This window comes from Pimephales promelas, chromosome 2 (assembly GCF_988280905.1).
Source record: "Pimephales promelas chromosome 2, fPimPro1.hap1.1, whole genome shotgun sequence".
In the NCBI taxonomy this organism is placed as follows: domain Eukaryota; kingdom Metazoa; phylum Chordata; class Actinopteri; order Cypriniformes; family Leuciscidae; genus Pimephales; species Pimephales promelas.
In genome coordinates, this window is record NC_142770.1 from 12,991,163 (window position 1) to 13,063,066 (window position 71,904).

Genomic DNA, 71,904 nt, shown 5'->3' on the forward strand with positions numbered 1-71,904 from the left:
ATCAGAATCCAGAGTTTTGGGAAGATTGGAGAAACTTAATTTTTCGCCCAAAAAAAAAAAACATAAGGGGTACCACTGTCGTTTTTTTTTTCGGGCCGAATTTTTGAGTTTCGATATCTCAGCTCTGGAAGGGGCTAGAGCCTCCATTTTTGCACTCAGGTCTAAGTCTCATGGCCCTCTATCAGAATCCAGAGTTTTGGGAAGATTGGAGAAACTTAATTTTTCGCCCAAAAAAAAAAACATAAGGGGTACCACTGTCGTTTTTTTTTCGGGCCGAATTTTTGAGTTTGGATATCTCAGCTCTGGAAGGGGCTAGAGCCTCCATTTTTGCACTCAGGTCTAAGTCTCATGGCCCTCTATCAGAATCCAGAGTTTTGGGAAGATTGGAGAAACTTAATTTTTCGCCCAAAAAAAAAAAACATAAGGGGTACCACTGTCGTTTTTTTTTTCGGGCCGAATTTTTGAGTTTGGATATCTCAGCTCTGGAAGGGGCTAGAGCCTCCATTTTTGCACTCAGGTCTAAGTCTCATGGCCCTCTATCAGAATCCAGAGTTTTGGGAAGATTGGAGAAACTTAATTTTTTGCCCCCCCAAAAAAAACGTAAGGGGTACCACTGTCGTTTTTTTTTCGGGCCGAATTTTTGAGTTTGGATATCTCAGCTCTGGAAGGGGCTAGAGCCTCCATTTTTGCACTCAGGTCTAAGTCTCATGGCCCTCTATCAGAATCCAGAGTTTTGGGAAGATTGGAGAAACTTAATTTTTCGCCCAAAAAAAAAAACATAAGGGGTACCACTGTCGTTTTTTTTTCGGGCCGAATTTTTGAGTTTGGATATCTCAGCTCTGGAAGGGGCTAGAGCCTCCATTTTTGCACTCAGGTCTAAGTCTCATGGCCCTCTATCAGAATCCAGAGTTTTGGGAAGATTGGAGAAACTTATTTTTTTGCCCCCCAAAAAAAAACGTAAGGGGTACCACTGTCGTTTTTTTTTCGGGCCGAATTTTTGAGTTTGGATATCTCAGCTCTGGAAGGGGCTAGAGCCTCCATTTTTGCACTCAGGTCTAAGTCTCATGGCCCTCTATCAGAATCCGGAGTTTTGGGAAGATTGGATAAACTTAATTTTTCGCCCAAAAAAAAAAACATAAGGGGTACCACTGTCGTTTTTTTTTTTCGGGCCGAATTTTTGAGTTTGGATATCTCAGCTCTGGAAGGGGCTAGAGCCTCCATTTTTGCACTCAGGTCTAAGTCTCATGCCCCTCTATCAGAATCCAGAGTTTTGGGAAGATTGGAGAAACTTAATTTTTTGCCCCCCCAAAAAAAACGTAAGGGGTACCACTGTCGTTTTTTTTTCGGGCCGAATTTTTGAGTTTGGATATCTCAGCTCTGGAAGGGGCTAGAGCCTCCATTTTTGCACTCAGGTCTAAGTCTCATGGCCCTCTATCAGAATCCAGAGTTTTGGGAAGATTGGAGAAACTTAATTTTTCGCCCAAAAAAAAAAAACGTAAGGGGTACCACTGTCGTTTTTTTTTTCGGGCCGAATTTTTGAGTTTGGATATCTCAGCTCCGGAAGAGGCTAGAGCCTCCATTTTTGCACTCAGGTCTAAGTCTCATGGCCCTCTATCAGAATCCAGAGTTTTGGGAAGATTGGAGAAACTTATTTTTTTGCCCCCCAAAAAAAAACGTAAGGGGTACCACTGTCGTTTTTTTTTCGGGCCGAATTTTTGAGTTTGGATATCTCAGCTCTGGAAGGGGCTAGAGCCTCCATTTTTGCACTCAGGTCTAAGTCTCATGGCCCTCTATCAGAATCCGGAGTTTTGGGAAGATTGGATAAACTTAATTTTTCGCCCAAAAAAAAAAACATAAGGGGTACCACTGTCGTTTTTTTTTCGGGCCGAATTTTTGAGTTTGGATATCTCAGCTCTGGAAGGGGCTAGAGCCTCCATTTTTGCACTCAGGTCTAAGTCTCATGGCCCTCTATCAGAATCCAGAGTTTTGGGAAGATTGGAGAAACTTATTTTTTTGCCCAAAAAAAAAAAACGTAAGGGGTACCACTGTCGTTTTTTTTTTCGGGCCGAATTTTTGAGTTTGGATATCTCAGCTCCGGAAGAGGCTAGAGCCTCCATTTTTGCACTCAGGTCTAAGTCTCATGGCCCTCTATCAGAATCCAGAGTTTTGGGAAGATTGGAGAAACTTAATTTTTTGCCCCCCAAAAAAAAACGTAAGGGGTACCACTGTCGTTTTTTTTTTTGGGCCGAATTTTTGAGTTTGGATATCTCAGCTCTGGAAGGGGCTAGAGCCTCCATTTTTGCACTCAGGTCTAAGTCTCATGGCCCTCTATCAGAATCCAGAGTTTTGGGAAGATTGGAGAAACTTAATTTTTCGCCCAAAAAAAAAAAAACGTAAGGGGTACCACTGTCGTTTTTTTTTCGGGCCGAATTTTTGAGTATCGATATCTCAGCTCCGGAAGGGGCTAGAGCCTCCATTTTTGCACTCAGGTCTAAGTCTCATGGCCCTCTATCAGAATCCAGAGTTTTGGGAAGATTGGAGAAACTTAATTTTTCGCCCAAAAAAAAAAACGTAAGGGGTACCACTGTCGTTTTTTTTTTCGGGCCGAATTTTTGAGTTTGGATATCTCAGCTCTGGAAGGGGCTAGAGCCTCCATTTTTGCACTCAGATCTAAGTCTCATGGCCCTCTATCAGAATCCAGAGTTTTGGGAAGATTGGAGAAACTTAATTTTTTGCCCCCCAAAAAAAAACGTAAGGGGTACCACTGTCGTTTTTTTTTCGGGCCGAATTTTTGAGTTTGGATATCTCAGGTCTGGAAGGGGCTAGAGCCTCCATTTTTGCACTCAGGTCTAAGTCTCATGGCCCTCTATCAGAATCCAGAGTTTTGGGAAGATTGGAGAAACTTAATTTTTTGCCCCCCAAAAAAAAACGTAAGGGGTACCACTGTCGTTTTTTTTTTGGGCCGAATTTTTGAATTTGGATATCTCAGCTCTGGAAGGGGCTAGAGCCTCCATTTTTGCACTCAGGTCTAAGTCTCATGGCCCTCTATCAGAATCCAGAGTTTTGGGAAGATTGGAGAAACTTAATTTTTCGCCCAAAAAAAAAAAAACGTAAGGGGTACCACTGTCGTTTTTTTTTTCGGGCCGAATTTTTGAGTTTCGATATCTCAGCTCTGGAAGGGGCTAGAGCCTCCATTTTTGCACTCAGGTCTAAGTCTCATGGCCCTCTATCAGAATCCAGAGTTTTGGGAAGATTGGAGAAACTTACTTTTTTGCCCCCCCCAAAAAAACGTAAGGGGTACCACTGTCGTTTTTTTTCGGGCCGAATTTTTGAGTTTGGATATCTCAGCTCTGGAAGGGGCTAGAGCCTCCATTTTTGCACTCAGGTCTAAGTCTCATGGCCCTCTATCAGAATCCAGAGTTTTGGGAAGATTGGAGAAACTTAATTTTTTGCCCCCCAAAAAAAAACGTAAGGGGTACCACTGTCGTTTTTTTTTTCGGGCCGAATTTTTGAGTTTGGATATCTCAGCTCTGGAAGGGGCTAGAGCCTCCATTTTTGCACTCAGGTATAAGTCTCATGGCCCTCTATCAGAATCCAGAGTTTTGGGAAGATTGGAGAAACTTAATTTTTCACCCAAAAAAAAACCATAAGGGGTACCACTGTCGGTTTTTTTTTCGGGCCGAATTTTTGAGTTTGGATATCTCAGCTCTGGAAGGGGCTAGAGCCTCCATTTTTGCACTCAGGTCTAAGTCTCATGGCCCTCTATCAAAATCCAGAGTTTTGGGAAGATTGGAGAAACTTAATTTTTTGCCCCCCAAAAAAAAACGTAAGGGGTACCACTGTCGTTTTTTTTTTCGGGCCGAATTTTTGAGTTTGGATATCTCAGCTCTGGAAGGGGCTAGAGCCTCCATTTTTGCACTCAGGTCTAAGTCTCATGGCCCTCTATCAGAATCCAGAGTTTTGGGAAGATTGGAGAAACTTAATTTTTCGCCCAAAAAAAAAAAACATAAGGGGTACCACTGTCGTTTTTTTTTTCGGGCCGAATTTTTGAGTTTGGATATCTCAGCTCTGGAAGGGGCTAGAGCCTCCATTTTTGCACTCAGGTCTAAGTCTCATGGCCCTCTATCAGAATCCAGAGTTTTGGGAAGATTGGAGAAACTTAATTTTTTGCCCCCCCCAAAAAAAACGTAAGGGGTACCACTGTCGTTTTTTTTTCGGGCCGAATTTTTGAGTTTGGATATCTCAGCTCTGGAAGGGGCTAGAGCCTCCATTTTTGCACTCAGGTCTAAGTCTCATGGCCCTCTATCAGAATCCAGAGTTTTGGGAAGATTGGAGAAACTTAATTTTTCGCCCAAAAAAAAAAAACATAAGGGGTACCACTGTCGTTTTTTTTTTCGGGCCGAATTTTTGAGTTTGGATATCTCAGCTCTGGAAGGGGCTAGAGCCTCCATTTTTGCACTCAGGTCTAAGTCTCATGGCCCTCTATCAGAATCCAGAGTTTTGGGAAGATTGGAGAAACTTAATTTTTTGCCCCCCCAAAAAAAACGTAAGGGGTACCACTGTCGTTTTTTTTTTCGGGCCGAATTTTTGAGTTTGGATATCTCAGCTCTGGAAGGGGCTAGAGCCTCCATTTTTGCACTCAGGTCTCAGTCTCATGGCCCTCTATCAGAATCCAGAGTTTTGGGAAGATTGGAGAAACTTATTTTTTTGCCCCCCCAAAAGAAACGTAAGGGGTACCACTGTCGTTTTTTGTTCGGGCCGAATTTTTGAGTTTGGATATCTCAGCTCTGGAAGGGGCTAGAGCCTCCATTTTTGCACTCAGGTCTAAGTCTCATGGCCCTCTATCAGAATCCAGAGTTTTGGGAAGATTGGAGAAACTTAATTTTTCGCCCAAAAAAAAAAAACATAAGGGGTACCACTGTCGTTTTTTTTTCGGGCCGAATTTTTGAGTTTGGATATCTCAGCTCTGGAAGGGGCTAGAGCCTCCATTTTTGCACTCAGGTCTAAGTCTCATGGCCCTCTATCAGAATCCAGAGTTTTGGGAAGATTGGAGAAACTTATTTTTTTGCCCCCCAAAAAAAAACGTAAGGGGTACCACTGTCGTTTTTTTTTCGGGCCGAAATTTTGAGTTTGGATATCTCAGCTCTGGAAGGGGCTAGAGCCTCCATTTTTGCACTCAGGTCTAAGTCTCATGGCCCTCTATCAGAATCCAGAGTTTTGGGAAGATTGGAGAAACTTAATTTTTCGCCCAAAAAAAAAAAACGTAAGGGGTACCACTGTCGTTTTTTTTTCGGGCCGAATTTTTGAGTTTGGATATCTCAGCTCTGGAAGGGGCTAGAGCCTCCATTTTTGCACTCAGGTCTAAGTCTCATGGCCCTCTATCAGAATCCAGAGTTTTGGGAAGATTGGAGAAACTTAATTTTTCGCCCAAAAAAAAAACATAAGGGGTACCACTGTCGTTTTTTTTTCGGGCCGAATTTTTGAGTTTGGATATCTCAGCTCTGGAAGGGGCTAGAGCCTCCATTTTTGCACTGAGGTCTAAGTCTCATGGCCCTCTATCAGAATCCAGAGTTTTGGGAAGATTGGAGAAACTTAATTTTTTGCCCCCCAAAAAAAAACGTAAGGGGTACCACTGTCGTTTTTTTTTCGGGCCGAATTTTTGAGTTTGGATATCTCAGCTCTGGAAGGGGCTAGAGCCTCCATTTTTGCACTCAGGTCTAAGTCTCATGGCCCTCTATCAGAATCCAGAGTTTTGGGAAGATTGGAGAAACTTAATTTTTCGCCCAAAAAAAAAAAAAAAAAACGTAAGGGGTACCACTGTCGTTTTTTTTTTCGGGCCGAATTTTTGAGTTTCGATATCTCAGCTCCGGAAGGGGCTAGAGCCTCCATTTTTGCACTCAGGTCTAAGTCTCATGGCCCTCTATCAGAATCCAGAGTTGTGGGAAGATTGGAGAAACTTCATTTTTCGCCCAAAAAAAAAAAACGTAAGGGGTACCACTGTCGTTTTTTTTTCGGGCCGAATTTTTGAGTTTCGATATCTCAGCTCCGGAAGGGGCTAGAGCCTCCATTTTTGCACTCAGGTCTAAGTCTCATGGCCCTCTATCAGAATCCAGAGTTGTGGGAAGATTGGAGAAACTTAATTTTTCGCCCAAAAAAAAAAAACGTAAGGGGTACCACTGTCGTTTTTTTTTCGGGCCGAATTTTTGAGTTTCGATATCTCAGCTCCGGAAGGGGCTAGAGCCTCCATTTTTGCACTCAGGTCTAAGTCTCATGGCCCTCTATCAGAATCCAGAGTTTTGGGAAGATTGGAGAAACTTAATTTTTCGCCCAAAAAAAAAAACGTAAGGGGTACCACTGTCGTTTTTTTTTTTCGGGCCGAATTTTTGAGTTTGGATATCTCAGCTCTGGAAGGGGCTAGAGCCTCCATTTTTGCACTCAGGTCTAAGTCTCATGGCCCTCTATCAGAATCCAGAGTTTTGGGAAGATTGGAGAAACTTAATTTTTCGCCCAAAAAAAAAAACATAAGGGGTACCACTGTCGTTTTTTTTTTCGGGCCGAATTTTTGAGTTTGGATATCTCAGCTCTGGAAGGGGCTAGAGCCTCCATTTTTGCACTCAGGTCTAAGTCTCATGGCCCTCTATCAGAATCCAGAGTTTTGGGAAGATTGGAGAAACTTAATTTTTTGCCCCCCAAAAAAAACGTAAGGGGTACCACTGTCGTTTTTTTTTCGGGCCGAATTTTTGAGTTTGGATATCTCAGCTCTGGAAGGGGCTAGAGCCTCCATTTTTGCACTCAGGTCTAAGTCTCATGGCCCTCTATCAGAATCCAGAGTTTTGGGAAGATTGGAGAAACTTAATTTTTTGCCCCCCAAAAAAAAACGTAAGGGGTACCACTGTCGTGTTTTTTTTCGGGCCGAATTTTTGAGTTTGGATATCTCAGCTCTGGAAGGGGCTAGAGCCTCCATTTTTGCACTCAGGTCTAAGTCTCATGGCCCTCTATCAGAATCCAGAGTTTTGGGAAGATTGGAGAAACTTAATTTTTCGCCCAAAAAAAAAAACATAAGGGGTACCACTGTCGTTTTTTTTTCGGGCCGAATTTTTGAGTTTGGATATCTCAGCTCTGGAAGGGGCTAGAGCCTCCATTTTTGCACTCAGGTCTAAGTCTCATGGCCCTCTATCAGAATCCAGAGTTTTGGGAAGATTGGAGAAACTTATTTTTTTGCCCCCCCAAAAAAAACGTAAGGGGTACCACTGTCGTTTTTTTTTTTCGGGCCGAATTTTTGAGTTTGGATATCTCAGCTCTGGAAGGGGCTAGAGCCTCCATTTTTGCACTCAGGTCTAAGTCTCATGGCCCTCTATCAGAATCCAGAGTTTTGGGAAGATTGGAGAAACTTAATTTTTTGCCCCCCAAAAAAAAACGTAAGGGGTACCACTGTCGTTTTTTTTTCGGGCCGAATTTTTGAGTTTGGATATCTCAGCTCTGGAAGGGGCTAGAGCCTCCATTTTTGCACTCAGGTCTAAGTCTCATGGCCCTCTATCAGAATCCAGAGTTTTGGGAAGATTGGAGAAACTTAATTTTTCGCCCAAAAAAAAAAAACATAAGGGGTACCACTGTCGTTTTTTTTTCGGGCCGAATTTTTGAGTTTGGATATCTCAGCTCTGGAAGGGGCTAGAGCCTCCATTTTTGCACTCAGGTCTAAGTCTCATGGCCCTCTATCAGAATCCAGAGTTTTGGGAAGATTGGAGAAACTTATTTTTTTGCCCCCCCAAAAAAAACGTAAGGGGTACCACTGTCGTTTTTTTTTCGGGCCGAATTTTTGAGTTTGGATATCTCAGCTCTGGAAGGGGCTAGAGCCTCCATTTTTGCACTCAGGTCTAAGTCTCATGGCCCTCTATCAGAATCCAGAGTTTTGGGAAGATTGGAGAAACTTAATTTTTCGCCCAAAAAAAAACAAAAAACGTAAGGGGTACCACTGTCGTTTTTTTTTCGGGCCGCATTTTTGAGTTTGGATATCTCAGCTCTGGAAGGGGCTAGAGCCTCCATTTTTGCACTCAGGTCTAAGTCTCATGGCCCTCTATCAGAATCCAGAGTTTTGGGAAGATTGGAGAAACTTAATTTTTCGCCCAAAAAAAAAAAACATAAGGGGTACCACTGTCGTTTTTTTTTCAGGCCGAATTTTTGAGTTTGGATATCTCAGCTCTGGAAGGGGCTAGAGCCTCCATTTTTGCACTCAGGTCTAAGTCTCATGGCCCTCTATCAGAATCCAGAGTTTTGGGAAGATTGGAGAAACTTAATTTTTTGCCCCCCAAAAAAAAACGTAAGGGGTACCACTGTCGTTTTTTTTTCGGGCCGAATTTTTGAGTTTGGATATCTCAGCTCTGGAAGGGGCTAGAGCCTCCATTTTTGCACTCAGGTCTAAGTCTCATGGCCCTCTATCAGAATCCAGAGTTTTGGGAAGATTGGAGAAACTTAATTTTTCGCCCAAAAAAAAAAAACATAAGGGGTACCACTGTCGTTTTTTTTTCGGGCCGAATTTTTGAGTTTGGATATCTCAGCTCTGGAAGGGGCTAGAGCCTCCATTTTTGCACTCAGGTCTAAGTCTCATGGCCCTCTATCAGAATCCAGAGTTTTGGGAAGATTGGAGAAACTTAATTTTTTGCCCCCCAAAAAAAAACGTAAGGGGTACCACTGTCGTTTTTTTTTTCGGGCCGAATTTTTGAGTTTGGATATCTCAGCTCTGGAAGGGGCTAGAGCCTCCATTTTTGCACTCAGGTCTAAGTCTCATGGCCCTCTATCAGAATCCAGAGTTTTGGGAAGATTGGAGAAACTTAATTTTTCGCCCAAAAAAAAAAACATAAGGGGTACCACTGTCGTTTTTTTTTTCGGGCCGAATTTTTGAGTTTGGATATCTCAGCTCTGGAAGGGGCTAGAGCCTCCATTTTTGCACTCAGGTCTAAGTCTCATGGCCCTCTATCAGAATCCAGAGTTTTGGGAAGATTGGAGAAACTTATTTTTTTGCCCCCCCAAAAAAAACGTAAGGGGTACCACTGTCGTTTTTTTTTCGGGCCGAATTTTTGAGTTTGGATATCTCAGCTCTGGAAGGGGCTAGAGCCTCCATTTTTGCACTCAGGTCTAAGTCTCATGGCCCTCTATCAGAATCCAGAGTTTTGGGAAGATTGGAGAAACTTAATTTTTCGCCCAAAAAAAAAAACATAAGGGGTACCACTGTCGTTTTTTTTTTCGGGCCGAATTTTTGAGTTTGGATATCTCAGCTCTGGAAGGGGCTAGAGCCTCCATTTTTGCACTCAGGTCTAAGTCTCATGGCCCTCTATCAGAATCCAGAGTTTTGGGAAGATTGGAGAAACTTAATTTTTTGCCCCCCCAAAAAAAACGTAAGGGGTACCACTGTCGATTTTTTTTTCGGGCCGAATTTTTGAGTTTCGATATCTCAGCTCTGGAAGGGGCTAGAGCCTCCATTTTTGCACTCAGGTCTAAGTCTCATGGCCCTCTATCAGAATCCAGAGTTTTGGGAAGATTGGAGAAACAAAATTTTTCGCCCAAAAAAAAAAACGTAAGGGGTACCACTGTCGTTTTTTTTTCGGGCCGAATTTTTGAGTTTGGATATCTCAGCTCTGGAAGGGGCTAGAGCCTCCATTTTTGCACTCAGGTCTAAGTCTCATGGCCCTCTATTAGAATCCAGAGTTTTGGGAAGATTGGAGAAACTTAATTTTTCGCCCAAAAAAAAAAAACGTAAGGGGTACCACTGTCGTTTTTTTTTCGGGCAGAATTTTTGAGTTTCGATATCTCAGCTCTGGAAGGGGCTAGAGCCTCCATTTTTGCACTCAGGTCTAAGTCTCATGGCCCTCTATCAGAATCCAGAGTTTTGGGAAGATTGGAGAAACTTAATTTTTCGCCCAAAAAAAAAAAACGTAAGGGGTACCACTGTCGTTTTTTTTTCGGGCCGAATTTTTGAGTTTCGATATCTCAGCTCCGGAAGGGGCTAGAGCCTCCATTTTTGCACTCAGGTCTAAGTCTCATGGCCCTCTATCAGAATCCAGAGTTTTGGGAAGATTGGAGAAACTTAATTTTTCGCCCAAAAAAAAAAACGTATGGGGTACCACTGTCGTTTTTTTTTCGGGCCGAATTTTTGAGTTTCGATATCTCAGCTCTGGAAGGGGCTAGAGCCTCCATTTTTGCACTCAGGTCTAAGTCTCATGGCCCTCTATCAGAATCCAGAGTTTTGGGAAGATTGGAGAAACTTAATTTTTCGCCCAAAAAAAAAAAACGTAAGGGGTACCACTGTCGTTTTTTTTTTTCGGGCCGAATTTTTGAGTTTCGATATCTCAGCTCTGGAAGGGGCTAGAGCCTCCATTTTTGCACTCAGGTCTAAGTCTCATGGTCCTCTATCAGAATCCAGAGTTTTGGGAAGATTGGAGAAACTTAATTTTTCGCCCAAAAAAAAAAAAACGTAAGGGGTACCACTGTCGTTTTTTTTTTCGGGCCGAATTTTTGAGTTTCGATATCTCAGCTCCGGAAGGGGCTAGAGCCTCCATTTTTGCACTCAGGTCTAAGTCTCATGGCCCTCTATCAGAATCCAGAGTTTTGGGAAGATTGGAGAAACTTAATTTTTCGCCCCAAAAAAAAAACGTAAGGGGTACCACTGTCGTTTTTTTTTCGGGCCGAATTTTTGAGTTTCGATATCTCAGCTCCGGAAGGGGCTAGAGCCTCCATTTTTGCACTCAGGTCTAAGTCTCATGACCCTCTATCAGAATCCAGAGTTTTAGGAAGATTGGAGAAACTTAATTTTTCGCCCAAAAAAAAAAAACGTAAGGGGTACCACTGTCGTTTTTTTTTCGGGCCGAATTTTTGAGTTTCGATATCTCAGCTCCGGAAGGGGCTAGAGCCTCCATTTTTGCACTCAGGTCTAAGTCTCATGGCCCTCTATCAGAATCCAGAGTTTTGGGAAGATTGGAGAAACTTAATTTTTCGCCCAAAAAAAAAAAACGTAAGGGGTACCACTGTCGTTTTTTTTTTCGGGCCGAATTTTTGAGTTTGGATATCTCAGCTCTGGAAGGGGCTAGAGCCTCCATTTTTGCACTCAGGTCTAAGTCTCATGGCCCTCTATCAGAATCCAGAGTTTTGGGAAGATTGGAGAAACAAAATGTTTCGCCCAAAAAAAAAAACGTAAGGGGTACCACTGTCGTTTTTTTTTCGGGCCGAATTTTTGAGTTTCGATATCTCAGCTCTGGAAGGGGCTAGAGCCTCCATTTTTGCACTCAGGTCTAAGTCTCATGGCCCTCTATCAGAATCCAGAGTTTTGGGAAGATTGGAGAAACTTAATTTTTCACCCAAAAAAAAAAACGTAAGGGGTACCACTGTCGTTTTTTTTTTTCGGGCCGAATTTTTGAATTCGATATCTCAGCTCCGGAAGGGGCTAGAGCCTCCATTTTTGCACTCAGGTCTAAGTCTCATGGCCCTCTATCAGAATCCAGAGTTTTGAGAAGATTGGGGAAACCTAATTTTTCGCCTAAAAAAAAAACGTAAGGGATAACACTGTCGTTTTTTTTTCTGGTCGAAATTTTGAGTTTCGATATCTCAGCTCTGGAAGGGTCTACAGCCTCAATTGTTGCACTCAGGTCTAAGTCTCATGGCCCTCTATCAGAATCCAGAGTTTCAAGAAGATTGGGGATACTTAATTTTTCGCCCAAAAAAAAAACGTAAGGGGTAACACTGTCGTTTTTTTTTTCTGGTCGAAATTTTGAGTTTCGATATCTCAGCTCTGGAAGGGTCTAGAGCCTCCATTGTTGCACTCAGGTCTAAGTCTCATGACCCTCTATAAGAATCCAGAGATTTGAGAAGATTGGAGAAACTTATTTTTTCACAACAAAAAAAAAACGAAAGAGGTACCACTGTCGGTTTTTTTGGGGGTTCGAAATTTTGAGTTTCTCTGATCTTCTTGAAACTCTGGATTCTGATAGAGTGGATTCTGATAGAGGGCCATGAGACTTAGACCTGAGTGCAAAAATGGAGGCTCTAGACCCTTCCAGAGCTGAGATATTGAGATCCCACGTCCCCAGATATTGAGATCCCAGAGTTTCAAGAAGATCAGAGAAACTCAAAATTTCGACCCCAAAAAAGATTGTAGAAACTTGTTTTTTCGCACCAAAAAAAAAAACAAAAAACGACAGTGGTACCCCTGTCGTTTTTTTTTTTTTTTTTGTGGTGCGAAAAAATAAGTTTCTCCAATCTTCTTGAAACTCTGGATTCTGATAGAGGGCCATGGGACTTAGACCTGAGTGCAAAAATGGAGGCTCTAGACCAGACCCTTCCAGAGCTGAGATATCGAGATATTAATAATGGCATAAATGCTATGTGGGATGGGATCTCATGGCCACGTAACTGAAATAGCGCGCGCGGGACCGCCGCATGCGAGGATGAACGACTTCAAGCCGAATCTGTCCGAGCTTGTACAAAAATTTATTTTGGATAATTTTTAACCAAAAAAACCTACGGACTGCAGCTTTAAATTGAATTTTTACAATTTTATGACTTACTCATATTGAATCACCCAGTAATTAAACAAGTATAGTCTGTGTTTTTGAACAAATGTTTTGACTTAATAACAAATACAGTAACGATGTAATTGATACAATCTTTATTTAAAGTGTTAATTGACTTCCAAAAATTTACTTACTCTATTTTGATCACAACCGTAGACATCAATGTTTATATCCAAACTATAAACTTTTATTCCAATACTATAGACATAACCAAATTGTTGTCGTTTAGGAATAAGATCGTGTTGGTATCGCTATCTTTTAACGGTTAATTGTGCAGAACTACAACAGCAACTCGTTGCTGTCTTATTAGTTGATGATCTGAATCAGGTGTGTTAAATAAAGGAGCTGTGGAATGAAAACCACCTTACAAACCTGATTCGTTAACTTTCACTATTGGGCCCTTGAGCAAGATATTTATGTTTAGAGATTGACTCTGCAAGAATTAAGTCACTTTGAATGAAAAAAAAAAACCCTCGTTAAATTGGTTGCTAAAGACAATTCATTGGTGACAGGAATATTAACTGCTGGTTAGAAACTGAAGTGAGCAGAAACTTGAGTCTTTTATTCTTCATTTCTGCCTCCTGGCATCTAAATAAAACATGCCATTGCATGAATTCATAACTTTATTCGGCGGCATTAGTGTGTTAGCGAGAGCGTTTTGTGCTGTGTGGTTCCAAATGTAGTGTGCGTTTGTTCAGCTGGACTGATGGATGTGTGTGTGTAGGCCTATTTTCCAGTTCACCTCCTCTCTCTCTCTCTCTCTCTTTCTCATAGTTTTAACACATGTCCAAGAAGACTAAATAATTGTATTACCCATAATTCTTAAAATTAGGAAGCCTGGTAGAAAAGTCAATATAAACTTAAGAAAGCCTTTCCTTCCTGCCCTCTAAAGCAGCGGGTGTGAGACTGACTGATTTATTCGTATGGATTAGACAGATCCGCTCCTGCCATGCACACAACAGTCTGATGACAGGTCGATAAGCGGCTGTGTTTCTCAGAAAGGCTTGTTGACAAGTTGCCGTTTTGCCCTCTAAATCAGCCGTGTGGGTTTGTAAGTTCACAAATGCAGTCTGACAATATGGGCAGGATTTATTTATTCAGGACCGATCAGCTCCACAGAAGAGGAATCACAGCAAATGTGTTTTCTTCTTGAGTTTTCCTTATGTTTAGACTTTACTTACTCGGATTGTAGCAGCATAAAAGAAAAGGCACTTTAAAAAAATACATTTAAAGATGCTATGTATTTTTTAGCGGCCTCTATTGGTGATGTTTCAGATTGCAACCAATGTTTCACGATTGAACACAAGAGCGATCACTCATGGTACACGGCAGCCACACTGAGACTTTACACACACCGGAGAAACATCACACAACATGCTGGAAACTCAACAACTTGCATGCTTTTGTGAACACAAAGCAGCCTACTTTGATTGGTCATCTCTAATATTCTGACATTGATGAGCAGGGACAGACCAACGAGACTCAGATGAACGCACTGAATTATCACGACTGAAGTGAACACAAATCTGTGTAGCCTACTCAATTACTAGTTATTTTTTTTTACTAACCCCCCAAACTATAATCATCCCTTTTGGGAGGGTCCAAATGTTTTCAGACTCTTTGAGAAATGAAGTAATGTGCAGTATGAGTAAAATAGTGCTTTTGACATTGGGTTAATGTAAACCTGTTGTAGGAGAGCTGCAAAATAAAAACAGCCTAGTAGGCACTTTAAAAACTAATGGAAATGTTGATAGTACACAAATCATTTTTTGATGCTTATTCAAGCCTACCTACCTACCTACCTACCTAGATCACTAAGATCATTAGGATCACATCAGCTAAATACCAAGGGTTCACTCTATGCACGGAGAGTCTGCTTTTAGCTATTATGCCAGCTGCAGCTGGATTGTTTTAATTGTTTTAATTATTTACTGTATTTTATTTTTATCATTATTTGTATTTTTCATTATTTCACATTTTTTTATTCTAAAATGTTTTAATTATTCTGATTTATTTTGATTATTTTAATTTCTTCAATGTAAAGCACTTTGAATTGCCATTGTGTTTGAAATGTGCTACATAAATAAACATGCCTTGCCTAACATACCTACCAGTATTAACTTTCACATGCAGTTACACATTAACCTACCTACCTACCAGTATTAAATAAAAAAAAATATCAAACAACCCCTACATCCCCACATGTTGTTTGAGAGGGTTTTAAGAAAAATCCTCCTCGCTCCTCCAAAAACAAACTACAGCATATTCAGTGGTCAGACACGACTGGATCTTCAAACGGCACAGGGTTCTGTGGTCAGATGAAACAAAAAAAAGAGCTTTTTGGCAGTAAGCACACTAGATAGTTTGGTGGACATGAGGATAAAAAGTACCCCATGTGTACAATTTAATATACCATTGGATCTTTAATGTTGGGGGCCTATTTTTCTGCAGGAGGTCCTGGACTTCTTATTCAGATACATGGCATTGTGGATTCTGTTAAATAACAGATAAAAAAAATCAAAACCTGACGCCTTCTGCTAGAAATCTTATAATGGGCCATGGTTGGATCTTCCATCTGGACAACGATCCAAAACAAACATCAAAACCAACACAAAAATGCGTTAGGGAGCACAAAATGAAGCTTCTGCCATGACCATCCCAGACCCTGACCTGAACCCTATGGAAAATGAGTGGTCCGAACTGAAGAGAGGAAGCATCAACATGGATCTGGGAATCTGAAGGATCTGGAGAGAGTCTGTATGGAGGAATGGTCTCTGATCTCAGGTCAGGTGTTCTCCAAACACATCAGGCATTATAGCAGAAAACTCAGAGCAGTTATCTTGGCAAAAGGAGATTGCAAAAAGGTATTTAATAAAAGGGTATGATTAATTGTGGCCAATGTGTTTTGGAGAAAAACATTTATTTTATAATGTGATTATAAAATATCTACCAATATTAACTTTCACATGCAGTTACACATTAACCTACCTACCTACCAGTATTACCTTTCACATGCAGTTACACATAAACCTACCTACCTACCAGTATTAACTTTCACATGCAGTTACACATAAACCTACCTACCTACCAGTATTACCTTTCACATGCAGTTACACATTAACCTACCTATCTACCAGTATTAACTTTCACATGCAGTTACACATTAACCTACCTACCTACCTACCTACCTACCAGTATTAACTACTTTCACATGCAGTTACACATTAACCTACCTACCTACCTACCAGTATTAACTTTCACATGCAGTTACACATTAACCTACCTACCTACCTACCAGTATTAACTTTCACATGCAGTTACACATAAACCTACCTACCTACCAGTATTAACTTTCACATGCAGTTACACATTAACCTACCTACCTACCAGTATTAAAGGGTTAGTTCACCCAAAAATGAAAATTAAGTCATTAATTACTCACCCCCATGCTGTACCAACCCCGTAAGACCTTCGTTCATCTTCGGAACACAAATACAGATATTTTTGATTGAATCTGAGAGCTGGATCAGTCCTAGATAGAATGCCTAAGGGACTAGCTCTTGACGGCCCATAAAGTCATTAAAGAAAAGGTTTAAATATTCCATGTGCCTACAGCGGCTCAATTATAAGTTTATCAAGCGACGAGACTACTTTTTGTGCGAAAAAAAAACGTAAATAACGACTTTATTCGACTATTCTATTTCTTCCTTATGGGCGCATGCGCGAGAACTGAGACGAGGACGTTCTCCTTCTACTACTTTTTGTTACCGGCTGCTCTGCTCAGGAGTATTACCGCCCCCTACCGTATAAAATGATGTGCTGATATAGCTGGAAGCGCAAAACTTTCTGTTTACAAGCAGAGGAAGATGCGCGCTGTACACGCTTTTCAATTAGCGTATTTTCCGCACTATAATGTGCACATATAAGCCTTTAATCTTCTAAAAAAACGACAGTGTTCCTTATAATCCGGAGCGCCTTATATATGGATCATCATTTTATACGGTAGGGGGCGGTAATACTCCTAAGCGGAGCAGCCGGTAACAAAAAGTAGTCGAAGGAGAACGTCCTCGTCTCAGTTCTCGCGCATGCGCCCATAAGGAAGAAATAGAACAGTCGAATAAAGTCGTTATTTATGTTTTTTTTTCGCACAAAAAGTAGTCTCGTCGCTTGATAAACTTATAATTGAGTCGCTGTAGGCACATGGAATATTTAAACCTTTTCTTTAAAGGGTTAGTTCACCAAAAAATGAAAATTAAGTCATTAATTACTCACCCCCATGCTGTACCAACCCCGTAAGACCTTCGTTCGTCTTCGGAACACAAATGAAGATATTTTTGATTAAATTTGAGAGCTGTATAACTACCACATTGGCTCCTAAGGGACTGCCTCTTGACGGCCCAGAAAGTCAATGAAGAAAATGTTTAAATATCCCAAGTACCTACCGTGGCTCAACTATATGTTTATCAAGCGACGCGAATACTTTTTGTGCGAAAAAACAAACAAAAATAACGAGTTTATTCGACTATTTCTTTTCTTCCTTGTAGGCCAGAACGAGAATTCCTTAGATTTCCACGACGCATGCGCGAGATTTGCGATCTGCTTACACCAGCTTAGAATTTTTTTGCATACAGTTATTTTCATTTTGGGTGAACTACACTCAAAACCGATTTTTACTATCCGCGCAATGCCCTGAACACACACTAAATGTACACTATCTTGAATACCGCATTGGAGCGCATTCCATCATGCATTAGGTGCGGGTACTCACATGCCCCGAAATCACAAGATGATGAGGAAAACATTCCACTGTAAGTTAAATGAATTACATATCACATGTAATTTAGTAGAAAAGTACATTGTTAAAAAGTGTCATTATAATGTTGCAAAGATGAGTATGGTGTGTGTATTTTGTACATTTGCAGCTGCTTTTTAAATCACTTAATTAAAAGCACCATATTTTTAAATTATGCCTTTTGTTACATGGGGACTACTAACCAGACATTGTTGATTTTAAAATGCAAAGAATTGAAAATTAAAATAAAGCTCTGTAAACACTTGCATTTTTGTGTCACTATAAGTGTGTCGCATTGGGTAATCAAAAGTTCTCGTCATCACACCTACTTGAACACTTTTTATTTTTAAGAAATTTCATACAAATACTTTATTCCTAGGATCTTACCTCTCATTAACATGTTGGCAAATAATTATAGAAAAAAATACAGATACCAAATATAAATAATAATGTTTTTTAAAAAAAGAAAGTAAACTTAGGTAATTTGTTTCTCTGAGTCTGACTTTACTTGTTTTATGTGGAACATAAATTAAATCAAATTAATTAAATGCTGTTATTAGACTTACTAGATCTAGTAGATGTCACAAGTTGATCGTGTCATTTGCTCAAGTCTGTTGACACCAATACAATGAGCTTAATGAGGCAATTTACAGATCTAACGACATAATTAATGAGGTGAAAACATTATCTATTGACATGAAATAAAAAGGCTTTTCATCTGCTCTGATAATAGTGATGATCCTCCATAGATCATCAACACTAATTCGACAAACCATTCAGGACCAGCAACAGATCATAGAAACAGATTGTTACAGACTGTATACTGAAAGAATAAAATGGTCTAATATTAAAATATTATTTCTCAAATGATACAGTAAAATTGCAGGAACATAAAGACTAACGAAACCCATCTTTATCAAACATTGTAATTCGCCGATATGAATAGTTAATTTTCTAATATATTCATAACAAAGCCGTTCGCTAGCATCTTACCGTTTTGTATGCGGGTAACATACAGGTCTTATTTAAGTGTTTTAGTTAGCACACACGAAGAGCGCTGAACATGATAGAAGCCATTTAGAAACGACCGCGTAAAATGTGTTTTTAAACTGTGTAAAGAGTATTTAACACTTACTTGATCGCAGCTAGTTCCCATGCTGGTTGCACGTGGCAGCCATTTTGGATTTCTGATCAGCGAGTGTGCGGCTGGACACTTCCGGTTTCGCTTTACGTCGGTGCAGGGAGCCAGAGAAAGAAGAAAATTATCTCTTACAGTTGTTTATAGAATCAACTATATCATTTAAAATACTACTGATATATATATATATATATATATATATATATATATATATACACTCACCGGCCACTTTATTAGGTACCCCATGCTAGTAACGGGTTGGACCCTCTTTTGCCTTCAGAACTGCCTCAATTCTTCGTGGCATAGATTCAACAAGGTGCTGGAAGCATTCCTCAGGGAGTTTGGTCCATATTGACATGATGGCATCACACAGTTGCCGCAAATTTGTCGGCTGCACATCCATGATGCGAATCTCCTGTTCCACCACATCCCAAAGATGCTCTATTGGATTGAGATCTGGTGACTGTGGAGGCCATTTGAGTACAGTGAACTCATTGTCATGTTCAAGAAACCAGTCTGAGATGATTCCAGCTTTATGACATGGCGCATTATCCTGCTGAAAGTAGCCATCAGAAGTTGGGTACATTGTGGTCATAAAGGGATGGACATGGTCAGCAACAATACTCAGGTAGGCTGTGGCGTTGCAACGATGCTCAATTGGTACCAAGGGGCCCAAAGAGTGCCAAGAAAATATTCCCCAGACCATGACACCACCACCACCAGCCTGAACCGTTGATACAAGTCAGGATGGATCCATGCTTTCATGTTGTAGACGCCAAATTCTGACCCTACCATCCCAATGTCGCAGCAGAAATCGAGACTCATCAGACCAGGCAACGTTTTTCCAATCTTCTATTGTCCAATTTCGATGAGCTTGTGCAAATTGTAGCCTCAGTTTCCTGTTCTTAGCTGAAAGGAGTGGCACCCGGTGTGGTCTTCTGCTGCTGTAGCCCATCTGCCTCAAAGTTCGACGTACTGTGCGTTCAGAGATGCTCTTCTGCCCACCTTGGTTGTAACGGGTGGTTATTTGAGTCACTGTTGCCCTTCTATCAGCTCGAACCAGTCTGGCCATTCTCCTCTGACCTCTGGCATCAACAAGGCATTTCCGCCCACAGAACTGCCGCTCACTGGATGTTTTTTTCTTTTTCGGACCATTCTCTGTAAACCCTAGAGATGGTTGTGCGTGAAAATCCCAGTAGATTAGCAGTTTCTGAAATACTTAGACCAGCCCTTCTGGCACCAACAATCATGCCACGTTCAAAGTCACTCAAATCACCTTTCTTCCCCATACTGATGCTCGGTTTGAACTGCAGGAGATTGTCTTGACCATGTCTACATGCCTAAATGCACTGAGTTGCCGCCATGTGATTGACTGCTTAGAAATTAAGTGTTAACGAGCAGTAGGACAGGTGTACCTAATAAAGTGACCGGTGAGTGTATATATATATATATATATATATATATATATATATATATATATATATCAGTACTATCACACGAGCAGTCAGATTAATGAATGAAATACAACTGTTCATGAACAGAAGATTGTCTTGGTCTCATGCTGCATACACAATGAGAATAATGCTGTAAATATAGAGTTACAACTACCATTTTATTTGTTTGCATACAATAGCCTGAACATTCACACGTTTGCCCTGTCTTGTTTAAATCTCCATAAATAGAATCAGAATCCAGAGTTTCAAGAAGGGTCGGAATATTGAGTTTCTCTGATCTTCTTGAAACTCTGGATTCTGATAGAGGGCCATGAGACTTATTAGACCTGAGTGCAAAAATGGAGGCTCTAGCCCCTTCCAGAGCTGAGATATTGAGATCCCACATAGCATTTATGCCATTATAAATATCTCAATATATTTTTTGGTTTTCATAGAGGCAGATGAATGGCTTGTTTTAAGATACATTTGACCAAATTTATATTTTATTGACACAAGACAAATGAGTTCATCTGCAATATTAGTTGTGTGGTTTGGATATTTATGAGATGATTTCCTGTAATTTGTTCTCTTCGTCTCAGAATACAGTGTGCTTTTTTTATGTTCTGTGGTTTTGTTGTGCCGTCTTATAAATTTTAACATGGCATATCGTTTTTTTGACCGACCAATGTAAATATGTCAAAGTATCTAAACATGTATTTCAATAAAAGTTAAATATTTTTGCTGTATGTGCAATTGTTGTGTTTTTATACTTCCGTTCCATAGTAAAGGCAAACAATTTTTCAAACTGTATATTAGAATTTATTCACTTAAAGTCCTAAAATTTCACAACTGATGATGAACAAGCAGCCAAACTGCAATCCATGATAAACAGGTTAAAGGTTAAATCATAAATGGCTACAATAGAAATGTACACACAGCTTTACACAGCAAACCATTGTCAGTTTGTCATCAACCAATCAAGTACTTTATACCTACAATAAAAAAAGCCAATTGAATTGAATGAATGGCACTATTTGAGAATACAAAACAGCAGCTCTGACTGTTTGGCAAAAGGTGAAAGTTCATGTATGGCACAAAAGACACTGAAAAGAGGGGTTTTAGGCGCCGTAGACTTAAAAGACCAAAAACAGCACCATATAAACTGGTCCCATGTTTAGGGTTATCATTCAAGGAATCTCCTTATAAACAGATTGAGAAATGGTTTTAAAAATAAATCTGTTTTAAAAAATTGTTGAAAATATTTGAAACAAACAAGACGATCACTTTGCAATGCCGTAGCATCTTAGTAGTGGCGTTCACACACAAACTGTAGTGACGAATAGAGGTCCATATAAACGTGCTGTTCGTCATCCTGGGAAATACGCAGAAGCTGCGGGCGGTTTTACTCCAGCCGTGTTCAAAGTCTTAGGGACTTCTGCAGGTAGAAGGCATTTATATCAAATATAAAATGTTTTAAATCTCCTCAAAAATATAGAAATAAGGAATAACTGGGTAAAATCTTTTTGGTCGCTTACGTCTATTTAGAATAGATGCATGCTGGGTAGGAGACCGCGGAGAGGAATGCTGTCGTCTCGTCTCTCAAAGTACTTGGAGTCCAGACCTACAGGTTCTCCGCTGTTCAGATCAGAGATACAGCTCAGACACAAGGCTATATTAGAAATCAGGAAGTGAATGAATTAATTAAAGAGGAACTCACTTCTCTTTATTGGACGGCTGGGCGAGTGTAGAGGGACTCACTTCTGCCGCTGAAGGTTTTCCACTCATAGGGTTAAACTGGACCTAAAATTTAGTTTAGAACATTATTTTTTTTTAGAAAATACTCATTTTCCATCCGCTCTGTTGCTATAATAAATATGCTACTTGCTAACATCCTTATTGTAGAAACCCATGCAGTTAAAACACTATTTTGACTATAACAACCAAAAAAAACAAAAGTTAAAAAAAAAAAAGAATTATGTGAAGTGCGAACAGAGACTATAATAAAGAATCAAACCACAGAAAAACAAAGTGCATGAAGGAAAAGATGATATGAGAGAGAAGAGGAGACGAGGCCTGCCTTCGGTCCAGACGTCTGATTGTGCAGTGTCAGGACAGAGCGAGTTCCTGAGCTCACACAGGAAAGAGGAAGAGGATATTTGGAGTTTATTGTGGAGGTGCTGGGGAAACCTTGTCCCAAAGGTTCTTTGAACGGGTACCATCATCGTCCAAGTTTTTTTTTTTTTTTTTTTTAATTTTTCTTATTACAATAAAGAAATCTAACAAAGAAAGAACATATGACATTCTCAAAAGTGCCAAAGTGATGACGTCACTTTGTAGGACAACTCGGAAGCTAGTGGCGCATGGGTTCCCTCGGTTGAAAAGCATTTCCCCCATAGACTTTTGGAAAATCGCAAAAAATAAGATATGTGTTTAACAAACAGTTGTGACCCTTACATGTTTTGTCTATCAAGATAATCTTTACAAGTTAGTCCAAAAGTTATACATTTTGAAGCCTATATAAAGTTTTTAAAAAACACAAAAAGACACAATAAAGTTAAAAAAAAAGAACACAAGCAGGTTATAACTGTGTGTTCTATGTCATTGATCAAAACATGAAAATATTTAGAGGCTTTGTTCACCACAGACTTTATTTCAGGCGATTTAGCAAAAACCCATTCAAAAATCCCATAGACTTTAGAGAGAGGGAACCCAGAGTGCTAAACTGCCAACTCACTTCCACGTTTTAGCCTACAGAGTGACGTCGTAACTTCGGCACTCTATTGAATTTGAGAACTGAATGTGAAGATACATAGAGTTTAATTTTCAGTGAGGATCAAATTTTATTGGACTTTATTTCCAAACAAATACATTCAATTTCAAATTATACAATTCAGATTCAGTTTTTGAATAAATTCAATTTTAATTAAACAATACAATTTCAAATTATGTGATTTAAATTCAGTTTTTAATGCAATTATTCAAGTTTAGCCATTCAAATTGAAAAATGGTTCAAATTCAGTTTCTGGTGGCACATATTTCAGCCCATAGAAATGCTAGTTGTTTACAGTCACGTCAACATCCCATTTAACCATTTAGGCACCAAAAACATTATTCAAACATATTAGTGTATAAAATTAAATCTTACAAGTGACAATCTTCTTGAGTCATTCTGGTTGTACGTCGCATCACCAGCGCCGCCTACCGGCGGATCAAGGCATATTTGTTTACTGTCTATGGAATACACAACCGTTTTCTGCAGATCCCATTTAGTCATCATCCTTCTTGAATTTCCCTCTAATGTAGGGAACATAATCCAGAATCAGCCGCCAGTCTGTGAAATAGACAACAGCCACTCCACCAACTGTACCCCATCCGATCAGTGTGGGAACCCTGAAAAGACAGAAACAAACTATTTCAAAAAAAAATAATAATAATAATAATAATAACTAATAAATTAATAGTTACTATGCTATTCCAGAATTATAACAGTGGATGCTAAATGGCAGAAGCCGCTCGGCTCTTAAGTTAACACCTACTTGACTATTAAATAAATCAAGGATGAACATAACTTACCACGTTCTGGCAATTGAGACATATTTAGGTCCGATCAATTTTATTATCTTTTGCATCTTCTCAGACCTCTGTACAGAAAGTAAAGAAGTTGAAATGGCTGTTTCAGGACCCCAGGCTGCCCGTTATCAGCCTGATGGAAAATTCTGTTCATTTGCATAACAGCTAGATTTATGGAGTGTATGTTAGGCAATATTTTAAAATGAAAATGTAAGAAAATACTGCTGATGCCAAATGTATTGACTGGAATAATGCACCAAGGCATTTATCACGAGTAAAAAAATAAATAAAATTGAATAAATAAATAAATAACAGTGAGCACAGATTCAACAAGCGTGTACCGAAGTTGTCACAAATATATGACTTCAAATCTTTAAAATATATTCATATGAGTTGTTTCACAGATAAACGTAAAAAAAAACTACTGTTATAACCAAGTTATTTTCAAACCAATGACAATACATACATTTAAAGCAATCATAAACGTTCTAATTCTAATACAAAAAGCGCTACTGCTGTTTCCCTGACACCCACAAACCACAACAATATGACAGCCAATCAGAATCCACCTTTAAAGCGCGCGAGGATTTAAAGCTATAGCACACGTTTGTAAACATCATCGTTCGCTGGTGTGAGGTGTGAATGCAATAGTTATCGTTATAAATATCGTTGGTGTGAACCATAGAATGTAAAAATAATAAACATGTGAAAGGGAAGAGCTATCTCTTCAGCATTTCTCGCAAAAGACACGCAATGGTAAGACTTTTATTACAATGTTTTCTTTTATTTAACTCATTTGAAGGTATACAAGATCCAAAGCAAGACATTGAAAAAAATGTATAATTCTGTTATTAAAAATGGCACATTTATTGCTACATTACTGTTATATACAGGACAGTTCTCAATACCTACTTTATATATATATTTATAAAAACAAAGACGAAAAATAATAAAGACAAAAACCGGAGGCACTCTGAAGACAACAGCAGTATTGTTCATGTCCCTACTGCAACTGCAAGACACCAGGTTCTGTAAAATTCACACACTTCTTAATTCTGATGGAAATCATGGTAGCAATCTTACTTCCGCGCAAGACCATTCATTCAAAATGATCACTCAGTTGGACATTCAAGATGCTTCAGGGATAAAAAGAAAGTAATTTCAGACAGGAAAATCCATGATGACATGACAACACTCCTCCAGCATCTAAAACATTAAGCAGGGGGCAAAAACAAGTCCAGCACTCATATTTTATAGATACTTTCAAAATGAACATGCATTTGAGATGGTATCAGATGGATAATACAAAAATTACTTGAGAATAACAATCTAGCGTTTCCGGCCACCATCTGATGAATCGACCAAGATCCTTCAATTTTCTGGTGTGCTTCACAGATCACAGGACACTAGAGTCTCGAAAGCAAAAAAACAAAACAAACAAATTCCAACCTAGTTGAGCCAAAGATGACAGGAAGAGAATCCTAAAATTGCCAAAAAGGTTCACACACACACACACACACACACACACACACACACAGCATAATAATGAGGATGAAAGACTACAATGTTTCTAAATTGCAGATTAAATACTACAACACAGATGCTTCCAGAAAGAAACAAATCCAAAAGGATGAATGAGCCATTTTTGCATTTTGAAATAATAGAACAAATGGTCAAGTTTACAATGAAAGTAAGTTTAGGCACTGACAAGGCATCACTCTCAAAAAATGACAGTCTTGAGAATAAGAAGGCCACGATATATAAATGTTCAAGAACTTTTTATATTTATCAAGAATTAATATTATGTTTCCATTATACTTTAGGACAACCTAAGTTCAGTATCCCCCTTACGGTGAAATGTCATTACTCAGAAATCATATCCATTGTGGACATTTTGACAATTACACAGGTTATAACACCATTTTTTCCGTACATACATAATTCAAACCATCAGGGAACATCATCCCACGCACATGACAAAAATCGGGTTGAGACGTACACCTTGAAATGACAATATGATCAACTAAACTCACAGTAAGCCAGTCTGATGGAGACGTGAGATTGTGTACATTTGAATATTACATTCAAACAAATTGCATTATGTGCATTGGCGGGACTGAAATGATGGCGAATGTTGCTTACGCACTACACCATTGCCTAAGAACACTTCTAGTGACGTACAGTTCCCTGAAATCAGGAAACCATCGCGAGGCCTTAAACCTCAACACGCCTTCAATCATCATTATCAAATCCCTTTATCATGAGCATAGAGCTATTGAGGGGCATCTGGGATAAAATTAAGGGTGGGTCGCATCGCCCAAACCCTGCGTTTCTGAAAATATACGCAGGGTCTTTAGAAATCGTACGGCGCATCGGAGCGTTCGCTTGCGCTATAGACTCTACACTTCAAACTAATATGTTTTTGTTATTTAGAAATCTACAATGTATAGACTAACAAAAATATATATATTTATATATATTCTTACATTTTTTTTCTCAAATCGAAACAACATCCATTACATATGCTATGCATGAGGTGGACTTGTGTACACTTTCAGACTTTTGGCAACGATGCGAGCGAGTGATGACGTATCCTGGTGAAAAAATAAAAGGGCATACGAAAGGAAAGAGGTGAAAGGTCAACTTGGCAATTTTGTGCTTGGAAATCCAATCCAAGCATTGTTGTCATTGTAACAAAATCTCATGTTCCTTTTATGAAGCAGTTTCTTCCGATTGGCTGAACTTGTCAATAGCATTGTGAGAGCTGATGATGCGTGATATTTCCATAAGAGATGAAACAGTCTGGAGAGCTGCGAATGCCCATGTGCTTTTCTCCCTTTCTGGAAGAGCCCTGGCCCACAGAGAGCAGAGGCCTGCTAGGAAATGCCGTCCTCAAAAGCACCACAGGTTCGCCCCACTTCTCATGGGGTTTGGTTACACAATGCATGTAAGACTGTACCTTTCAGTAGGGAATGACAAACCACATAAAAAAAGAAGAAGAAAAAAAGACTTGCTCATATACAAGCAACTCCCAAACTTTTTGTTCCACACGAGTAAGCAGTTTGCGTCTTATATAAAACGTAACAATTAGGCACAAATCCATGATTAAACTGACGTTTGTCTCGTCTTTCGATCAAAACTCTCTGCAGTGGAAAAAAATGTCAGTTGTGATCAGAATGCGTCTATTCCTATGATCCATCGTTGTTGGGAAGCAGAAAAATACAAAACGACTTGAGAAAGAGTTCTTCACATTTGTGCTGGTAATTGCGGTCTGGAGTGATCACGGACAAAATCTGTGTCAGTTTTGGCGGGTCGGGTTCATTTGTCCGAAATGGTTTGAAGGGTGCATCTCTTTATTTCGTGGATGATATGCTTTCCGAGTCACGATATGCACAGAGAGGATGAGAACGGTGGAAGAGATCCAAGGTCACTTCTTCCAGGAGCCCCAAGAAATTTCACTGGATCTAAGGAAAGAAAACAGCCACGTTGAGGGATTTATATTAATGTTATCGTTAAATAAAACGTATTTAACGATTAATTGAAATAAAGCGGTTATAAAATAAAATAATCAGATTTGGTTGAGGAAACACGTTCCTCCAAAACACCCTGACTGTACAGACCATGGGAGATGTTCAACTTCACTTTCATGTTACTCAAACCATTCTGTCACTAGTCGTGCTTTGTGTATTAGGGTACCTTCCTTCAGGGTACACCGTTTGAACCATTGGGTGCTTCAGAATGGTTCGGTAGCCCTTGGCAGTGACACGCTGATCCATCAAAGATGCACCCCATGCTTTACTCTAGGCATGTAACAGTCTGGATGTTAAGCCTCTTTCGGGCTTCTCCACACCATACTGTGACACCCACGGATGTGGGAAATAGTGAGGGTGGACTCAGAGAACAATACATGTTTCACATTGTCCACAGATTTGCACTGTTGGCACCAATGAAACTGACATTTGGCATTGGCACGAGTGACCAAAGTTTTGGCAATAGCAGCCCGACCATGAATATTGACACTGTGGAGCTCTCTTTGAACAGTTTTGGTGGAAACAGGAGAGTCGAGATGAGCATTTAATTCTGCATCGAGTTGGGAAGCTGTGGTTTTGTTTTTTGGATACAATTAAGGTTAGTACCCGGACACCCCTTTCAGATAGCTTCGTCTTGCGTCAACAGTTACTGTCGGATGTGGCTCATCCTTTGCTCGACATTACCCTGTATAACATGGCTCTTGATACACCACAAATACCTCTTTTCCACCAAGGCAGAGCTGGTGCTGGTTCGGAGCCAGAGCTTAGTTTCAAATCCTTTTTTGTTTTTCGACCACCAAAGCACCAGCTCCGAACCAGTAAAAGTGGTTCTTAAGTAGCACCAAATCATTGCTGGTCTAGAAGAAAGAACCTCTTACATCAGCGGCTGGGGGCGAGGTTACCGTGACAAACAAGACGAACAGAAACTTGTGACCGCCATTTTTTAAATAGCAGCTAATCATGCTAATGGCAGCTCGATTGTAATCTCCGTTAAGGCGAGCTGCACGACCGTGCAGGATTCGCTGTGTTTGGATACCAATGTAGGTTTGCAAAGCCATGAGCATTGATAGTAACGTTTATGGCCACCATTGTTGATGGAAGGCTTGTTCGAGATGCATCAGAGCGGCGTGGATTGATCGAAGCTGCGGGAGTTTTTGAAGAGCATACGACTCGTTCTGCTTTTGGATCGCTGTTGGCAGTTCGAACCTGGTGTGTTTGTGTGTCAACATGAGATGTATACAGTGTAGGGGTCGACCGATTATTGGCCTGGCCGATTTTAAGCATTTTTATGGTTATCGGTATCGGCCATTTTCAAATCCGATTTGCCGATAAAATAATTTTATTTTGAAATGCAATTTCATTTACCACACACACACTGGAGCACGCGTGACGCTTGCGCTGTTTTCAGCCTCATCCGGATCATTATATGAGGACATGATTGCATAAACAACATCTCCATAGTCGCTCGCTTAGTCACTTCATGAGCTTTTAAATGCTTCAACTGAGAAAAGTTATCATCACATCATAGACAAACGGAAATTCAAAGATCTCCACGGCTACCCGTCAAAATAAAAGTTTGGTTTTTCACAAAGCCCTAAAAATGTAATTTTTGTTAAACTGTAAATAAATTGAATAAGTTTAATGATTTTAATGAATTAGAAATGCTTTTTGATTACTAAACTTTTATTTAAACATTAAAATAGAGTCTTTAAGTTTTACAAAATGTTTACAGAATGCTGCTGGGTGCTCCCTGCACTTTATTATTATTATTATTTATAACAGTTCTCAAGGATATGGATAGGATTCAAAGATATGTTTAAAATCATTTAAATAAAGTATTTGTCAACTTAATTTTGACATTAATTTACATTATTACAGATCAAATAGGCCGATAACCGATATTTTGAACCTATATATATATATAAATATATATATATATATCGGTTCAAAATATCGGTTATCGGCCTATTTGATCTGTAATAATCGGTATCGGCCCTGAAAATCACATATCGGTCGACCCCTAATACAGTGACGTAAGATCTGTCTCTGTGATGGCTCTCTAGCCTGTAGAAAGGCAAAACGGTTCTGTGAAAGCTCGTCAGTCGAACCAACTCCGAACCGGCACCAACCCTAGCTCTGAACCAGTACCTGGTTCTTGTTGGTGGAAAAGGGGTAAAAGACTGGCTGTCTTGGTCACAGATAAGCACCCACAATTGGTCCTCTTTGAAATCCAAGATTTCTCCCATTATGTTGTGTGGATTGCAATATTTCATGTACAACTGTGCTATTGACCTGCTAATTCAACCATCACACTGTTCTTACTGATGGAATGTAAAATGGGTAAAGATTGGCCACGTATATAAAGGCATGAAACCTCCAACAAAATATTAGACTGTGTTTTTGTTTCATTGTCCAACCCCTGTATTTTAAATGTCATGGCTGATAAATAACAGATATTCAAATTCTATACCATTGTCTAAATAAATTAAAAAAACAAAACACCATATTCAAATAAATAGTTTTAAATACTTCCAAGTAAATTTTAGGCATCACATGATATTGTATATTAGGAAAAATGGATAGTGGGTTTGATATTGGCAAAAGATACATTTCTCAAATTATGAATGTTTTTAAAATATGGCGGCAAAGGTAATGAGCATGCATAATTAAATATACAATTTTGACCAATACATAAAATAAAATAAATAAAAGAAAATGTCTAATATTGGCAGACAATCGATATAGTAGTGATATACTGTATCTTGCATGCTTTATTTTTGGCGCCTGAAAAGGTTTTGTAGCCATTGTATACTATTTATGTTCATAATTTAATGGTGGAAATATCTAGTAGTGAACAGAAAGTGTTAGCATAACCCGTTACATAAAGTGAGGCCATGTATAAATGGACATTAACGTACCACATGATCACATGTGACTGACAGAGTTGCGTCCATCTCCTCCAAGGCCTTGATGTGCTCCGGACAGCTGCATTTGAGTGTCTCCAACCACCCCGGACACTTTCTCCTCTTCACGTCGCTTCAGACATGCTGCTTTGGGGTTCAGGTTGCGTTCTGGATGAAAATTATTGTAAAAATGCTAAATGAACATCAGTTGATTCACTCAAGGAAGTATTCAATTTTAAAAAGCATAGCTGTCCTTGTAACAAAGCATTTCATTGATAAAATAAGTCTTTTTTAAAATGTAAAACCTTTTAAAATGAATTTTCTGTTGACATATATACAAGGCCAAATGGACAAATCAGTTTTATCAAAGACAAACATATTTCACAATCTAGTCCCAGCCTATAATTTCCCCATGAATATTCAGAATTGCATTATACAAGTAAATGTTCTGTTTAGATACAGAAAAATCAACAATAAGGATGAAAACACATACCACGGACTTGTTGCTCCAAGTTTAGTATCACGTTGACGGCCTGGTGCAGGATGAGCAGTTTGGTCTGGGGTTTATCGTTGGTCAGGTGCAGCTGGCACATGCGGCCCAGCTCTTTGAAGGCCTCGTTAATGTCGCGCACGCGCAGTCGCTCTCGTGCGTTGTTGGCCACTCGTCGCTCCTTCTCCCTCTCGACCTTCAACTCTGGCGGCAAATCCTCATCATCTTCTTCATTGTCTAGACTGCGGAGAGACAATGACATAACATTTACATTTCATTTAATACATTTAAAGAAAAAAAATGCTTAATATACAAAATAAAAATAAATAATAAAAATGATAAATAATGGGTGCCTGCTCAAGCATATTAGATGTAAAGTTGTAAACCATTATAAATATCTCAAAGCTGTACCAGTAAAATGTTAGGTCACACCTGACATAAATGTTTTCTTGTGATAAATACCTTCTGATCTAAAGGCTTATGCATACATGAAATGAGTTTAGTAGAAACATATTTTGTCTATATGCACCACTGTTCAAATGTTTGGGGTCGGTAAGATTTTTTTTTTATGTATTTGAGTGTATTTTTATGTAATTTTTTTAATATATTACGTTTCTTATGCTCACCAAGGCCACATATGATAAAAACTACAAAAAACAGTAATATTGTAAAATATTATTTCAATTTAAAATAACTTTTTTTCATTTCATTTTATTTGATGACAAAGCGAAATTTTCAGCACCATAACTCCTTCAGAAATCACTCTAATATGCTGATTCACTGCTTAAGAAACAATTTTAATTACCAATGTTGAAAACTGGTGTACTGCAATTTTTTTTAAATATTTTTACAGAAAGTTTAAAAGAAAAGAGTTTTAAAGATCTCAAAGAAAGAATTTACTGACCCCAAACCCTTTGAAAAATGAATACATTCCTTTACAAAATTACCTGTATTTTTTGCATGAGTTGAACCAATGAAGAAAAGCAGCATACATGCAAACTCCCAGCATGCACCTCACATCATAATCGTTATACTTCAATTTGTGCTATTTCATATTTTTGCTGTCTTTATCATTTTAACTATTTCACGATGATGATCGTGTTCTTAGTTCCATATATGTGGCGTATTGTAAGGACTTTTATTCTGAAACTTATATCAAGTATGCCGCTTGCGGTTTACTTTCACTTTCACTGCCACTTGCTCCGCCATTTTCTTCAGGTGTTAAGAAAGACCACATTTAATATTCAGTTCAAACTGAATGATACCAGTGGATGTGAACATTCAAACCAGTTATAACAAGTCGAACAGTTCCCTCTCTCCTGTCATGCTTCTTATCGTCATAGGAGGAGCATTCACCTACCTTTATTCAATATACAGTCAAATGAAAACGTTTTACTGGTAGTATATAAACATCACTAACCCCTTTTAGCTCAAGAGATGAACATTGAATTAAAAGATTTATATAAAAAAGAGCTTTGTCTGTTGATTTTGCACATTCAAAGACCTACAATTCTAGTTCGTACTCATGAAAACGTCATATAGGATAGTCCCACCTGTGTCAAAATCATCTTATAGTGTTTCAATGGCTTTAAAAGCCAATGGAAGCACACTGTATATTCATTTAGTACACAATATCATTCAGACATTTAATGTTTTAAAGCGATCAAGTGAGCATCCGGAGTCTTTCACAAACATGCACTCTATGGTGGGAGATAGACTTACTCGTCTCCCTGGTCTGATAAACTTGAAAGGACTTGATGGGCAAACACCTCCTTTCTGAAAACAATGTGAGAGTTTGGGAAATGGGGGAGGGGAGAACACTATAAAACATTTTGTGTGTTTTGTGTGTTGGGGATGCCCAAACACTTTGAAATCAGGCCTGGCCCGATGTGAAGACAGACAGAAATTTAGACATTTGTTGTTGTAGATCATATTAAGACAATGCAGACTTGCTTCAAACCATCATGTGCCGGAGCGTTTTTGGCTCTGAAAACATCCAGCCGTTTATGTATTACGGGGCGAACATGTACCTTGCTCTAGTGCGAGACGGTTTGCTTTCCTTCTTCTCTTCTTCAGACTTATCGGCCACTGAGGAGTTCTCGTCATCCTCCTTGTCTTCATTCTTAACGTCGGCTTTGTTTGACGAATGCGTGGAGTGGGCCAAGCCTCCAGGCAAACTCGAATCTGGAGACAGAAAACGGTCAAATGCGTCACGCTGAAACTAACTCACAACTTTCAGGGTTTGCATCTGTTGTTTACATGTTGGGTTGGTTCAGAAAGAGAAATTGAAACTGCTGCTCACTGTTAAAACCCTCCGGTGCTCCTCCAGGCTGTGGGGTGCCTGAAGCATGAGCTGGCTGCAACAGGGTGCTGCTGGGAGGAAGGCAGGCATGGTCGTCATGATGGCTTCCAGCCTGCAGGCAAGTGCAACAAGGGAGAGTAATTAGCACATATCAATACCCACAGGTGCATTATTATTGTTTTGTGTTACATGATCTAAACTACGGTCCTGTTGTGACTTTTTTTGGGATGCTAATTTGAAACGGTAGCTGCTGATTGGGTTGTTGAACTAAAGTGAAGGTATTGCGATTTTAAAAAAGTAACAAAAAGTAGGCAATTACATTGAAGTTATGCACACACACACACTAAAAACTTGAAGAAATTTAGTACATCATTTGAAGTAGTAGCACAACGTTAGCCACTTTATGATAATGCTAACCTAGATAAACATTATTAGGCGCATATCCAAGTGTTTGTGTGGAGTGTGAAAGCTAAATTAGTTTCATGTTTAACTTGACATGCATTTCTCTATAAAGGCGCATCCACTATACTGTAGAGATAACGAATCAGCATCGTCAACTTCATCTTTGCAGTCGATTAATAATGAATAAATTGTTAGTTTTCAGACAGTCTCCTTGCGTTTTTTCTCCCAACACGATCATAATCATCATTTTTGCTCTGGAGCAAGCGTTATGCATGCGCTTGAGAGCTTAAATTATATCTTAAATGCTCAATACTAAGGTTTAAAATTTCTCTGTAATATAGACATTTTTGACATTTCATATTCTTTCTCAGCCCTGAAACTGAAACCATTTTCCAATGCCACTGCCCAAGAATATATTTCACTAATTAATATCATAAACATCCCAGTAGAACGGCTTGAATATTGACAGCTCTGATATATATGTTATAATGGTTTTAATAGTGATTAATCACACACTTATTGTGAAGTTAAGCATACACTATTTAACCTGTTTATCCAGCAAAGTAAACCAAGAAAAGAACATTACTATAAGGAGTCCACTATACTATATACTATAAGGAGTCCATAAAATTCATAAATCTATGCACAATAAAGCACCCATAAAAATAAAAAATAAAACGTTTTTCAACAGATTTCACACTTGTTTACATTTTAAATAAGTTCAGTTGCGATACCAAACAGAACCACATGTTTACGAATCAATTTAACAGACTCACGCATGCTTACTGCACGACTCCTGTACGTCACCGCAATTGTCTTTACCTTGATTGCAATCCTCATCCATCAAAACTTTACTAGCGAGATGCTGGTTTGCTTTATCCAGCCAAGAAAGATACTTTGCGTATCATCCGGCCACACAGCAGTGGGATGTTTTGACGTTCAGCTCAGACTGTATTTCACACAGCGCGATGCGTGAGGCTCACGCTCTTCAGAAACAATCACAGAATATGACACACACACTAAAATTAATAATTCGCTGATAACACAACGTGAGTCTCTATTCGCCTACCAGGGTTACAGGTGTTTGCGCCATTGTAGAGGCTACGTGTGATAAACTCACGACTCCCAACAACATTTAACTGCGTGACGTAAATTAAGTTGTTGACGCAATTTAAATTATTGTAACGCGTTAACGATTTTGAATTAATCACATTTAAAATTGACAGCCCTAGTATACCCTTCTAAATACTAATACTATAATGTTTGACATTATTAACATATATTATGTATTAAACAATATTAAGGTAACACTTTATTTTAGAGTCTTTATTACGTTATGTGTACTTACCAGTGTTGTGCCTGAATGCGTTCATTGAACTCGTTCATATTCTGGGCGAATGTGAACTGAACGTACTGTTTTACTGCCTGATGAACGCTACTGTGAACGCGTTCATTCTGGTGTCAGTGAACGCACGCTCTCTCAGTATGAACTAGTTAATTTTTTGGAACCGTGAACTTAGTTCAAAATTGTAAAGTATGATTGTATTATGTCTCCACACTAACCATGGCAGGGTGTCTGTTACTTAGGGGCAGTCCTGGGTTGGAATAAGTCTGAGTGAGACCCCCCATGGATCCGCTGGATGTGGAGACGGCACCCAGTAGGCCATGCATGTCGGCATGAGCTCCAGGAATTCTCGGGGCCTGGCCCACCGCATGACTTTGGAGCACGTGAATGGCCTCCTCCAGTTGGTCTTCCATTTTGTTCTGCTGTGGAGAAATATTATTGATATTTACATAAAATACAAGAAATTTTATAACATACGGTATTTTAAAAATGGAAAATTTTTAATATATAAATAATAGTATTTAATAATACTGCCCACTTGGGCCATTGAAAAGGGATCTTTTTAAACTTACCAGTGCATGTAGTCCACCCTCATAGTTAGGAGACAGAGCAGTCTGGCCAGAAGCTCTCGACCACTGTGCTGCACCTGCTGAGAAGAACATGAAACAAAGCCTTAGTGTGGAAAATGTGGAATGCCATTGTGACACAAGATGGCGCTCTAGAGCTTCATATTCACATTCACATCTCGGCCTACACAAAGCCCATCAATCTAAAAGGACGATTTACGATTCTTCTGGCTTATTCTGCATTCACATATTTGTCTTGGTACCAATCAACACAAACAGATCTAATGAACCGGATCTACCTTTTACAGAATAAGACAGCGTATCTTACTTGCAATGCCCTGAGGGGAGCCCACAGGAGTGGAAGGAGTGGAGGAGAAGTTGTTGCTGTTGTGGTCCGAAGGGTAGATCTGTCAATCAAAAAATACATGGAACATGACTAAATTTGAATCTCTGCACATAATAATCTGTAATGAAAGGATCATTGAAAGTCTGAATAATGTGGCCAAATGCTCTTTCATGGTGATTAATGGAAGCTCACTCACCGAAGCAAGAGCTTTTCCGATCTCATCACCTGAGCTGCTTGCAACTGGGCCTCTATTGGCTGTGGGGAAGAATAAGAGGACTTATTAACTTCATTTATTATGTCAATGTCATGTCTCCCCAGCTGATCCATAATTTGCTAATCCACTAAAAATAACCATTCAAAATCAAAATGAAAGATTGAAGGCCATTTCCTCAATTATAGTTCAAGTTCAAAGACCAAAATTGATTTCACAAGAAGAATCAACTTTAAGATCCAATCTGAACCCAATTACAAGCTCATTTCACAACCTAGAGGACATTAAATTAAAACGATGAAGGTAATTTACCCAAAATGCTGTCTAATCCATTCAGGGAGGACGAGTGGCTATAGGCTGCGGAGCCCGAATGGAAGCCATTGACGTCCGCTCCATGCAAAGGGTAGTTCTGTAGAGGCAAACACAGTGATTGGAGCTTCTGAAATTTAAGCCCTTCTCCAAAACCTTCAAAACTTTCAGAAGCCATACCATCCTGTCTTGTGCATTTATTGCGGAGAAGGAGCCAGGCTGATTGATGTGTGGCGAATTCCCCAGCATAGCCGTGTATCCTGACTGACCTAAGGGTCCAGAGGGGGCCCAGGGGTCCGAAGAGGAGTGTAGGCCCTCTATGAACACAAAGGATCAATACCAGTCAGCACAAGAACCAGTGCAGACATGCTATCATAATCCACAGACACATTTGCTTTTGTTCGTGTTCCTAATATTAAACAAATCAAACAAACAAAACTACAAGATAATTGCTTAATCTGTTTGCAACATGTCTGCGTGAACATAATATGTACCAATTAATATTAGCATCACATTAGGGCTTGGGGAGATTGGGTTTTTAGATGTGGCACAGACTTCTGCATAATTGTATTTCCCTTGTATGTGCACACCTTGCATGTAAAAAGATCCTGGGTACACAGTGCCAGGTTTGGAGCCCGGGTAGGCAGCACCGTCACGGATATAGTCATCACCAGAGGTGGCAGCATAAACCTGCATTTATAAACAAAGTACACGAAGGATACAAAGAAACATGACATTCATATAGTAACAGGGTTCATATGGACAAAAAAACCAAGGCAAATCGCTTTCACATGAATGCGCAACTTGGTATGGAGCCCATGAAGCTGGCAAGCACTTTGTAGTTTTCGGTACAAATGACGTGTACGCGTGTTTCCATAGTGCCCCCTCAGATAAAGTGGCAGGGACAGAGAACAGAGCATGCTGGGAAATGCGCCACGGCCATCTCATGGCACAGTCGGCGCTTCCTCTCGCACTCCCATGAGCCAAAAAGGAGAGGGAGGGCAGCTACAGGGAGCACAATCACTAAGAGTGAGTCCAAATCAAGCTAAGCACACTGGGTAATGACATCTCCCATAACACTGAAATGGAAAAACCAGGCACTTGTTTTGTTTGTAATAGTAATAGTTATATAACTTAATTATACTAATATACAATGTATATCTTTCATAGGAAGCCTTAAATGGAACTGAATGATGGTCGGAAACTCGCCTGAATACAGGAGCCTCGAGGCATACGTTCACACGGCGTATTCACCAACAAGCACGTTTTAACATGTATGATTTGTATGTTTGTCTGTATGTGCGCATACATGAGCGAGTGTTTGGGAGGGAGGGGGCGCCGGCGGGCGGGTGGGTCTAGGGCCAGTGGAGAATACAAATCCAGCAAAGCGATATTTCTCTTTTGCCTGTAATTTGATTTAACAGGGAGAAGTGGGATGGGAATGGAGAGATGCACTTCTAATTACAGAGCCATCTGCCTACTCCTGGAGCCCGTCCAACTCCACAGGCAGCTGGGCTGAAGAGGGGAGGGGTGAGAACAGTGGGGGGAGAGGTCTTGCTGAAGAAGTGGTAGGAGTGGAGCAAAATAGACTGGTCGATTATGTGGAAACCACATAAAAGAACAAATGAGGGAGGGGAAAAACCTGCGAATGGCCCTCTTCTCTGAAGTTCACCAGGAAACACATCCTCACAATGATTTGTTGATGCACTCGACAAGATCAAGGCAAGCCCAGACAAGTTAAGGATCAATATCCTTTAGTGCTGAGCCATATTTGGATTTAAACTTAAAATATCTAATGCATGCTAAAAGTAGCAGGTGAGCATTGACACAATCATTGAGGTGTTCTAATGCTGTGGCGGCACAACAGGAAGTTATACTGAGCTAAAGAGTGGGATTCAGCAGGAGCTAGAACCCTAGCTCATCAGAAGCCATTAATCTGAGCTAAGACAAGCAAGAGAGAGAGAGAGAGAGAGAGAGAGAAAAGTGCAACGGGACTCACAACTGGGTCAGTTTGGAAGAGGGGGAGGATAAGGTCTAGCATGGGTAATCTGTAGGATCGTGTTTGGGGAGAGGGTTTAGAGGGCAAAGTGTTGAGCTAATGTGGATTTAGACTATGAAACAACAGTTACGAATCCCATTAGTCAAAAGAAGTGGTATGGCTACTTGCATGTTTCCTCAAATTAATGTCAACTTGCAATTACCAAAGGTTCAGAAATATTATTAACCTTAGAGAAGAAGAGGTCTTCTTATTTTGACGCAAATTAAAACGCATACCATCCGTTCAATCAAAAGTCTGTCCACTGGAATGTTTCTGGAAGGATGTTTTGTCAGCTAATCGATTGACACATCAATAGAATCTTTTAGGAGTGTTATGTCTAACACTCACTGACTTTTATTAAATATGCCTCCACTCCGAATAAGATCTATAGCAGGGGTGTCCAATCCTCCAACTGGAGGGCAACCCCTTTCAGGCATGTTAACTCTATTGTACAGCTAAACTCTGTAGGAAGGTGCCCCTTGTCTATAGACTTTGGGACTAATGTCAAACCATTTCAGATGTCACAAATACTGAAGTCAACTCTAAAAGTTCCTGTAATGGACACTATATAATTCTTACGTACTTAAGCTCTTATGGTAAGCTTATCAGCCATTGCTAAAGAGCAAAACTTGTGTATTTCCTAATAATTAAAAACATGATATCTTAAGATTGAGATATTAATGAAAAACGTTCAAATGGGAAACATTGGTGAGATAGAATATTTCGGAAAGGTCACTCACTGAAGATGGCAGTCCTGGCGGCTTCCTGATCTTTTTTGGTTGGGGATCTGTGAAACATTTAACCAGACATGGTACTCTTTTTCTTTCAATATTGACTGATCCAACACAAGTCTAGTAAGTGATGTATGTTCTTTACCCATGGCTCCATCAGAGGGGCGTCTTCGGGGGTTGTTGGGGTATGAAGGGTAGAATTGAGAGCCTGACTTCAGACCGGAAGGTGACATGGCATCTGCAGAAGGCATGGCGATGTCTGAGGGCAAGAACCCCGGCTATAGGGAACAACAGATTGGTGGGTTTGGATCAAAAGAGAGAGGATGATATCAAGGAGGTGAAGCACTTTTAAGAGTTGCTCTTTGACATGATTCAACTTACCTGGCCCCCAAAGGAAGCGTATGGACCCCTTTCATTCTTACCTACGAGTAAAAAAAGAGGCTGTTGTTAACAAATACATATGTCCAAAAGTCACAATGATTGGAGGAATCTCAAGTCAATTACGAGTGAATTGACTTCTAAAAGAGTGAATCTATTTGGTGAGGCCAAAAATGAGCTCATCTACCTTGGGCAACCTTGAGGCAACCCATGGGGTAGTTTCTACATCAGCGGCTTTGAGATCAACCAACCAAACATTGGTAAAACTTACCACTAATCCCGGTGCCAAGGAATGGGGAAGATAGTCCATCATGTTCATTGTAGTGCGAACCCTCTCCATAGCTCTGGAAAAGCAAAGACAGAAGCAGGTCAACTGCAAAACATGCCCCAACAACACCTTTAGACGGCCAACAAGGCATTAGGTTTGCCCGTACCTGGTTAAAAGATGGACTGTTTTGATCTCCGGCAGCCCAAGTACTACTGCGCTCTTCCATACCTACAAAGCAATTGATCACAAGCTGTCAGACCAATTCTCCAATTCTGGCATACACTAATCCTTCCCATCAAGAACCTTCTGAATTCTCCGTTCATGCAATAAGGCCATTGGACATTTGGTGGCTGGTTCTCGGTGCTTGTCAGACAAGTCTCTGGATCTCATCCAAAACCATCAAACCACACTAATATCCATGTCATTCAGCAAGCCTCAACATCACTGACCATAAAGGGAGCATTCATTCAGTCACTGGATCTCATTAAGACAAGTTGGGGGGAGGAATATCACGGCAAGCAGAACAAAAACAGGCTGATCAAAGAATTGCAAAATTAGCATCATTGTACAATTGGGAGTGGAGACCCATAGGGACAACACAGGTCTCAGAACATGGCATACAGGATATGTAGTGTGCGTGCACGGTTCTCCTCATTGCCATCAATATGCTTTATATGTAGAAATATGGATATTCAAAAACATTGCGGAAACGTTTTAAAGTGTACTGGAGCAGAAATTCCTCATAAAGCATTCCCCTCTGCCTCCTGTCTTATGCCTTAATGCAAAGCTCTCCAAAGACACATGGCTTAATTGCATGCTGATTTGCATAATTGTGCATATTAATGCAGTTGGTTTATGAATATTCATATTCTCCTTTTGATTTTTTTTAGGTCTAATTAAAAATGTGTGAGAGAAGAGGGGGTCTCAGCCAGAGCGGCCACTGAAGGCTGAGCATGAGTGATGAAGCTAACAAAGCAGAGCAAATAGCGACATCCACGCTGACAGCCGTGATCTATGGAGCCCACGCAGGCAGCATGGGAAATGAAGTGGGCACTGACTGAGTGAGTGAAAGAATCTCCCTGGCAGAACCATCTTATGTGGGGAAAAATTGAAGTGGCAGAGATACGGATTCAGATGCCGAAGGACCATATAAGAGGTTTAACATGGCGATTGGCTTTGGATGGCATTTGTCAGTAGGACTGACAATTTGAACGACCATATTAGCAAACTAAACCTGTGCTTTTTCTGTCAGATTTGGTTTTGCATATACGACGTGGCTTTGTGCGAGGATACAACGCAATTTATCTTTTGAGTTATTGGCCACTTATTTGCTGCAGGCATCAAAATGCAATTCTACAAAAGATAAATCTGACATTCACTCAAGCAGGAACTGATTCCATTTCCTGCATTGAGGAAAGATCATTTCCTTTATACACTCCTTCAAATGCATCAGCTCCACAGTGTGCCATTATTCATGTTCAGATCGCAGCAGATATAAAATGTGAAGTCATAAAGACTTGAGGTGTGTGCAAATGTGCTAGCATGTTGGGGTGTAACTGAGGGGAAATGGGCTCTGTCCTGTCCTAACGCTGTCCTCAGTGGGTGACGTGTTGGGCAGCTGTGGAGGTGAGCGAGAGGACGCCTGGTGAAGTCCTCCCATGCAAGAACTCCTGCAAACAGCAAGGCTATGCCCAAGGAGGGGGGAGGAGATGGCCTAATGCAATTAGCACCCTTCCGAGCACTTTTGTCTTGAGGAACAGATGCACTTCTGAAGGCCAATGCTTCCCCTAAAGATGTCCTTACTTTGTGGATTTTCATGTTGAATCATAGGGGACAGTCGGAAGTTTAAGTACTGGCCAATTTGTAAATCACGGTTTAAAGCTGAAAAGTTATCCAGTCCATGCAAGGAAAAAGGTTTAATTCAAGATCACAACTTATGTTACAACACTTTTTGGGGATTTTTAAGGAATGTTTTAGGTTGAATAAAAGTCAAGCTCTACAACAGAATTTGTCACGTTACCACAGAGAATAAAATACGACTTGTCCCATTGTTCTTTAAAAGTAAAAAAATGTACAAGGCAACACAATAAATGTTAAATCACACAGTTTTGAAGACATACGTTTTAACACAAGACTAATAATAACCTTGCTTGTACAGAATATAAACAAAACTTGCAATTCCTGCCATGACCATGTAATATCAATAAATCCTGAAACTTTTGGACAATTTGTTTGCAAAAAAAAAACGAATAGATGACTCCAAACACACAAATTTCATTGGTGATGAATAACTTAAAGTTTCTGGCTGGAACAGTGGTCTCAACAATAAACGGACAACTTTGCAGTTAAAAAAAATACAATTTAAGGACAAACATAAGTGATTTAAAAACCTTTAAAATGCTTCTTAATAAAAAGCGGAGGATAGAGTCAATTGTTTTCTATGGTAAATGAGGACATGCCAACAAATAATGCCACCACAGAGCTTAAGAGTTACTGAACCCTTACTTTAAGAGTTACACCGAATACTTCAGTAGAACTGTCCCTTGGCCCTTTTTTCTCAATAGTGAATCTGAGAACATGTCATATCCTGTTATATAGAGTTTACAGGGTGAGGTTTATGTTGACTGATGTGGAGACCTTCTAGAAGCATCTCCCAAGTGACAGATTTAAGAGTCGGGGTCACCTCGGTGTCAGGTAGCTCTCGCAATAAAAATCTCCAACTGAGACATTAGCTTGGCCCTACTACGTAATTGGCACTTTAGGCCACCACAGACCGAGAGTGAAGCTGGTGATCTTTCACGGTGTTTCTTTTGCTGTTTTCATGCGGCCTCCTGCGGGGTGGTGGGAGGTATGAGAGAGCTTTGTTGCAGAGTAGGTCCATTTCCTGTCAGTTGGCAGGGGGAGAAAGTGTTTTCTTGTGTGGGGGGAGGAGTGTTTTACGCTGTGGGGTGGGGAATCGTTTGGAGACCGTAAGGCCTTTATTTAAGTCTTTGTTCTCAGATTGTTCTTATTCAAGGCTAATGTTTGGAGTGTCGATTGGGAGACAGACAGATAGGCTGGAAAGACTTAAAGAGAAACGCATGGGACGTTCATGCCTTTGACAGCTTGTGAAACAATCTTAACTGTGAGCAAAACCAGCCAACAATGGGAGCAAAAATAACATGCAATAGTGGGATGTGCAACTGGTTATAAAGAAAAAGATGACAAACATAGAAACAAAGACAATGAGATTTGAGCTGTTAAAATGTTCAGAACTCAACCATTTTTTACAAACAGCAATGCAACTAATCAGTCCCTCCTCTTGACCTAACAAAGTTTTTATGATGTACAAGTTTGTGCAATAGGTGCTTCAACAGAACAGTTCAAAGGGATGCAAAAATGCCCCAAGCTTTGACTCTGGATATACTACAGTGTATTCATAAAAGAGGGGATTTAGGAATACAAGAAGAAGCATGTTCTCTAGCTCTGTTGAGAGGAGTAAGCACTTAGCAACTAGCCCAAACACCTCAACTGCTATAAAAATAAAACAAACACCAGTTTAAACTCATGAAATGCACAAATATGGCCAAGTAATGGGACATTTCTCTATAAACAAGCAAAAAAAGGCATGCGTTTAGTAGTGAATATTTACCTGAACCACTAAATTGACTGCTAGCAAGTGTGGTTGGTCTGTTCTTCCCATTAGCCACAGGTGGCGCAAACATCTACAACAGATAAATAAGAAACAGATCGAGTTTAAGCATAGTAGCATATCACAGAAAACTCACTTCACTATAGGCTTGACGCAATGTGACATCAAGTTTAGCTAGTTCAAACGTTTAATGAATCTTAAAAGAAAAACACTCTCATAAAGTAGTAGCCTACAGCTTTTTAAAGATGCATCCTTGTCTTAAACTACAAAGAATTTGTAGGTCTGAAGGTTTTACACCTGTTTACTTGGATATATGATGTCTCTGGTTTTGAAGTGCAAAGATAAACCTGTACGCAGCGAGAGTGCCAGTGAGGGACATTCTGGTGTGGTAGGCATTTTTCATGATGTGAAACATCTTTTACACCACGAGAAACATTCTGAATGCATAATCCGCAAATCCTTTGGTTTTTGCAAAGGTTCAAGGCTGGAAAATTCATGCGATATGAGAGAGTGACTAAACCATCAACAATTTGTAATTAGATGTGAGACCATAATGCATTTGGTCTGGCACGTCTGATTATCAAAGTATTGTCTTAATTGATTCACTGCTTCGGTAGATGGCAATTTTCCAATGCAATAAATTAAGCATGGTCGATCCATCCAATGAATCAAACGATTAACATTTTTATATTCGCTATTCTTTAATGCTATTTAGATGGCATGACCACCAGGAACAATCATTTTTTTTAACAACAGGTGAATGGAGAATAATAAACGAAAGGATAAGGAGAAACAAAAATGGCGAGATGTTAAAATTAGAGAGGATTGAGGGATGGTTATTATGCCGAAGACGTTTCAAATGGCAAACCACACTCCTCAGGAGCCAGTCGGAGGATTGCACATGATTTAATGATCCGTTATGTTTATAGCCACCAACAACGCTTCCATACATTCAGCGTTGCGACCTGAGATGTGATCAGTCCGAAGAGGAATTAAGAAAAACTGATAACCCCTGACTCCAAGGTCAGATTTTGTATAAGAAAATAAGAATAGATGCAAATCTATAAAGCAATTTTTGTCCAGATCAATGACAGACTCCAGTTTCTTCCTTACCGCACTGAAATCCAACAGGTCACTGAGTTCCTTATCTGTTCCCACTGTAGCCATTCTCTGGTGCGCCTCGTTCATACCACTCGGTCTTTAAAGCACCCTGCAGGAGAAAAGCAAAGTAAGAGACAGCTGTGGCGAGCCGTCTAAAGAGCAGATGAATGAGAAAGGCAGTGATGAAGTGCAAGTCAAGTGTCGTCGTATGGAATAGTAGATAGAAGTGGAAGTGTATTGTACTTATACTATACATATCTCATAAAAGTATTTTACCAGCATTTGCTGGTAAATGTCCCAAATTTCTTGTCATGGATTGAAAAACTACACTATTTTTAATTAACTAACTATGCATTGCTTGAGGAGGTTTCACAAAACAGCAGTGCCAAGTTATTATCTTTGTCCAAGAATTCAATCTTAAATCTAAAACTTGCCTGATAATAAATTTGGCCAAAGACATCCAGTATGTTTTACACTTAGACTTGCGTTACAACGATATAGCTAGAAAAAAAAAAATGTATCAGACTTTCTATATATGAAGAGTTCAGATGCAAAAGCCTCTAAGTGCCATTTGAAATTTTCTTCTAAAATTATCATTTTTATGAAGCTTGTATATTTAAGTTCAACAATTTCACTTAAATGGCAATGAAGATTACCTTATTAATTGTCATTTAAGTGAAATTACTGAACTAACTTAAATGCACAAGCTTGATAAAAATGGTCATTCTAGAACAAAATTTCAAATGGCACTTAGAGGCTTTTGCATATGAACTCTTCATATGTCCTCAACCAGTTTTGTTATCAATCGCTCTTAATAATATTGTGTTATGCAACAGGACAGCAATGAAACTAAACAGCAATAAATCAGTTTCCATAAAACAATCAGCACATGGAACATGCAAATCAGTGTTCTTAACTTATTGTACATCTCTATCCTGTGTGTGATTTATAGTTATCTGGCCAGTAGTTTTGCATAAAGGAGACCATCAAACAAAGAGGAAAACATTTAAACAACGTCCAACAGGAGTAAAATGTTTTTAAATGTTGCTCGCTTGATCACATACAATGAAATGGTCAAATATTGCTAAAAAAAAACAACTTTTTCTCAGTGGCATTTTAAAGGGTTAGTTCACCCAAAAATGAAAATTACCCCATGATTCACCTACAATTAAGCCATCCTAGGTGTATGACTTTCTTCTTTCTGTTTTCATTCAGGATGCATGCTGGAAGCTAATTGATAAAGTTAAACGCATCACTTCACTTCAGAAGGCCTTTATTAAACCCCGGGAGCCATATGTAATACTTTTATCATGGATGGATGTGCTTTTTGGGCTTCAAAATCATTCACTGCCATTATAAAGCTTGGAAGACCCAATATATACATTACTCAGATTGTATTAGTCTGAAAGAAGAAAGTCATATAAACATAGGAAGGCTTGAGGGTGAGAAAATCATGGGGTAATTTCAATTTTTGGGTGAACTATCCCTTTAAAGAGTCCAGTATATTGCATGCCAACAGGTGGTGGTGTCTTTAGCACTTCTTTTTAGCCTTTCCAATCAACAGTCTGATTATAACACTATTGCAAGCCAATGGCTAAAATAAAAGTGTTTTTACACCTTGCAAATACATTTTATTCACACTGCTTTCTTGACTCACAAACAAAAGCAGCTGAATAAAAACATGTAGCCCCTCAGTAAAAAAAGACGATAAAGATATCCAAATCCATACAAAACAAAGGCAAATCACACGTAAAAATATATTTCACTCAGTATACTGGCATTGCTCCATGTAGAATCTGACCAATGTCTCAGAAACTAGACATGAAGCTGTTTTAACTGCTATGATCATCCCTGCTGATGGACGTACAAGGTGAAGTCCAGTAAGTTAGCCTATTAGGGTTGGAAATCGAAAACCGGTTCTTTTTAGGCCTAATATGAAAAATGGAAACGCATGATTTATGACGTAGGCTTCATGTCCTTTATCAGTTCTCACGCTTACAGATCAAGGTATTCTGAAAAATTTTCCAATTCCTATTATTATTGAATCTACAGCATGAAATACGCGATCAGACCTATGGATCAGACTACTAGTTGAACTAATGACTCTACGAGCCGATTCTTTAGGTGATGCAAAACACAGCGCAACCAGCGTGATTCCATTTTTCGAACGAACGACTCTTATGAATCGGTTCTGTGCCGTGCATCAACAATACTTACGATTCAGTCGGTTTTGTTGATGAATTAATCTAGCAAGCTCTTCTTTCGTTATATCGGATTCGAAATGAACCTGACTTAAGCAAAATTACCCTACTGACTGGTTGTTCATTTGACAACGTGCAAAACAGGCCTACATCATATAGGCCTAGTAAATTAATTTGTGTTACCTTTTGTTTGTTTACTATTTGCATTTAGAATTAAGCCCGGTTTTAAAAATTGCGTTAATGGTGTCCCTAAAAGTCTGTAAAAGTGTGAACACACCTTTGCAAAAAGTGTAGCCTATTAGCTTAGCCAATCCCGGTTCTGTTTAAATCTGAAATGTCCACACAATTTGCCAATAGACTGTTGAAAATGCAATTTTTTTCTCAAAACATTAATTCGCCAAAAGCTTTAAACCCGTCAAGGAATCGTTAGGACACCAGAATCATGATGAGGAAACTGAATCGTTAAAATTCCTTCGATTTCCATCGCTAACGGTAAAGGTTCCTTTCTTGACTCTCTCTCTCTCTCCCTCACACACACACCTATGGTAAAATAAAATAAACGGATGAGGTGACAACAAAAACAAGCGTTTGGAAGGTATTTCGTTAAAATTGTCTGCTATAGCCTAATCACTGCCGTTTATTTGGAGGCTGTAAGAGAGCGCAACAGTGTTGCCACTAACTAAGCACCATAATTTACCCGAGGTAAATCCACGTTTCGAATAAAAATACGGAAAATATAGCAACCACGAAAAGATCTAGCCTATTTAAAAAAAAAAAACATCTGAATTATTGAAAGTGGAACAAGTGTTTAGTCACGTCCATTTCTTTGTGTATATAGGGCTAAGCTTACTCAGACATGAACAATGTCAATATTTATTCTCAGTTGTAAACTTATTGTATTCCGATAGCAAACCATTTCAAAAACCGATAGGCCACATCGATCGCACGCACGTAATTTTGATAAGCACGGCATTATAATCAATATTAACCAGGCGTGCGGCCGATAATTCTCAGTTATACATGGTGTTGTGAGATAAACGTACGAGCTTGGCTGGGGATAAAGCTAAAGTTAATAAAAGTGCCGAGACAAAATGTCAACTTTTCCTCAAGAGACTCGCGATTTGATGAGGGCGAGTGGGGGTGGGGGCACGAGGAATTTCCTGCCAAAAATATTCAACGAAGTAACCGAATTAACCAAAAGGCTTTGCGAAAAGCAAACATGGATACAACGTACTACAACTAGATGCTCAAGTTTAGTAGGAAGTGATACATTTTAACAAGTGTAACAAATGTAGCATATGTAACTTTCAGCCATTAGTAATTTGTCAATTAAATTTGCAATGACAGCTCTCGCTCTTAGTCAGTTCAACTCATACGCGCCCCACAAAACTAATCCTTACTTTGATAAAAGGACAAAGGAGTCATTTCTGTTAGGATAGAACTGGGTTAAAGACCACCAGCACAAAACTGGGCAGGACTTCCCACCACCACCACCACAGCCACTAAGCAAGCAAAAAAAAAAACAAAAAAAAAAAAAACTCTGCATCCCCCCACTTCCATAAGCAGACATCCCAAAAACTTGCTAAATTGAACTTCAATACGCAATTATGTGACTTCTCTGATGTAAATGAGACGCTAAAATTATTCAACGCACTAACCCAGTAAAACACAACAAAATAACCAAAGAGCATTACCTCAGTTTATCAGTTGTATTACATCCAGTTGTAAAAGAGAAGGGTTGAATCTCGCAGGGAAAAAAACATAAAACTTGAAAGAATTTGAAGCACGGCGCATTAAAGGCTGATAGGCGCAACAATGTGTGTTATTCCTTCTTTGACATCCTCCTACAAAACACAAACGTCACAAATACAATGTTGCAGGTCTGTATCCAAACAACCCCGCGCCACGACTTCCTTTATGTTGTTACAATTGAGGTGAATTCATTCTTCTAGTAGACATCTTGACCACCTCCATCCACATTGTGAGCAGCAACAATGTATTCCTCCGCATGGAAAGAGGGGCCTCAAACGCTCGGGTGTCCAGTTTCATGTGCCCAGGGGAGTCAAGAGTTTTTTCGACAAGGACTACGGATTAAAATGCAGTGATAAGTCAGGACGCGCACAATGGTTGTTAATTATTTGTCAGTCAAGGTTTAATAGATATGCTTCAAGGAAAAATGAATTGATAAAAGGAACTATAATTTCCGGCGGAGGTTGATGTTAGAAAAGTAAGCGGCATTTATACAAGAGCAGCAAGAGATGGAGAGATAAACCCGCATGCTACTTGCCAATAGAAAGGCGACAAGAAGTGATAGGCAGATGGAATGTCCAATAGTCACACATTTATTCACCTTAGACCCGCCCATTTCGTGACGAACGCTGTGTGTTCAGTGAGGCTGACTGAAGGGGCTAAGCACAGCCTGCGTGACATCATTTTATTAGTCTGGTTAACGTAGACGCCCGCGCGGTGTATCGCTACTTTGGCTATAGCTAAAACATTAAGTGGATTCATAATCCGGCGTAGAAACTTTATGAATATTACTTTTCAAAAAAATAAATAAATTCTCAATGGAGGCTTAGTAACGACTTTGTAGTTTGTAACTATCTATACTTAATTTAGTTACATCATTGCCCGGTTTCACAAAGCTTAAGCCAAGCATTTTTGAGCTGTCTTAACTTGAGCTGCACTGATATGTTAATGTTTTTTTGTTGTTGTTGTTGTTGTTTTGTTTTTTTTCAAAAGAACGTTTATAAAAGCTTCCTAATTTACGGCCTACTCATGGCTCAATCTAAGCTGTCTGTAAAACCAGACCCATTTGTTTCTTAAGGAACAATATGTAAGTTGTCAAAATTGTCAAAAAACACAAAAAAAGGATTTTTGTACCATGCCTCAAAGGCAACAGTATTTTGTCAAGTGGCAAACATAAGCTGTATTTGTAGTAGTAGCCTAATACAGCATTTTTCTCCACCATACAATATATTTTAAATTTAACTGCATGCCATTTAGCCACACAAGTCATCCATCTTTAATTAATATATTCTAATATCGATCTAGCATGCAATGTGCAACAAGTGTCTCATAACAGCCACCGAGTGAATGCACAGAGTTACGTTAACATAACTTTCAACACACTCAAACATATTTTAAGTATGACTTTTTTGACCAAATAAAAAAGGGCTGCGTGACCCAACAATTTTACTTCGTCAGATAAAGTGACATGAGTAGTGATTCAGCACCTGCATCTTTTTTATTAGAGTGAAATAAAATATTGTGAATTTAAGAGATCAATTGTAATTTAAAGGGATAATCCACTTTTTTTGGAAATAGGCTCATTTTACCACTCCCCCAGAGTTAAACAGTTGAGTTTTATCGTTTTCGAATCCATTCAGACGATTATTTAGAAGAATATCAGTAACCAGACAGTTTCTGGTCCCATTGACTTCCATAGTATATATATATATTTTTTCCTACTACTGAAGTCAATGGGACCAGAAACTGTCTTGTTACTTATATTCTTCTAAATATCAGAAAATCGACTGAATGGGTTCAAAAACGGTATACTCAACTGTTTAACTCTGGGGGAGTGGTAAAATGAGCCTATTAAAAATGAGCCATATAAGCATAATAAAAACAGCACGGTAAAATGTCCCAGGCTCTAATAAAACTCTTAATAAAACTTTAATACATTAGCTCACAGAAGAACATGATTTCTGTCTGAGTCCCGTCGGATTGCTTTCCATCGAATTTGAATAAGCGACATCTAGCAGCGAAACTTACATACTGTGCCTTTAAGGCAAGCATTATCAATGCGTTCTCATCCTAGGGCGTCATATAGTGACACTTTTGAAATTTCGTCTAAATCCAACGCACATGGCACCGTTTAGCGTCACTATAACACGCACAGAGCTTTGTTCGGTTATGGGTAGGTTTAGTTTTGGGGTAGGTTTAGGGTTAGACCACTAGGAGGCGCCTTCTGGCCCATATATATCTGCGTCTCATATTGACGCTAAAGGGTGCCAAGTGCGTTGGATGTAGACGAAATGTCAAAAGCGTCAGAATATGACGCCTTGGGATGAGAACGGGCTGGCATTATATGATCCATAAGAAGCCTTCAAACAGAAGCTTTGCATTTCAGTGAACAGCTGATATTTAAATGTTTTTATTTTTTGCCTCACTTAACTGTCAATGGTAATAAATTACATTTCTGTCCAACATAATCCTAAAATATATATTTAACATTCTTGAAATACCTACTAGAGCCAGACCGATATATCGGTCGGCCGATATTATCGGCCGATATTAGGCATTTTCCATAATATCGGTATCGGCAGTTATAAATGGCCGATAAATGAATATTTAAAAAATAAAATAAAAACGGATGAAACACGCTTCAATCATCTCTCCTTGGCCTGTTATATTGAAAATGTATGTTTTTCAATTTGCAGAATGATTTTATCTATTGCTAAATTATGGCTCATCATAGACTAGCTAACCACAAAGCAGGCTAATGCCACTATCATCAGTGGAAGACCGCTAATGTTAACATTAATGAGCTTGGAAACCACAATGAACTTTTTCTGCCTAAATAAAGTAATGATTACTGTATTTATAACTAGCATATCTCTAGTTACAGTCCCTGCATTGTAAAATGTAAGTTATACTTGCGAGGAGTGAACATTTAGACATAGAGAAAAAGTATCAAACGTATCTTGTGCAGAAAAGTTAGCTTTTCTTTTACACGTGTGTGAAATACAACAATATTTAATAATAAAAAAAAATATCTATTGGTAAAAAAAATATTTATCGGTCGGGCTCTAATACCTACAATTAGTCTGGGTCAATAAATAACTAATATATAATTTAAACTAAAACCTGGCAAAGTTGCATATATAATATTTTAGAGAAATAAGCTGGCATGTGAAAGCAAAGCAACCAAATCAATGTCTAAGTTAACCATCACACTAAACATTTTGCCCTACTGAGCATGTACTTCTAGCCATAAATCTTACCACAACCACAGAATCGTTTCCGTCTCTCCCTGTGGCTGATTCATAGAGCTGGTCTAGTGAAGGGTTGGGGGGGGCATGGGATCACAGAATACAGGGATCATAACAGAGTGTGTAGTGGGGGGATGGGACAAGAGGCCATGCAGCATGGCCAGAAGAAGAGAGAGGGATGATGGCAGGAAAGAACAGATGAAGGGTTACAAGTCAAAGCTCCACTTACAGTCTCGGTTCATTGTAGATTTCATACCTCTCCAATATAACACATAAAGGAACAACCAAAGAGAAAAAGAATCCTACAAATTAGGTCAACCAAAGCAAAGGCCGTAGTCTAAAAATTGGTGAAGATCATGGAAAATGTCATGAAGGGATTTAAATTCCAAAAGTCAGTACAGCCAATTGTTTAGTTAAATGTTATGGAGATTGAAAGAAGGGTGTGGTCTGTTAATAACAAAGATTACAAATAAATTCAAAGTTTTATTCTTTCTTTTTTTTTAAGAAACTAGACAAAAACAGCCAAAGTAGAGCAGAAAATAAACCATTTCAGATGGGGAGCGAGCTAAATTAGTAAATAATATCATGGATCTCCCTTAAATAACAAAAGGAACTGTAAATTGCAATAATTAGCCCCAAGGGTCCTATGTGGTGGACAATGGAGCTGTAAGGCAAAGGAATACAGCTGGCTTACACATACCTTTGCTAGCACAGAGAGAGCACCACATACAATATCTAATGTTGTGCTTGATCATGCGTGAATTTATATACATACATAGGCTATACATCATATAGTTTATAAGTTATTCAAGCAAAGACAAATGAGCCGATTGCTATGGATCAGATTGTGGTTCACAGCGAACAGTGGGATTTCAAAAGAGAAATTAGCGAGCTTGTACGATCTCCAAGTAGTTTGTAGTAACAGCTGGGCCTGACATGGAGAGCATGCAGTGGGTCATGTAGAAAGGAGGGTTAAAATAGACAAAAGAAGAAAAAAAGCTTGAAGGAAAGAAGCATTGTGGTTTCGAAAGTCGTCCAGGGATTATAAAACAAAAAGATAAGTACTTTTTTTTTTGATTGAGATTTCTCTTTTGATGGACAATTGATTTGTCGTCTCAGGCGGTCGTAATATTGCAAACAGGACAAATCAGAGTGTGTCCGTGAAATGTGATGGATTTACACACAAAAATCCATGATGGTTTGGTATAATATCTTGTTTCCATGCATGGTAGGATTCATTATCTAAGATACTCTGCTGAATCCTCCTTCCAGCCATCCTCCGCCCTCTGTCTGTAATTAACGCCAGATGTAGAAGTAAAATTAGCATATGTTTCACACGTTTCTGCTAATCATTCATACATTTGTGTGAGCGTATAAAATATTTATCTATGTAAAAAGATTGAATAAAGACTATTGTTTTGCTATTGTAACGTTTCCTTGGCATAATATTACACTACTCAATTTGAAGCATACAATGAAATTACCATGCAATTAACATTAAATTGGTGTATGGAAATTATTCATGACAGCGTGTATTTATGTGATTTAACAGAGCACAAGTATTATTTTCGTGCGTTTTCCATATGCACTTGTTTTTGTTTCACAAAAAACACTTGTTTGGGGGAGTGAATTTGTGGATTAGATATTGTGTGCAGTTTTTGCACAACATCTAAACAAATTTAAGCACCTCTCACATTTTTGACATGCAAAACTGAATGGTTTTTGGTGAATCTCGCAAAAACCTGACCTGGTTTTCACTCTAAAATCAAAAGAACAAGGTAAGACATGAAGTAAAAAATAAAATGTAAACAATTGTAAAATAAATAAATCAGAAAAATTAAAGAGTAAAAAAATTACATTAATAATAATAATAATTATATATATATATATATATATATATATAATTTTTTAATCATTATTTGCAAATTCCTACCCAATTCTCATTACCGTAATGCAAAAAAATCTCATTCTCATTACCATAAAATTAACGAGAAAGAAAAATTATTTTAATGGTAAACTATATATAGGCCTACATCATGGCTTTAATTTTTAGTGCTGTTCATTCATTTTTAGTGCTGTTCATCTGTTTTGTTAATTTATTCATTTTTAAAATCCGAACAGAAACGTATTACGGTAATGAGGATCTAATGAGGAACATTATGAGAAAAAACGACAAAAGCTCAGAAGTAAAACGAAATGTATTTCGTTATATTTTCACCCGATTACATAAAAATACTGAAAATGACATCCAAAGGAAACAAGTTGAAAACAAAAGTACTCTACGAAACGGAACGAAGCACCTGCAGTCGGTTGGTTTGAACCCCGAAGCTTCTCGCCGTGTGCATCTCCAGAGTTTTCCATTTCCAGGTCATCTGTGCCTTTTATCTCTGTTTGCTCTACAGCACGGCACAGTATGAACCCCTAACCTTTTCATGCATTCATCCTCCGCACAGAACTCTCTAATCTCTGATTTACTTCTCTCTTTTCACATCACTAAAAGCCATCTGAGCTCTTCAAAGAAACTCCTCCATGGCTGCTGTACCACACAGATGTTCGGGGTGCGCTGTGCTGCACTCACTGACTACCTGCAGCGGAGGGCGAGATCTTTGGTGCATACGGTAGTGATCAGACATGAAACTAGGCCAAGCTCTGCAACCCCAAAGCCTCACCAACCCCCATGCCTTCCAATCAATTCAAACAGTGGCATCTCTATGACAATCACAAGCCGAATTCTTTTATTCTCAAACAGGAATCTTCGTTTATTTTTAAATCTTTGAATCACGGTGGCGTTTAAACTGATTCTAAAAACTGATTCTGTAATGGAAACATTTTTCTAAAACTGGACTTCACAGATTGATGACTTTGGCCCTTTGCCCATGTTCTGAGTCTATCTGAGTAGAAGGGGAGGAGAGAGACAGAGCACGAAGTATCTCTGTTTTGCTTGCCCTGCACATGGTAAACTAACCCCCGCTGACTTCGCTCGATTGGAGGCCAGTCAAAGGAGACTAAAACGAAGGCACCCACCTTTACAGCACCCTGGGAAAAAGGACCATCAAACCACCATGTTGATTAGCAGTGATACAAACACCTTGGGGTAGATAAGATAAAACAAGACCAGGCACCTGAGCATGCCTGAAACAGTCTCATCGCACAAAAACTTGACGATTACATTTAACCCCAAAATCAGAAGAAAAAAAAAATATACATTATATTAAACAATAATTAATTTAGCCGATTTTTGATTGTTTATTTTTGTGACATTAAGCACATGTTTTCCCCAAATGGTTTTTATTGCATTTCACCCCAATATATAACAATTGTATAGAATTTTTTAGAATAATTTTGTATTATTATTATTTTCTTGACACAATTAACTCTCTGGTGCTCTTTGTGTGGCGGTCAAAAATGACTTTTTTAATTTTCATTTAACCTTTTCGAATCATGGCCATTATTATTATTATTTATTATTATTTTTTTTAGTAGCTCAAGCTCATTTTCTCCCCAAATAATCATTATACTCATGTGTAAGTTTTACTGTTGACTTTACTGTTGGGGGTAATTTCCATTATTGTAATATAGCAAGTTTGGGGTTAATAAAAAAAAAAAGTCAAACAAACAACAATGTTACAAAATCTTAATAGTAATAAAATATGTATTTTTTTGGGGGGTATTTTTTATTTATTTTATTAACTACTAAATATGACCCAGGTAGTTTCTTGACAGGTTTTCGTGAGATTCATTCGAGGATCAAAATCCTATGGAGAACTAAAAAAATGGGGCAATGCCGTTGCCTCTAAGTTCGTTTTTCCAACCATTTCACACTCAACCTCACAAGGGTCTCGTAAGATCATATCATGTGTTCCCCTATCTATGACACACCTGCCATTTTTGGATCCCAACGTTGCACATTTTGCTCGGGCAGCCCCTGCTCTATCACCCACGCATCAGGTACAGTGCCTGTAGCGTAGACTTCCTGTTTACAAACCCCAGACCTCCAGCTTCCCGCCACACAGACCTGCGGTTGCTCAAGCGCTAACTTAACGTGACACACAACGAGATGCTGTATACGTTCATTAACCCTTTCACAATGCATTGCAAGTCCGCGTCTACCTTTGTTAAACGCTCTTTCGGAAGTTCTAAATATAAATCAGATGGAATTAAATACTAGCATACGCATATAGACCTGTGTGTTGTACACTTAGCCTACGTTAAAGGGTAAGCTAGTTATGGCTAGTTCAGGTGAAAATTTACTTCTATTAGCATGTAGGCTAGGCGACTCACCTTCATGTGTTAAAAATCCACATGAAAGTCTTTCTTCCGTGGTACTAAAGAAAAGGGATAAATTCTAAACAACTGTGCAAAGCGTCGTTTACCATAAAATTACAAAGGAGAGTTTTTTAACTCACCATGAAATCAAAATTGACATTATGGAATATTGCCGTATTTATTATGATTTATCCATTCACATCATATAATTCAGGTGCCCTCATAATCTTTAAGCAAAATAACTTCCCTGTCAACTTGTAAGGACATCAATTGACGTCTATGATGATGTGTTTTTCAGTGGAACAACCTGTCTCTCAAATGTGATCACAGCAATAGCAAACCACAATGAGTCATTGGCTGCCAGAAATCGCATTCTCTCTCGAGAAGGTACTTTTTTTAATAAGTAATTACTTCACGGACACTAAAAAAATATGTTCTAGGTAGTATGGATGTGTGTAGCTATCAATGTTATCTGGACGTTGCCTACATTCACCATTTGCCCTACCAGCGTCAGTTGTGTCGCTTCACTGCCATTCATAAATCATCTCCCGTGGCCTCATGGGATAGTAAAGTGTCCATCGTATGCACACCTCAGAATCTCGCCTGAAGAAATAGGTCATCCGGGTATTTTTTGCCTACTCTGTAAATTCAAATGTACTTCTTTTGTCACACACTTTTCGCCTACTAGGGAAGTATGCGATTTCGGATGCAGCCAATCAGTTCTCGACAAAGTCAAGTCCCATCCCCACCCAACATTTTTTTTTTCATTCAAGAAGCAAAGGATGATCGAAACTTCTAGCTTTCAAAGGACCCCTTAAACGTTCACTAGTGAAGTCTCCCGAAATCATATGGTAGATTTGTGTGAGTAACAGACCCAAATTGAAGCCATTTAACATTTAATATTATTCACAGATAATCTTCCCTTCAGTGAGCTGTTAACCGCTGGATCAAATAGAGGATGACGTGAAAACCCGATAGAGTTTTTTTTTTTTGTATGGGGTTTTTCAAATTATGAGTAAAATAAGGTCTGTGGTAAACAACTTTGCTCTACACCGTGTATCACACACACACCGAATTTTGAAGCTGTTATGTTTATTTTTAAAAAAACGTGCGTTATAATAAGTTACTAGGTTAAAACATTTGTGGTATGAGTGTGTGCAAGAACAACACGCCCAATTATTGTTAAGTTATGTTTACCACAGACCTTATTTTACTCACAAATTGAAATACCCCATTATAAAACCCCATTGGAAAATCTTGAGTGGAACCAGCGTCGAATTAATCTTTCGGGTTTTGACTTCATCCCTTCACCATTCTATTGACGACCATTCAGTAAGATAAGTAAGGCTGACTCAAAGACGAATCATTCAGACAGTCCATTTATGTTCAATCTCACTATTTGGAACGACATGAGGGTTAAATAATGAGAGAATGTTAATTATTCCTTTAAACAAACAAAAAAATATCACTTTTTGAACAAAGTTAACCAACAAGGAGGTGCAGAATGCGAAGAGCGGGCGGAAAAAAAAAGAAGGAGAGATGGATGAGGAGGGTGGAGGGGTGAAGTGAGAGATTGTGGGTATCGTGGGACTACTTCAGTAACAATAACAGCATGTTTGTGTGTGCCTTTGAGTGAGTGAGTGAGAGAGAGAGAGAGAGCGTGAGGCAGTGTGAGTGGGGGTGTTTTCGCTTGCAAAAGTGATGAAATAACATCTCCTCTCTACAACACAGCTGGTGCTGCCATGCAGACAGTCATGCTACCTGACCTCTCCGACATTCTCTCTGTCACTGTCTTTCTCAGGAACTCACCTTCACCACCATTTACCGTAGAACAAGACCTGTGTTATGAGGGTGCTTTTGCAGTATTTCTATATTGTTTAGAAAGTCTTTCAAAGGGCCTTAATATCAGGGTTTTTGGATACGCTCATCATTTTACCCAGGGCTAATTGTTTGGCATTTCTAGCGAATGTTTGTCTCTGGTCATCATCGGACGACCCGTACGTGTTAAAGTGTTGTGTACATGGCTGCAGATGGCAAATGAGATCTTTGTATAGCTTCCATAAAGGATTATATGATTACATATAGGAGCGACTTTTTAATATTTCCCTCTTTTTGTCTGATTCTTTCATCCTTTTCTCCTCGTTCCCCTCCCCCCCCTTTTTTGCAGATTAGAATTCATTAGCAATCAAAGAGCCTCCAGAGAGCTCCAGCTCTTAATTACCCACTCATTTGCATTTTTGCATATTAATGACTGCAGAGTTTTGGTGGGGATTTTTGCCGCAGTGGTTTAAAGGTACCTCGCTTCTCGGTCTCCAGGGACAGAGAGATGTCCAGAGGCGAGGCTTCGGGCCGGCGGTGCGCCTCTGAAAGCATTTTGTGTGTGGGACGGGGTTGAGGGGCACTGGCAATACGGGGATGTGAGGTTCAGGGGTTAAAGGTCAAGGTCCCTAATTAACATATCAAAGGGGGGTTGTATTGAGTGGCACCAAATTACTGACATATGGAATAGTTACCAACAAATCCGTACTTGAAAAGAGACTAAATAAGCAGTGTGGTGGGGTTATTTAAGTGTACCTGATGATCGATTTCAACCAACCCAAGTGTGATTTTAATGTCATTTGACTCTCAGAAATAATAGGCTGTCAATGAGACCGATTAAGACGTATTTTTCTCTTTGAAATATACCTCCTGGAGTTCATTGTTGGGAAATCTGCAGGGGTTTTATCTAGTCCTGTCATAGCGTGAAATCTCTCTCTCACTGACTCGCGCACACACACTGCAAGAAAAGAGAGAGAGAATACAGAGAGTGGGCCTGCAGATATCTTAAAAAAAAAAACTCAACGGGCTGCTTCAGGGTTTTCTTTGATCCCTGTGACCCTGTTTCCAAACTCAATCTGTTCGGACAGAAAAAACACCCCTGAGTGAGAAAAACAATGTAACCCCTTCGCCTGCTCTGTTCTGCTTAATTATTAATCACCCCTTAATTCTCTGTTTTCATCCTGTTTCTGTTGTGTCTGGGACATTTGGAGGAGGAGGACAATACCCATAGCCCCAAATAGAGAGGGTGAACATTTATTCACATATTTTACATAAAAAAGCCCTAATAAAGTCTGGGTACTTGTGATTCATTGCCCAAATACTGAAAAAAAAAAATTCTATCAATTGTTTTAGTGTTTTTTGACACTTTCATCACACTGATTTCTCTAGTTTTATCACAGGATCTTTCAAAGTGAGACAAACCAAGTACCACAAAACATATAAATCACAGCTAATACTTACTGATGTTTCTGTTGTTTTCCTGCCACAAATACACTTTTCCACATTCGTTGAAGGTGAAGTCTGTGAAGGGATATTACAAAGGACAGAATGGTAAGTGAATCTGAAATGGTAAGTGGACAAAGAAATGCATATAAACTGATGACCAATTTCAAAGTAATAAGAAGAAACAAAATGTTTGAATCATTTCAGTTAGGCAAAACAAATTAAGAAACATCTCAAATATTTCTTAATAAATGTAGTTTTTCATTTTAAAAACACAAACCCTAACCTAAGTGACGACAAAATGTCCACTCAAACCAGTGTAGTGAAATTACCGAAAATGTAATTCATTTTTAATTGTGAATATTGTGATAAAAAAGTTACATGATTTTAGCTTTAAAAGACATATAACACGAAATCACCCATAGCATGTAGGCTAATACAGGTCACAGTTCATAATTATTATAAATAAATAAAAAACAGAGTTTATATTATAAATAAATAAATAACTAGATTAAAATATAATATTTGAAGCAATCGTATATGACACTCACTATAAACAAAGAACAATGCAAGTCGTTTGGATATCCATGACATGTAATATATTGAAGAGTTTTACCGGAAGAACAGTTAAGGTATAGTGACATCTTGTGGTGATGTAATGAATTGAATCAACTTGCTTTTTTAGTCGCTTCACTGGGCTGCGCTTGTTCCATTGACCTGAAAGTAGGCTACACGAAATTTGCAATGGGGAAAATGTAGGCCGTCTTGTTGGATAAGCTACTTGATGTCACGTAAATACGTATTTTCAAGGAAAATCCTATATTACAAGTATAATCTAAAAGTCTCGGCACCAAAGTATCGTTATTTTTACGAATTTATGTCGTCATTCTTCTGCCTTAATTGGCCCTGACTGACAGTTAATTAGCCTACAGTAGCATGCGCTCACTAATTCAGTTTTGAGGATTATTTTTGTAAAAATGTAGGCCCATTCAACTGACTAAACGGATAGAAATAATTAATAAATGTCACACAAATCATGTTAGAGACATTCTTGAACTGGTGGCTGTATTTTTGGGGCTATAATGGCCTATCTGGTCGATCATTTGAGTTGATAATTAAGCGGTTATTAGCTAGTTGACCCGCTACCATCTTCTAAAAACTAGCCTGACATCTTAAGCTTGTCGGATTAGCTCATAGGTTGCTGGACCAAGATGGTCTACCAGGTAATGCCAACTTTAATCCAGCTATTAGCTTACATGACTATGATTCGGCAGTAGCCACTCTGTATTCAGTATACAGCAACTCGATTGCAAGTGTATTTCTTTTGTACAGTATTTTGAGTTCTATAAACAAGTTACCAAGTTCTGGTGAGAAACTATGCTCAATGCCTACATGTATATTTCAAATGATGGAGACTCATCTGAAAAGAAAGTTTTTACTCAGCATACAGCATAAACAGAAAACTTTAGTTTTGTGTAATGCTGCATCCACGCCGATAGGTGTCAGTATTAAGATCAAGGCCAGTGGTGCATAAGTAAACATTCTAGATATAAGGAAAAAGAAGAACAATTTAGTTTACTCTGAAAGTGCAAACACCTTACATTCTCCAACCTAAATTGGTCTCTGAGCCTTTCAAGGCTGGTCTCTTGGTTGGTTTTAGAGGGGGTTGGGGCACTTTTCAGCTGGCCTCCTTGTGCTTAACCCCAGTTTGGGAGATTATCTTAAATCAGCAGGTTTTAATGCCTGTATTACACACTTGAAGAGTTCAGATGCAAAAGCCTCTAAATGGCATTTGACATTTTCTTCTTTAATGATGATTTTTTATCAAACTTGTAGTGAAATTACTGAACTTAAATATACAAGTTTGATAAAAATCATCATTAAAGAAGAAAATTTCAAATGGCATTTAGAGGCTTTTGCATCTGAACTCTTCACTTGTACATTTTTTTTTTTTTTTCAATTATAGCATACACAAAGACAGGGAGATCGTAAACATTCTGTTTTTAATAGAAATGTCTTATTTCTTAAACGTCAGACATTTTTGGATATATTTTGTAAAAATTAAACAAAAGAAAAAAAAATAGAATAAAATGAAAAAGGAAAACAACATGGAATTGTTTGATTTAGACGATGTAGATTTAGTGGTCTCATATACAATACAAATTCTTTTCATCGCCAAAAGTGCAAATTCTCCCAAAATTCTCCTGTACATCTCAATAGCTTCAACACACACTGACAGACAATGGAAAGGAACAGGATTTGAATTAAAAAAAAAAAGGGTTTCTGCGGTCCAAGCCTGAGACACTGGGAATTTTTCTGCCGCCCCACAGTCAACATAAGTGCCCCCAAAGCATGAAAATTAATATTGTTTCCTGTGCAGAGCTTGCGTCTGTACAGCTGATTACCCACATGATGAATTACGTACAGATTTGATACGAGAAATGTGAAACATACAAGAGATGTTAGCTTGGAATATAGTATAGGAGTCCCTTATAAACTCTTAAACTTTATGCAAAAACATTGCGGAAAATATATTTTTCCATCTAACAACATAGAAGGAATGCAATTAAGAAATATCACATGTTGTCCATACGCAGGAAAGTTTATGTATAACTATAATGGTCCAAACCTGACTGCCTAGGACAGGGTGGATTGCAAGTTGAGTATTTGCAGCCTTTTAATGGACATTGTCGGGGATAGTTACGCCCCAACAATACCAATAATCTACATCTATTATCTTATAAATTCTGTATTTGTCTATTAAGCATCTTGCAGGACAATGGAAACCCAGGAAGAAATGTCCTTTAAGCAAATGTAAAGTCCTTTGTGATGAGTTAAGTTTATAGGTGCAAAATTGTTAAAAGAAAACATGTACAACAACTTGAACATATGCCGTTTGTTGAACATTCTTTGTTTTGTGTGTATCTCCAGAGATGTGTGTGGTACGGGGCGGCAGTTCTTCAACCCAAATATATCGCATATTCAAGTTTCTTTTCTTTTCATGTAGTTTTTGCATTTAAATAAATCATTACATCCACAATGAGATTAAAAAACAACAAGATGGAAAAAAAAACAATAACAACAACAGTAATAATCAAAGGAGACAGCACACAATATTCTGGATGGCCTTTCGCAAAGTGCTTTTTTGTTACAATCACAGAACTGCTATCATCTTGATGGCTTTTTGAAGCCTAACACGGTCCTTTTCCCTGCACATTCTGGGTAGAGGAACAGAGAAACAAACTTTTTAAAAAGTCATTTAAGACTTAAAAACCACCTCTTTTCCATCTACCTGCATCTGTTCGTTCGAACAATTATTAAGAGAAACTTGTGGAATGCATCCTTGACTTGTTGGAGACCTCAGATTTGATGTCTCCATCCCAAAATTCCCTGCTGTCTTGGCCTTATTCTGAGACAATATACCTTTTCTAGAATATTAGGACGTGTCAAAAAAGACTTTTTGCCATTGTTTTTTTACACTAGAAAAGAACATACAGTTATTAGGCAAGACAAAAATGAGGGTGTAGTTGTGGTCACATGGGTAGTTGGCTTTTTGATATCATCTTCAAAACTCATATATATTCGGTTGGTGTACTCTCAGTACAATAAAGCTTTGATTACACAGAAGGCAAAATTTGAGCTTAAACCGAACAAAATGGACTGCTGTATTTATTTAACCTGAGAAGCATAGACAATGGACCATAATCCCAACCCCCCCTCCTCCCACCACAACCTCTGACATCTGCTCTCCAGAACATCTCCTTGATCAGTAAAACATAACCAGCTGAGGCAGTCAAAGACGTAGATGGCTATAAATTCCTTAGGTACACAGAATGGCACAGCAATACCTGACTAGGCTCTCCAAAGCCCCCTTATAAGACACAGTTCCCCTGCCCGACCTGCACAAAAATGCTACCCACCCTCCCCGATCTGTGCAAACTAGTACCCACCGCCCATGAGCCGCTCCTTGTGCAACACGCCCTCTCCTCTGGGCATCAAACAGCAGCGGATCAGGTGAGAACAACTGTGCAAATCAAGCCGTACATTATGTCATCCTCAGCTAGTTGTGCTTTGACCCAGCCAGAACATCTAAAATTGTAATAAGATTATCCTCCATGATTATTACGGTTATCGCTGTCATTGTAATCTTTAATGCTTTTCTGACATCCTGTCCAATAAATTAAACCGATAAAAGACACAAAATAGATAAAGATTTGGATATAACATGGTTCTTCTAAAGTCATGGAAATGTGTGTTTTGTTTTTTTTAGACACTTTCTCACTATAGGCTAGTGTCTGTCAGTGGAGTCACGATTGGGGCAGAAGCAAGAAACAGTGCTAAATAGAAGTAAAGTTTTTCCCAGGAGACAATTTTAACTCATTGTATTTACAAGTTGAGGTGTATTAGACAATCTCTGGACAAACAACCTTTTGGTTCTTAGAAATGTCCACAATAAAACATTGATGTCAACCGACAAATATTCAAGAATCGTTTTGGAAGCTGGAATGGAAGCCATCTTTTGAAGAATCCTCCCAATCTTCTTTTAAGTTAAGGCACATTCTCTCTGCAATCTTTCTCCACTTGTCAAGCTTCAATACTCTACCCCTGACTCCTTTGGGACCCTCTGAACAAGGCTTACACCCCCCTCCAGATCAAGCCAATGAGTCTTTGTGAACTCACAAAGACCTCTAATAACTCCACCAAACTGCTACGTAGACACAGATGCTTAGGGTTTGATCCTGTTAACCATTGGAAATAAGCCATTCCATGAATACTGTGTCTTTCCTCAAGCTGCTTATTTCTGTTGGAGTTGCTTTGGACTCTTGACCTACAGTCATCTAGGAAATGGTTTTGTTTACGCGTTTATGTAAGATTCACCTCTTTTAATGGCTAAGAATCGTCTTAAGAATTGTCATCCTAGTCTTTCCCTACTTTGGTTTACAAAGAGTTAATTGCAGATGCAAGCATAGGGAAGTGGAGATTAAACAGACTCTGTCTCCAAAGAAACTCAAAGGCCTTGCCTTTTGCCGGTTCCCCAGTCCTCCTCCTCCAAGGACAAGGACATTAGTGACTTTTAGTGCAAAAACTCTTTCTCAGCTAAAGCACCATTTCCAGTGCTATCAGGCTTTGTACCTCCCTTCCCCTCCCACCCACCTAACCACCCATTTAACCCTAAACCCCACAAACACAACTAACATTATCTTCGCTAGAAATACAAACAAGCCGCAACACATTTTACAATAAAAAAAGCATAGCAAGTTTTAAATTTTCACACTCAATAATTACAGAAAAAAAAATAGACAGAAAGGGAACTCAAGTAGGCCTTTTCCACAACAATTCCACTCCAACTTCTGCAACGAGGGAGGATAGATTTGGGTGGTGGTGGCATGGGTAAAAAAAAAAAAAACCCCGAAAACAAATCTAAAAGCTACTGTGAACTTCATATTGGAGGATCAAAAGCAATGAGCGAAACGGTTGATAAGAGATGGTCTAGGTCAATGTGTTACCACACAAACCCTTACAGGCATGTGATGTATTATTAACTGGGTGTTTTGGGGTGTGAAAACAAGCTCACGCACTGGAATTTCCAGAAGGATTAATTCTGCCATGGCGTCCAGTCACACAAAAACGTACTTCGTAACTTACAGTAGTGTGATGCTTAGGGTGTGGCCTTCAACAATGAATTTAAAGTGATCACGACACTTGACCAGCGTGATTTAGCATATTGCAATGCATTGAAAGAAACTGAATGGTTTAAATGGAGTATGTAGTTATAGATCATCGTCATAAATCCCTGCAGATGCTGCCACATCTTTCCACTCCTCTGTATTAAGACAAAATAGAGAACTTTTTTAATTAACTTCAAGTGCAATTAATTATATATATATATCCATTATTATCTTGTTACTCTTTTATGTTAACGTCATATCAATCAAAAATTTCAACACAAAATCACAAAACCCTGTCCTTTCTCTTGAGTGACTGTGCACTTTTTTGGCAGCTCGGTGTCAAGACTTAAAAGCAACACATACGTTCAAGCCAAAATAATAATATTTACTATTATAATAAAAAAAAAAAAAGCCAAGTATTCCCACTTGGATGGGCCTTTTTATTTTTAGCACATTTGCTCTTTTGTTTGAAAGTACCCGTTTCTTTTGACTAAAAAGTGCCCTTCTCAGTAACAAAGTGCATTCAAATCTTGCTTCTTTCTTATTGAGGTGCAAAAGGCAGATAAACATGATACAGCACTGCAGAAGGAATGATGCCACAAAATTATATCCTCTAATTCACACCAGAACAAAACTGTTCATCCATGGCTGTAACCACAGACATCCTTGCTATATCTTTCAAGTGGATCTCATTGTATACAAACTGCTGTTAGGATGCATGCTTCTGGAAAGTTTCTTTCAAATCTGCCATAATCTATAAAAGACTCCGCCTTAGTCAAGTCTTGCCCTTATACATGCCTTATTTAAACTCAACCAAATAACCCACTCTGCTGGATTTTTGGGGGAGCCCGTCTCAACGTGCCCACAAAGTGCCTGCTGACGCTCTAGGCCCCTCTCAATGATTCATCCTGCTCTGATGTGGCCATATGACGGTGCTGCACCCGCTCTCACCAATGTAAAACAAGCACATATTACTTTATAATAAAGGTCTCAGATTTAGGACACTTTCTTTCAAAACTTAGGCCAATCACTTGCATTGTAAAAAAGTGTTAAATGCTCTAGTTTTTTTAACTATATACATTGCATTAATTGATAATGTTCACGTTTCAAATAATAAAAACTGGACCCACCATCTTACTCAGCTACAGCTGTGCTCTTATTTGGACTTGGACATTAATTTATTGCTCACCTTATCGCTCAGGTTGTTTCAGGTTTTTGTTTCTGTGGTCCCTTGGGCAAAGAAATTGAATAAGCACTTTGTATCTCCCTAAACCAAACTGCCTCCTTAAATAGGTATTTCTCTATCTCTGTTGGATATCTTTAGTAAAGCTGTGCAAATGCATAAAAAAGGTGCTCAACTCTCATTCTTTCGCTGAAACAAACAAACAAATAAAAGATTCCCTGCTTAAGTTGTCCACTAGCCATTTGCATAACAGTGGTGCCCTCACTCAATCGTTTGCATACGGTTTCACTCTCTTGCAGAAAGACTCAAAACGAAGCACATTTATCACAATTGATACTTTGGGAAGAAACTTCTGGGTTCCATTAAGTGCAGCTTAGGAAAACAAAATGGGTTTCTCAATTATAATGCTCTACAACATCAAACAGCATATTCCCCCCTGCAAACTTAAAGCAGTGAGAAACCTGGAGTGAAGCTTAAGAAAAATGTAACCCTATCTATCTGCAATATACCTCTTGTAAAGGGTCTCATAAGATTACAACCTAATATATACACACACACACACACACACGTATACAAATGTAAAGTGTCAAGTACCCAAAATAGTCAACTCAAAGGTCAAAAAGAAATCAAATGACAAAATATTAAGACAATCCCAAAATAAGAAAGAATATAATGCAAGTAAGACTGCCAAAAAGGAAAAGCAGGCCTGTGAGAGGTAAGATTTAACATGATGATTGTGCCTATTGGCAATCAGATGAAGGTAGTGTTTTAGAAACACAGGACCTCATCCCTTGTCTTACCCTCTCCCTGCCAGAAACAAATTAATGAGATCTCCCCATGTGTATCCAACTCAAAAAGGTAACCTGTTAAACCATGAAAAGATAACCTAATAATAAAAAATAAAAAAAACATATTTTATAGAGAAAGTAACACTTTAAATCAAACCCCTGTCCGATTCTTTCTGGAACATTTAGAAAAAAGGTGCTGCATCAGAAAATTGCATATATTGCAATCTGAGACAATATAATTTTTGTAGAGTGTATGTACATTTTGCTCATTGCATTAGAAAAAGAAATCTATTGGTTGCCCTGATCACATCTTAGACCATTCATAGCTAAACTGTTGAAGCAGCAGCCAGCCCCGGTGTTTGACACCTTACTTTTTAAGACAAGGCCCTGTTGATGCAACCCAGAGATGAGGAACTTGTTTAAACTGCATAGTAGCTTTTTCTCGTACTCGCATGGCTATGCCATTATGTTACAAAAACACCAACAAAAAGACCCAGAAAGATGGTGACAGCATGGGTGAGTGATTTGAAGTGCTCTTCGCTCTTCCAACAGACCAGTAACTTGGTGGTTAAGTCTCTATGCGGAATGCAGAAAAAAAAGAGGAGGAAAAAGAAACCAGAAGATTAGATTTGTGACACCCTGATTTGTTTTTTTTAGAGGACCATGTAGTTTAAAGTTTCTTATTTTTTTTTTTCATTCTTCCTCTCATTTTTGAGTAAAGCCCTCTCTGACAAAGATGGATTCACGTAGTCGCAGAGTCCCTTTGTCCCGAGGTCAAATCTTTACTACCTTCCCCATCGGCAACCGGGCTCTGCGTGTGACTACCGTGATTTTCCTCCATGACTGATGTTCCTGTGCCCCTGTCCGGATGTCGTCGACCTCTATCGCTGTCTGCGTCTGGACCATGAAGTTCCAAAGGACCATCTAGGAGCTCAGAATCTCGTATGCGTGGCTTGCGGCCTCGACGGGAAGGGATGCCGTTGCAGCCGTCCTTCTTGAGATGACGATGGAGGTGGTCTGAGCGCACAAAGGTTTTAAAACAGCTGGAGCACTGGTAGGGGCGCAAGCCTGTATGCACACGCATGTGATTCTTCAGGTCGTAGTTGTGGGCAAAGGCGGCGCCACACTGAGTACACAGGTAAGGCTTCTCTCCTGTATGCTTGCGCATGTGAACCTTTAGCTTGTCCTGCCTGGAAAAAAACCATACAAAAACTTCAAATGAGCCACTACCCATGGGTTTGTGTGAATTAAGCAAATTAACAATGACATACTCAACAGTAATTTAAGGTTTGAAAATTAACAAAACAATAAAATGATATACAATACGCTTTAATGTCCTTAAAATGCCCACTCCCACATGACTTGATGTCCCAGAATACCCATTGATGATATTGGGGTGAGTCACTAACTACAACTTGATGACAAGACATGCCGGTAAGGTTAGCCACATAGATCATTAGAAAAGGCAAATAGGCACACATAATACAAACTACATAAAAGCAAACATCTAAGGAGGTAAATATATAAATCTGTTTGTTTTAGCAACATCAAAGACAACATATATCCTCTAAAAGAATCTGACCTCCTTATCTTCACTTTCAAGAGTAAAGTCAAGTTTATTTATCATTCTTTTTTGCTGAAGGCACTCAAGGTCAAATGAGGAAAAGAGTCATAAAGCTCACAGCTTTATCGCCATAATTTCTTTTTAGGCCAATGAGGCACTGAAGGGCTCAATGTTCAGTTCAGAGTCATTGTGGGCCCAGAGTTTCCCAAAAGAGCCATTTCAAAATGGTGAATGTGTTAAAGAGCACAATTGTGTGTTTTACAAGCAAAATCTGAAAACTTCAAAAGGCGGCTGAAGAGAGCTTTTAGTTTATGGGAAAAAAAAAACTATGTTAGACTGAAAAGGTGGGCTGGGTTGAGAAACCGGTTTGGAAGAATGTGGTTTAAACTTTAATGTCTTTCCTCAAGTGTCCTCCAACCATTTAAAAGCACAATAAAAACAATATAAAATATATTATTGTTGGATATTTTTATATTTTTTAAATATTAATCCAAGCAAAACATTTTCATTTTGGTCATCTCTTAAGCATTTCTGACTTTTGACTCCCCACCCAAAGCAAACTGGTCCGAATGACTAAAGAGTTGGTTATTTTCAACAAGAGACCACATACTGTCAAAGTATATTGTTTTGCACCAATAAGGAAGCTATAGTGTGGTGTGAAATACAAAGCCTTCTGTTGTAAGACTGCTCTCAGCTTACCCCTCTCAGTCCCTTCCCCTAAGCTTGTGACCAGGGCAGAGTACAGCTAAACAAACTAGGGTGGTTGACCCATCCAGAACATTGGTGGCTTACCGAACACACAAACGCAATCGCACTCTTCCATGGATGGGACACACACCCGAGTATGTAAACACAGACATGTGCACACTGATGCCTGTGTGTTTAGATGTTTAATGTTCTGACCTTTCCTTCACTTTTCGCATACATTCTCCATAAGGTGGGTAATATATACATACAGCTTGTGAGGAAACACGTTCACACACAGTGTAACAGAGTGGGGCACAGACAGATTAATTATTTAGAAGTTAGGATTGATTTATTGCAGTGTGAGTGAAGTCCACTCTTAACCCTGATAAAATGGAATTAATATTACAGTACCCCTTCCCAATAGGTGGAGTATTTAGGTGGCAAACTTAGATCCATCCTTACGCAAATAGGGTACTGGATATTTTTGTTGCAGTGTCTATTTCCAATCCATGTCTTCTGATTAATTCATTAAGGCGATGGTTTCATGGAAGAGGTGATGCCCTTAAGTGCAGGGTAAGCCATGCTAGCAGCTTTCTAAATGAGATTCAGTCTTGTACCACACTATATTTTTCATCAGCCATTTGTCTGAAAGAGGGGCTGTATATGCCAGGGGCAATAATCAACATAACACCCAGGGTCACAAGTTCAGCTGACTCACTGGCGTAGATAGCTTGTGCTGTAATCCCTTTCAATATCGGCATGGAGAGTTTTATAACGGCCTCATCCCTGATAACACAGTAGACCAGGTTGTGCTACCACAACCCATTTTTATTGGACCCCCTTGTTAAAATTCCAGGACTTTGTCATGCAACCTTTCTGTCAACATAAAACACAACTTTATGGCTGACTGTGTTAGTGTATGAATACCTTACCATTTACATTTGATAGCACACAATATGCTAAAGTGTATGTAAAAATACAAACCAAGCTCAATTTTCCATAAGATAAAAAACAAAGCTGACATACCTGGTAAATCGCACTTTGCAGATGGTGCATTCATAGGGCTTTTCTCCTGTATGTGTACGAATGTGGCGTGGAAGCTTGCCTGCACCTTGGATGACCTTGGAACAGATGGGGCACTTCTGGAAGGCTTTAGAGCGCATCTTCCTTTCACCGCTGTTACCCCCTCCAGTCGCTTGGTTTCCACCTCCGTTGCCCCTCACTGACCACAGTGGTAGCAGACTTGGAGACATGGAGGGAGTGGTGGCCTCCTCATGCGGTGCACTATTAAAGTACTTCAAGTAAAATTCCACGTCTTGCTCTTCGCCCTCAGGCCCATCCTCCTCACCCCCTCCACCTGTCGTGGCCTGTTCCCTTTTCTGCTCCAAGGAGTCCATCATCTGTTGTAGCAAAGCACTAGCAGGGCCTTGTTCGTGCTCCCGCTCACCTGTCACCTCCCTCTCTGATTTAAGCTCTTCCTGATGGAGGTAGTAATGTCCATTCTGAGTGGGAGCATAAAAGGATATCACAGCCTCTGCACCTTTCCCTCGAGCCAGAGCTGAAGCTACATCCTGGCACTCCTCATCCACATTATCATCTTCAGGGTCACGAGGCTGTTGTGATAGGGCCTGGGCCAGTGGGGAGTAGTAGTCAGCAAGGCCGATGGGCGTGCCATTGCTGTCAGCGCCATTGCGTTGGCTAAAGTGCAGGTGTGCTGGAAGGTCCCTGAGCTCGGGCGTGCTGCAGCTGCTACCCCAATGCGCCCCCCTCTGGAAGAACTCCAAGTACTCACGGGCACGCAGCCGGATGCCCTGCTCTTTTCCATTCTTTCCTCGCTCCTCTTTTTCCTCTTCTTCATCTTGCTCACTGCCCGCCTGCAAAAAGAAATGGAACTACATCATCATACTGCTCCAATACATTAACCAGTCGAATTGTAAAAAAAAAAAAAAAAAAAAAAAAAAACACCGGTCACCCACCGGCGGGGAGAGCACTTTGGTGTCCAGCAGGTGTGTGCAGACATCTTGGACGGGTGAGATCTCCAGCACACGGGCAGCGCTTAGGATGTCAACCACACTGTTGCGGCTGACTGTGAGTGTGGCTGTGTATGCAAAGTCCAAGAGGGCGGCCAGCGCCTCAGGCCGCACAAAGTCCAGCGCATAGACTTTCTGACGGTCAGCAGCCAGGCCAGAGGTGAAAAGCTTATGGAAGTAGGTACTGCAGGAGGCCAACACGGAGCGGTGGGCAGGGAATTCTCTCTCTTGGGCAACTAGCAGTACATCACACAGCAGCCCACTTAGCCGTTGCCGGTTGAGATTGCCCAGCAGATCAGCACTGTGCTCGGGGAAGGGGATGCCCACTGGTCCTTCCTCTACCTCGCCTGCACCCCCACAGGCCCTCCCCTCACGTCTTCCCCGCCCACCTGCTCCCGACGACATTTTCCACCAGCCTGCCGCCGAGCCGCCAATCGCAGCCGCCACCCGTCCGTCCGTCCTGCCGTCTGTCCGTCTGCCTGTCTGTGAATGTTGAGGAACAGTAACAGTTAATCAAAGTGACTGGCAGATATTAAAACAACTGTTATTTACTAAATTATGGCAAAGTATTTTACATAAAACTACAACAGAGAGGTGAAAACATTTTAAAAGTATTTTCAAACATTCTAAATCTCCAGACCTTAAAAGATTACTGAAAAAAATTGTTTTAGAAATTCAAGCTGACCAACTCACGCTGCAGCTTAAGACACCAACAGTGTTTGGACCCTATTTATGCTGTTCCTTCTCTCTGCACTCTATTAACATCCAGGGTAGGCTTTCCAAGCCTTGTATGCAAATGAAGCAGAGAGGCTCATAGATAGTGGCCAAATGGTTGCTACTATACAAAAGACCACTGGTCAAGAATATCCAAACCACAAATGGAAGCCTCAAGATATAAAAGGCCATTCTGTCAATAAACTGGTTGAAATACTTCTTTTAAAAGTCCAGAGAGAATTGGTGCAGTTTTTTTTTAAATGAGAAGGTATCGGTTTTGTATATGATAATGAATATATATAAAACTTATAGCTCAGTTCCCCTTCTCAGTTTCTTTTTCACTATTAAAAACATTTGCCTAATCTTTTTTATATGCCCTGTACTTATGGTGCAAAAATGTTGCTTTAAAGTAGTCTTTATAAGCATCAAATAATCTATCAGTTATGTACAACATCTCTTATAATGTTGTTAAGAATCGGTTGAGAATTTACCATGTCTTG

General features: G+C 39.3%; 3 protein-coding genes across 13 annotated transcripts in view; all 3 read right to left on the minus strand.

Annotated features, from left to right (window-relative positions):
- Positions 1-20,705: 20,705 nt before the first annotated feature.
- Positions 20,706-23,613, minus strand: LOC148995805 (cytochrome b-c1 complex subunit 10-like). Of its 6 annotated transcripts, none has more exons than XR_016169903.1 (5): positions 23,069-23,191; positions 22,001-22,047; positions 21,641-21,723; positions 21,459-21,558; positions 20,707-21,358 (listed from the first exon to the last, which is right to left on the minus strand). XR_016169903.1 is itself a non-coding variant. In XM_089135431.1 (2 exons), exons 1-2 carry the CDS (start codon positions 23,550-23,552, stop codon positions 23,190-23,192), a joined length of 180 nt encoding a protein of 59 aa, XP_088991557.1. In that variant the 5' UTR covers positions 23,553-23,613; the 3' UTR covers positions 22,207-23,189. The 6 variants fall into 6 exon arrangements, 1 of the variants encoding a protein (XP_088991557.1); XR_016169890.1 differs by adding an exon at positions 23,497-23,613 and having other exon boundaries at positions 20,708-21,358; positions 21,641-22,199; positions 23,069-23,313; XR_016169892.1 differs by lacking the exon at positions 22,001-22,047 and adding an exon at positions 23,497-23,613 and having other exon boundaries at positions 20,711-21,358; positions 23,069-23,313.
- A 643-nt stretch (positions 23,614-24,256) lies between these two features.
- tcf3b (transcription factor 3b) lies at positions 24,257-48,463 on the minus strand. 5 transcript variants are annotated; one of them, XM_039695001.2, is made up of 21 exons: positions 47,940-48,463; positions 44,057-44,153; positions 42,944-43,016; positions 39,479-39,540; positions 39,316-39,388; positions 39,048-39,088; positions 38,812-38,944; positions 38,676-38,722; positions 36,488-36,587; positions 36,078-36,214; positions 35,901-35,997; positions 35,574-35,632; positions 35,360-35,438; positions 35,038-35,111; positions 34,684-34,884; positions 32,719-32,830; positions 32,447-32,600; positions 32,139-32,192; positions 30,420-30,658; positions 29,942-30,094; positions 24,257-26,957 (listed from the first exon to the last, which is right to left on the minus strand). In XM_039695001.2, exons 2-20 carry the CDS (start codon positions 44,129-44,131, stop codon positions 29,949-29,951), a joined length of 1,956 nt encoding a protein of 651 aa, XP_039550935.2. In that variant the 5' UTR covers positions 44,132-44,153; positions 47,940-48,463; the 3' UTR covers positions 24,257-26,957; positions 29,942-29,948. The 5 variants fall into 5 exon arrangements, with proteins under 5 accessions (XP_039550935.2, XP_039550934.2, XP_039550933.2 ...); XM_039695000.2 differs by having other exon boundaries at positions 34,684-34,887; positions 47,940-48,462; XM_039694999.2 differs by having other exon boundaries at positions 35,038-35,114; positions 47,940-48,462.
- Positions 48,464-60,755: 12,292 nt separating this feature from the next.
- zbtb7a (zinc finger and BTB domain containing 7a) overlaps positions 60,756-71,904 on the minus strand; it is an 18,100-nt gene continuing 6,951 nt past the window's right edge. For both annotated transcript variants that reach the window (XM_039695010.2, XM_039695011.2), the window contains exons 2-4: positions 70,637-71,173; positions 69,687-70,534; positions 60,756-67,599 (exon numbers count right to left, since the gene is read on the minus strand). In XM_039695010.2, the coding sequence (XP_039550944.2) occupies positions 67,152-67,599; positions 69,687-70,534; positions 70,637-71,095 (1,755 nt within the window). In that variant the 5' untranslated portion in view covers positions 71,096-71,173 and the 3' untranslated portion in view covers positions 60,756-67,151. The remainder of the gene's footprint in view (positions 67,600-69,686; positions 70,535-70,636; positions 71,174-71,904) is intronic.

Excerpts from the sequence above, each read along its gene's own strand:
- LOC148995805 (XM_089135431.1), bottom strand. The coding sequence starts at position 23,552 with ATGCAAAAGATAATAAAATTGATCGGACCTAAATATGTCTCAATTGCC. Across the intron at positions 23,314-23,496 it reads GTCTCAATTGCCAGAACGTG|GGTTCCCACACTGATCGGAT; the intron begins GTAAGTTATGTT and ends CTGTCTTTTCAG.
- tcf3b (XM_039694998.2), bottom strand. The coding sequence starts at position 44,131 with ATGAACGAGGCGCACCAGAGAATGGCTACAGTGGGAACAGATAAGGAA. Across the intron at positions 39,541-42,943 it reads CAGTCAATTTAGTGGTTCAG|GTATGGAAGAGCGCAGTAGT; the intron begins GTAAATATTCAC and ends ATTGCTTTGTAG. Across the intron at positions 30,659-32,138 it reads TTATCAGACCAGGGAGACGA|TCTAGACAATGAAGAAGATG; the intron begins GTAAGTCTATCT and ends GTCTCTCCGCAG.